The 54,154-nt window shown below is 52.5% G+C and overlaps 4 protein-coding genes across 6 annotated transcripts in view; 2 read left to right on the forward strand and 2 right to left on the reverse strand.

Moving 5' to 3' along the window:
• The window catches only part of PPP1R3B (protein phosphatase 1 regulatory subunit 3B), a 6,488-nt gene extending 3,486 nt beyond the window's left edge, over positions 1-3,002 (reverse strand). Inside the window, exon 1 of one of the 3 annotated variants that reach the window (XM_017805975.1) lies at positions 2,938-3,002. In XM_017805975.1, coding sequence (XP_017661464.1) covers positions 2,938-2,951 — 14 coding nt within the window. In that variant the 5' untranslated portion in view covers positions 2,952-3,002. Of the gene's footprint in view, positions 1-2,895 lie in introns of all 3 variants that reach the window. The other 2 variants (XM_017805976.1, XM_017805977.1) reach the window with 2 other exon arrangements.
• A 24,160-nt stretch (positions 3,003-27,162) lies between these two features.
• Positions 27,163-38,440, forward strand: LOC108492922 (low-density lipoprotein receptor-related protein 2-like). Its single transcript, XM_017805779.1, has 24 exons — positions 27,163-27,295; positions 28,120-28,569; positions 29,031-29,150; positions 29,540-29,659; positions 29,745-29,972; positions 30,201-30,314; positions 30,833-30,958; positions 31,059-31,265; positions 31,428-31,596; positions 31,732-31,900; positions 32,142-32,367; positions 32,718-32,843; positions 33,059-33,274; positions 33,494-33,802; positions 34,050-34,262; positions 34,438-35,010; positions 35,405-35,620; positions 35,831-36,069; positions 36,152-36,281; positions 36,621-36,799; positions 36,914-37,100; positions 37,455-37,673; positions 37,902-38,085; positions 38,206-38,440. The coding sequence occupies exons 1-24, from the start codon at positions 27,163-27,165 to the stop codon at positions 38,438-38,440; spliced, it is 5,088 nt and encodes a 1,695-aa protein (XP_017661268.1).
• A 584-nt stretch (positions 38,441-39,024) lies between these two features.
• LOC108492923 (low-density lipoprotein receptor-related protein 1B-like) lies at positions 39,025-41,891 on the forward strand. Its single transcript, XM_017805780.1, has 8 exons — positions 39,025-39,133; positions 39,226-39,769; positions 39,898-40,026; positions 40,213-40,320; positions 40,408-40,644; positions 40,772-41,195; positions 41,416-41,557; positions 41,818-41,891. The coding sequence occupies exons 2-8, from the start codon at positions 39,610-39,612 to the stop codon at positions 41,872-41,874; spliced, it is 1,257 nt and encodes a 418-aa protein (XP_017661269.1). The 5' UTR covers positions 39,025-39,133; positions 39,226-39,609; the 3' UTR covers positions 41,875-41,891.
• Positions 41,892-42,364: 473 nt separating this feature from the next.
• On the reverse strand, positions 42,365-43,718 carry CLDN23 (claudin 23). The gene has a single exon (XM_017805794.1). It carries the CDS (start codon positions 43,693-43,695, stop codon positions 42,994-42,996), a length of 702 nt encoding a protein of 233 aa, XP_017661283.1. The 5' UTR covers positions 43,696-43,718; the 3' UTR covers positions 42,365-42,993.
• Positions 43,719-54,154: the final 10,436 nt, after the last annotated feature.

A 54,154-nucleotide genomic window follows, 5' to 3' on the forward strand; every position in this document is an offset into this window, starting at 1 on the left:
AAGGGTCAGTTGGTATTAGAAAAGCACTTTAATATGAATTTTGGAGACAACTGATACACCACTTTCCCCCAGCCATCCCAAGTAAACTTGCTTCTATCAACCCCCCAAGTCTCTCAGGCTTAACTAAAAGCAGGTACTTGTATGGTGTGATTTACAGATACAGTGAGAAACACGCTATAGCAGAAGGACCAGAGCCTGTTTTATCCTTGAACGAGATCTCTTCCAACTGCTACAGGAACAGAGTCACCATTTGAAGACACACACACAGGCATTGCCCTACTAGGCTAGCAATAGCAGGCTCCAGAGAATTTCCAACCCAAAGCAAAGCCCATGGCTCAGTCCTGCCAGTGTTCACAAAACCCAGAGATTATCAAATTTCAATGCTACATAAAGCAGTATTCCTGCTGTGCTTTCCTCCCTCCAGAAGAGATTCTCCCCAGGGCTTCAGAAGCTTTTGTAGGAACAGGAATTCAGTTTGTCACAAGCTGCTTTACACAACTGACTTCACCTTTTATAAAGCCTCATATGGCCGGTATTTTTAGAGGCTAAAAAGCACTCGTTCAGTTCAAGTACATTCTTTGCTCATCAGAGTCTCTCAGACCAGCTCAGTCTAAAATGCCTGCAAGTAGCATTTTAAGGACAGCAACAGTCTGATACAGCAGCAGGGTAGAGACTTGGCCAGCACTGCTCTGCACCTTTCTTTCCTCTACTCTACTTAAAACAGATGACAGCTCAGAAGGCCCACCAGCCAGTTTTACCTCCAGCACAGAGTTTGCACCTCAAGCCTCCACAGCATTTGTGCTAATCCCCTGGGAAACACCTATAGAGCCACAAGGCTCTGCTAAACACAACTCATCTACTCGAGGTTGACCCTGGCTTTGGAAGCAAGTCCTTCTCCCAGAAGGCACAGGCCATGTGCCCCTCCACCATGGCCTTTCCTTCTCCAGCACCCAGCCTATTCCTCCAGGGGTACAGCACCATCTCTGTCTGTGCACCCATGCTAGGGCAGCTCCCACCTGGCACCTTGCCAGATGTAGCCTTGGAGTTGCCCCTGCAGCCAGGCCGTTCCCAGAACACTGAACATTGCACCTATCGCTCCTGCCCTTACACTGAAGTTCAGATGGATGCTTTTGGCGGACCCTCTTTGGCCTGGCTCTGGATAAGCCACTGAACAGATTTATCATGCACATCCTCCTTAAGACAACTGTATTGCAGTTGACCTTAAACACAGAGTATTCCCTTAATAAAAATCCCATCTGGCTGCAGGCCAGGCTCTAAAGCTGCTCCCACCACACAGAGCAGGATGACCCAGCAGCGTTAGCAGTGACCACCGGCCTTGTGATGCGGCAGAGCTCTGGCTGCCAAAGCCACTCACAGCCAGCTCTAGTGCTTGATTGCTGCTCCCATGCCAAGAAAAAGCAAGAGTAACACTCTCCAATTCAGTGCTTTAAGTCCCCACCCTGCAACACCAACACAGCGGCTCTGAGTAGGCTTTCACAGCATTCGTTCAGCACGAGCATCTGTTTATTCAGAGCCCAACACACCCACCAGCTAACTCCTTCTGCATTGCCTCCTTTCAGCTCAAGGGTAGCCGTACAGGACAGACAGCAGATCCACCTGTCTGCTAACACTTCTGCTCATCTCTAGCTGGTTTTGCCAAGTTTTTATTCATACACACTTTATATAGGTCGTTTCCTCCTTTAAATTAATGCAGCCTCCAATGCTTCTCTTACTTGGGTCAGTTTCATCTGCATTGCATCTTTTCCCAGGGAAATTTATTCAGCTGAATTCCTGTAACTCTGAGAAGTCAGGTTTCATAGTAAGCCTTGGTTATTCACAGCTTTAAAATGAAGAGGCATGAAATATCCAGCCCAATTGCATTACTTGGAGCTTTTTTCCAAGCTAAGAACTATAGTAAGAGCTTTTTATGCTGACTATGAAAATAAGCTTTGTGCTTTTACAGCTCATTTGATATCTCAGACAACTCTTTCTGCACTTGAGAGCCTGCTGATGGCCAACTCACAGCCAACAGAGTAAAGTTCCCTTTTGAGGCTGGTGATGGCTGTCTTGAACTTCAGATGCTTTGAAGGTGGGAGCAGAGATATAGTTTCGGGAGCTCACATAGGTAAGAAGGCTCTAGGAAGCAAGCAGTGCAAGGCAGGCAGCCCTAGGCAGGTACAGGGGCCGATTCCTTTACCCCTCCTCTCAAAAGGGGAACAAACTCGACTCTGCCTCTGGACTTCTTCCTGCAGTTTCACTCTCTCCAGAGGAGGATGTCGCCAGTCGCTACCCCCTCCTCTATTTCTAGGAAGGAGAAGCAAGTCAGAGCACAGGCATTACTTACACCTATATTTACTGAACCCCTTCGGTTGCCTCCGCGCTGCTCCCCACGCTACCTGGGGCCAGGTAACCCCCTGCCGAGGGCTGGGCGTGCAGCAGCGGCCGAGCCAAAAGCTTGCAGCCGTGACACGCTGCCGGGTGAAGCAGCGCTCGGGCGTTCTGTACCCCCTCCTCCTCATCGACTCAGGAAAGGCCGAGCCGTCCCGAGGGCACAGTCCAGTTCCCGCGGGCATTTGCCCGGGCGGTGTGTTAACTCGCTACAGCCCGGTCCTTCCGCAATCCACAGCCAAGCCAAGGCGCCCGGACCCAGGACAGGCAGAGCCCGGGAGAGGCAGCAGAGCACAGCCCGGAGGGGGAGCCCCGCCGCCCCCGGGATACCGCTCCCGGCTCACCCGGGGAGCTGCAGGAGCCAAGCCCGGAGGATCCCGTCCCCATTCCCGCCCTCTGCCCAGGAGCGGCACCGCGGCGGGGAGCGCCGGCACCGCTCCCGCACACCCGAGGGGGCTGCGACCCCGCGCGGAAGACAAAAAGCACTACCATTACCATCACCATTACCATCACCACCGTGCCCGGGCTGGCGGCGCGGCGGGCCCGTACCTGGTGCAGTGCATGGGGCCGACCCCGCAGCCACAACCCGCCGCCGCGCGGGTGGGGCCGGGCCCGGCCTCTTAAGGGCGCCCGGCCCCGCCCCCAACGAGCGGCAGCCAATGAGTGTGCTCCGAGCGGGAGCCCGGCACGCGAGGGGGCGGGGCCAGCCCTAGGGGGCGGGGCCGGGGATCTGGCGGGTCCCGGGAGCAGCGCAGGGACAAGGGACACGGCGGTGCCCTGCGGGGACACCACGCCAGCAGACCCGTCCCCCCTGCAGCAGGGCGAGCTTGTTCTGGCAGAAGGGACAAGCTCTGCCTCCGGTCCCTCACTGTCCCGCTGCTCCTGTGCCAGGGTGCCGTCCCTGTTTGACCGGAATCACAGAATCAACCAGGTTGGAAAAGACTTCTGAGGTAATCGAGTCCAACCTATGACCGAACACCACCGTGTAAAGTAGACTATGGCACTAAGTGCCACGTCCAGTCTTTCCTTAAACATTTCCAGGGACGATGACTCCACCACCTCCCCATTCCAATATCACTCTTTCTGTGAAGTAATTCCTCTTGATGTCCACCACAAACCTCCCCTGCCACAGCTTAAGACTATGTCCTCTTGTACTATAGCTAGTTGCTTGGGAGAAGAGACCGACCCTCACCTGGCTACAACCTCCTTTCAGGCAGTTGTAGAGAGCAACAAGGTCCTCCCTGAGACTCCTCCTCTCCAGGCTAAACAACCCCAGCTCCCTTAGCTGCTCCTCATAAGACTTGTGATCCAGACCCTTCACCAGCTTTGTTGCCCTTCTCTGGACACGCTCCAGCACCTCGATGTCCTTCCTGAACTGAGGAGCCAGAACTGAGAAGGCTTTGTGGGTGCCACAACTAAGCAGCTAAATCCACAGGAACATGCTCTTGAGACAGAAAAGACTTTTTGGGGCACCCATCTTCCTGGCGGAGCAGGCCCAGGGTGTTTGGGTTCTCAGGGCCAGATGGGGAGGAGGGTAACTCGCACACCCACATCTTGTGGCTGTGCTTGTGTCTGGGTAGAATCTCCAGCGAATACTCCAAAATCTGCTTTCCAGGCATATTTATGATATGCAGTGGAAAAAATTCTAGAGGTGGCTTTCCTCCATGAGAAAAGAACACCTGCAGGGCCCAGCTGGCACAGAGACCAGCCCCATGGGAATCCCTATCTGGCATATGTGCAGAGCTGGGAGGACATCCTGAAAATATCTGCCAGGCAACTTGATGCTCTGGCATAGACCTGCACTGCTTTGCAGGGCCAGCTGGGCCAAGGGATCTTCCCAGCTGCTCTCCTGCCACCAGTTTCCGTTTCTGCTCCTTTGGGCTGCTCCTGAGTCCATGTCAGCACAGAGCCTGATGTCCTCAATGGTGTGAAAAGTGTGCACAGACCTGGCCTCCCTGTCAGGGAAGCAGCTCTGGGGACAGAGGATGTAAAGCCTACTGAAAGGTGGAGATGGTGCATTTACGTTCTCCCCATGGGAATAATAGTATTTACCTCTTTTTGTGCCATATCTGGCCTCTAACTGCACAGCTGTGAGCAATGCTGCTGTCTCTCACCTTCCTTACAGAGCAGAAAAGCAGGATTGAAGTGTCAACATTTGTTTTCAATTAACTTGTAGAAACATAGAGAGCTATTGTTAAAGCTGGAGACTTCCTGCTGGAACCTACCATTTAATACACTTATTACTCTGCAAGGCAAAAGCATTTTTTTGAAGGAGAAAAAAAACAAACACATTTTTTGTTTTATAAACCCTTTTTAGATGAAGGCAGTGGTAAGATTTAAAGTTGGGGAGAGAGCTGAAAGATGTACCCATTGCAGGAGTCTTGCAGACTTACAGTAGTATTTCATGTGCCGAGGGTATGGTGGGATTTCAGCATGTGGTACAGCAGGGAGAAGGGGAGCCATGTTCAGGTTTGCCCAGGAGGAATAGACAGACATGGAATAAGGTGGTCACGGCTCATGGGGCCTCTCCAGTGCTGCCTCCCCTTCTCCAGGCGGGGCCACTGCAGCGCTGGTCCAGAGAGGTTCAGGTGGAAATGGTGGTTTTAATGGAATAAGCCCAAAAACTGGGAAGCCCTGACCTGACTTACACTTATCCCTCTGGTCTGCCACACATTTCTCCCATGTGTTGCTGGCAGCTCGGCACCACAGATGTGCCGAGGGAGATGTGGGTTTGTCTCTATCCTGTGCGGGCTTTGGCCAGCCAGCCCCCATCCCCGGGGTAGGAATGCACCCCACGTGGCTTTAGGGCACGTTTCTGCCCTGCAATACAAGCCCTGTTTGCTGTGAGAGGGGCAGGGTGTTTCACAACTGTGGCTTGGTGTTTGCCCCTGAAGCAAAGGTAGGTGGAAGTTGGGGCAGGACGTTGTGGCGGACTGTGGACACGGGCTGTTATCTTTGGGAAGCTGAGATAGTGGCTATATTTAGCTCTATGCTAGGCCCTTGCACAGTGGTCTTTGTGATTTCCCCACAGCTTTTCACCCCTCCTGCCTTGCTGAAGGATGGGAAGAACTTGATCACCGTCATGGGGAAGAGGCATCAGGCTCCTTCTCCCTGGGGGAGCAATCCAGAACCAGTCCCATCCATGGCACACAGCTCTGGAAGGAGGGTCCCACTCTCCCATCATGTCTACCCTGGCATTTGTTCCTGATTCAATGAGTATTTACTCCGGGGTGTCCTGGTACAGGACATGGTGGCTTCTGCACCCTCAAGTTCAGCCCCGCTGGTGTGCTGCAGAAAGGGAGGCAGAGCTTCTCCCTGCCTCCTGAAGAGCCCTCCTTCCCTTGCCACAGTCCCTCAAGAGCTGCCTCTAACAGCAGGCTTGAGTAGGTCCTTGGGGACTTTTCCTGGTCCTGCCACCTCCTCAGTGTCCTGTTGGAGACGGGTGGATGGAGCATCTTCTCCTCCCTGTTGGGAACCTACATGCTGCTGTGACAGCTTGGCTTCCCAGCAGCTGGCCAGTGGGCAGCCCCAGCAGGGAAGGGGAGAGGGGCCAAATGTGTTGTGCAATGTATCCACAGGCTGCAGGGCCAAGGCTCAAGGGCGAGTGCTGTAAACCAGCAGAGCGGCTGATGTAACAGTGCTGGGGCTGCTGCCATGGGACACCCCATCCCACACCTCGTGCCCCTTCTCAAATCAACAGCCCCCTCCTGCTATCTTCTTCTTCCTACACCCCAGCTGCCACCTCCCATCACTGCCAATGGCCACAGAGGCTCCAGCCCTCTGCATCTCCACACCCGACTGTGCCCCCAGCCTGGTCGGAAATGCTCGGTGGTGCAGTTGTGGTCAGGTCTCCACCTCTGGCTGTTGGAATCTTTAGGGTGGTGGTGAAGGTGCCACACTCCCTGTGCTTGCCACAGCAGTCCACTGAGGCAAACAGTGCCCGCTGTGGTGGTGTGGCTGATGCTGCCACAATGTTGGTGCTTGTCAGCAAATTCCAAATTGGTGGCGCTGAGAAACTGCTGCTGCTGCCTTTGAGCCAAACCGCAACACTTGAACGAGCAGAGAAGGATTTTTGTTAAAGTTTACCTGCCTATGACAAGGCTGTGACAGTAACTCTTAAGTAATCTTAATCAGATGTTGCCTCACATCAAAATGCTAAGGGAGAAACTAATTTTGGAGTAATTTTGGGCAGCACTGGTGCACTGCAGGAGAGTCAACCCAGCCAGTACAGAGCACCAGGAGTGGTAGCAGTCAGCAGCATGTCATGCCATCCACCAAAAAGGACACATCCATGGCTGAGCTGTGTGTCTGGCTGGCTGTGAGTTCCTCCCTTGTTCCTTTTAGACATACCAGTTGGTTTCAGCCACACTCCGTGGGGGAGTGCAAAGATCACAGATCCCTTTAAGGTTTCATGTGATTCAGTAGCTGGTGGAGAGAGACCCAGTGAGCATCCTTGCTGAGCAAAAGCAGAGAGACACTTGGATGCAGTGCCCTTCTGGCCAGTCAGTGTCTGTACCTGCTGGCCAGCCAGCACTGACAGCCCCTTGGTCAGCTATGGCCAACATGACAGAAATCTGTAGGAAACATGGTTTCTCTCACCATCAACTTGGTCATAGCTGCAACTGCATGCTGAGGCCTGCTGTGTTGCTTAGGAGCTCCTTGTAGTCCCAGGCCCCTGTCCAGCTCCTGCAGGGTCACAGCAAATGGCTCCACCAAAGAAAACTCTTGAGAAGTCCTGTCGGGTGATGGGATTCCCCTCTTTTATTTTCAGAGGTCTCAAACTCCTGTGGCTGTCCCAGGAAATAAAGCAAAGAGTATTCAAGGTTTCCCAGTTTAAAAGAAAATCCCACTCTCGGTTAAGGCTCTTGACTATGCTTTGGGGAGCTGTGCTCCAAGGCAGAGCTCTGCACTCCAAGGCCAGCACTGCTCCTCCTGGCTCTGTCCAGAAACGAGGAGTTGCTGCAATGTACTGGCTGAAGGCCCAAAGTAGGGTATTTACCTTGGCATGTCTCCCTTTGGATCTCGTGCGCATCCATGGTCAAACACTCCAAGGAACGTGTACTCTGCCCTGCTGAAGACCATGGCACGTTCCCTTCCAGCCCAACGTGCACAGAGCAGATGGTGTGAGGCCAGTTGCAAAGCCTGGCCCGGTACTGTGTGCTGTAGAGAAAGACTGGGTATTACAGAACTGTGGTTCTTAATATTAAAAATGCCTAGCAAAAGAGACATAGAAAACTCGTGCAAAAAAAGGAGATTATGGGGGAGGGAATGAATGCAAATAAGTTACTACAAAGGCCTTAAGGAAAGCTGCTACTCAGAGGGAGAAAGGGGAATGGGCCTTCAGCGAAGAAAGAGCTCAAAGGGCAAGGAAACAAATGAGTGGAGAAACTAAATGACAGGCAGACAGGAACAACAAAGAGGTAGCTCCTTGGCCAGGCACACAACATGCTTGTTGAAAATGTTGTATCAGTGCTAAGGCAAGGCTTGATATCAGGTTAAAAAAATTTCTTCCCCAGACACTGGGACCCAAGAGGGGACAAGTCCCTGCAAGAAGAGAATGGTACCTCCTGCTTTCTCAACATAGTGATGTTCTTTTCAGAAAGCTATTTGAAGACCTTACCTTCCTGCAGTCTACAGATTTCATTCCCATCAGCAAGGTTCAGGAAAAGCTATAGCAAAAGAAAGGAGGTTGGTTGTCTATCCCAAGATTGCACAAAGCAGTGCAACAACTGTGCACCCGTCCTTACAGTACAAGCCCTCCTACATGAAGGAAGATAGGAGCATAAAGACACAGCTTGGGCTAGAACCTCAAATCCTCCAAATTTCCCACGTGCTCTTGCAGGAGAGGGACAGCAAGGGCTGGGCTGGAGCGGCAAGAATTGAACAGGAATTGGGGCTATTTCAATGGATACACTGATGCAATTGCAGAGAAGAGGGACGCTCAGGTCCTCTAAGGCAGGCTGAATCAGTCCAGCTGCATTGACAGCTTGCCTTGTTTACACCGTGCAAGTATCCAACTGGCTGAACTTGAACCTAGATGCATAAGTCATAGTGAAGCAATGTGTGTTTTAACTTTGGTGCCCTACAAAGACTGCAAGCCTTATTTGGTGGGGCAAATGTCTTGGAAACTTGTGCGTATCCAGGCCTGGGGACTCAGAGGGCTTATCTTTTTGTGCTTTGCCTGAAAGCCACTTGTATGCTGACGAAGGCTGAGAGGAAAAAAGCCGGACTGAGGAGTGCATGTAGTTCTTAATGATAAATGTGATCCTAAGCTCCTTTCAGGGATTCATACCCTTCAGCTGAGCCTCTGTGAGCACCCAGGCTCTCTGCTGCAGCAGAGGTGGTCTGTTCCTCCAGGAAGCATTTTGTCTCATCCCAAGATTAGTGTCAATGAAAGATGAGATCTGTTGCTTTCTGGACTTGCCTAAATTTGTGCATTCACTAAAGAGGGAACCTGAAAATCAGCAGAAACAAGATGCCTGACTATTAAATAGTATCTCAAGCACACACCAAAGGAAATGTCAATGGTAAAGGCAAGAGCTCAGGGCGCTGGGGAAGGAGGTCAGCTGGAGCTACTCCAATCATCAGCCATTGCATTCTTCGAAGAAGTTTTTCAAGTGTAACCTGGCCTTTTTATTTGGAAGTTTTAATTTCATCCTAGGTGGGGAGGAAACTGATATTCAAGGATTTACCCAATTAACCAGAAGCTTGAAGTTTCCTTCTTGCAGAAACTGAATGCTAGCAAAAATTACCCCTCTCTGGGGATCCTGCACTTCTGAAGTGGCACATTAAATGCTGCTAAGTAGGTCACTTGAGATCCCAGGTTTGGTGCATACAAATACCTCCAGTGTCTGCAGGTATAGTGGCATTTCCTCGTCTCCTGAGTGCTTAGGATTCTGCAGAGACAGCTCTCTCCCTGCCTGATCTCACAAGATCCAGGTAATCTGATCTGCACCTCGCAGGAATTGGTTATGCTCAGCTTCTTGGCACCAGAGCAAGGACTTCTAATCTTGGATTGGATGAATCAGAATTTAGGAAATGTGCCTGCAGACAAGAGACACACCCAGGGCAGGAATAACTCTAACGGGACCTAGAAAGGAGGCTAGTTATTCATAGGAAGGCTGCCTCTGTCTCTGGTCAGGGAGGAGGAAGTCAGGCCATCAGATGGTATGGTAAGCAGCGTTCCAGTGCTGACAGCTGGGAATAGCTCATGTCCCAAGCCCATGGAGCCTGAAGCATTTTTGTCTGTCTCCTTCATCCCTCCTCTTCCTCTAGTCTTTGCTCATCTCCTGTTACTGATCTAGCCAGCTTCCCTCTGCTGCCACGAGGAAGAGGAGGGTGCTGCCAGCCTTCACCAGCAGCCACAGGTGAAGTGGCTGAAAACCAGCATAAAGAAAATGCAACCTCCTCCCAAGAGTAAAACAAACTGCTTGGTGTCCCTGAAGTTTCCCTGGATGCTACTGAATCCTGAGCAGAAGTTACAGTGCTGGAAGGCAAGTGAAGGTGGTGCAGACACAGCAGGTGGTGAAGGAGGTCTTTGTCTTTGTAAATGGGAGACCAGCTTATTGTGATCTGAACTGAGCAACAGCAGCAAAGCTGGAAAAAACCAGAAACAGCCAGGGGCTGCAGAAAAATCAGTAAGTTGAAATAAATATGATGGTTCTGAAAGTCACCACAAGAAGGTTGGGAATTTAATTTGCTGATTTATCTGCTCCTGAGAAAGGAGAGACAAATCTAGAGAGGTGCGATAGTGTGTAGCAGCTAAACATCTGCTGGTGACTGCTGCACTTTGGATGACTGTTTTTTGAGAAGGGAAGTGAATGCAATATTGCTTTTTCATGTCTTGCGCAAGAGGACAGCAACATGGGCATTGGGTGACTCACATATGTAGACACATATACATGTACTTGCATGCGTGCACTCTTGCACAAAGATGCTCATGGAAAGTTGCAAGTGTCCAGTGTTGTGCTCTATGCCCAAATAAGCTCCAAGAGCAGGATATCATCTACTGTTGAATTTTTCAGAGGATCCTGCAAAGAATGTGGTTGCACAGATTTTGAGCCATCTTAGGTTGTAATCTTTTTCACCTTCAGAACTGCAGTGTTAACTCAGGCATTTTTTCTGAAAGTCAAATGCCACAATAGGCCATGTTTCCTAATTTTTCAAAAACACTTTGACCCCCACCATATTAGTCCGATTTTGGACCACTCCATCAAAACTCATAGTGCAATGCTGAAAAATTTCAGGCAGTACCAAACACTCTACACTAATTATTTCCATTCATCTAAGGGTCACTTCAGAATGCAAACTCTCCTGTGACGTTCAGGCTCCCAGTGTGGCAACAACCTGGAAAACACCAAACACTGTATTTTCTGAGGCTGGCTGCTGTAGCCTTATCATTTTGAGACTCACAGAGCACTTCGGTCAGCACATCCCAGAGACAGAAAGGTGCTGTCACGTCCTGGAGAAGGGCTGTATAGCTAGGCTGCCTGTCACACAGAGGGATGACTCACTTCAAACCCTGCCAACTTTCTCAGTTCTCTTTGATTGCCTAGTCTTGAAATTACTCAAGTCCGGTCTTCTGACTTCACCTCCCTCAGGGTCTGGTTGGTTCCCTTCCCTCTGCTGGCTGGATCCTCTATGGGAGTCCTTACAATGCCTAATGCAGCTCAAGTCATTGCTGATGTGAGCTGGATTTGAGCTGTTTCACAGCTTTGGGACAACCTTCATAGCTCTTGGTCCCACACCCCCTAGAGTTGTGGTTATGGTGGAGTTTGCTCAAGTAAGGAATTTCCTTGGGTCACCCAAAAGGTAGCCAGAGTTAGCTTAATCAAATCAAATAACCAAGTATTATTTGACTAACAGCTTAAACCAAGCTGTTTGTGGCTTCCTCGGTAACCAGGGCCTGTCCAGCATGTGTAACTGCATGACACTCTTTTTTCAGGAGGCTTTACACCCTCCTTTTTCAGGGAACCACATGCAGGAGGGAGCTACCCTGGCACCCAAACAGCCTCCAACTGAGATTTTTAAAGCCTCTGCTTAAACATAAGCTAAGGCAGCTATAAATAGCAATTGATGGCCCGTAGTTAACCCACAGGCTTTGATGACAGAGCTGGCTCTGTGTGTGAGTGATTGGCTGCTCTCAGACTCTGCTCTCACACCATCTGGGGGCCAAGTTCATCAGTACTTCTGCTTTACTTTGCTTCTGCTGCCTTGTGTTCTGGCTAGTGGGGGAGTGGGCATATATTTCATTAGACACCTGCAAATATGAAAATTATTATGTGGCAATAAATGTGCTTGTACATAGCTACAACATACAATTCATACTAAAAAATATAAAGCCTAAATTTCAAATTAAGACATAAGTGCAAAACAATCTGTAGAGATTTCCCAAGTTAAATAATATATTTAAAATAAATCTCTTGATAAAAGGTTGGAGGCAACTGCCTCAAGGCAGGGAGGACACTTGACACCAACACTGCAAAGCGGGTAATGTCCCCATCTAGCACAGATACTGCAGTGCATGGTCTGTCATGGACCTGACCACTGTCTACCATAGTGCTGCTGGCCCCCAGCATTGCTTATCTGCCTGAGCACACATCCTATATATTCAGTAGTCTTCCTTTGTTTTGCAGCCTACTCTCCCTTATGGTGAGTTATCACCTTATGATTGGACATCATGGTTATAATATGCACTGCACTCCAGGTTTAATTGCTTTTTCCCTGTCAGTCTAAAGTTTGAGTCTCTTAAATAATTTTCAGTTCCCCACTGCAAGGCACTGCCAAGGTGGTATGTGGAGCACTGTGCCCAGTCTGGGTCCTCTCTCTGAGAGAAATGGTGCCAGGCTGCAGCCCAGTGGCAGCGACCAGACTGAGGAGAGTGTGGAGCATGTGGCGTGTAAGGAAAGGGAAATGGATTTCTTCAGCCCAAAGGAGAAGTGGCTGATGGGGCTGCAGATGCATCTTCCATTGCATGAGAGATAATGCATGCAGAGCCAAACCTTCTCAGAGGTGCCCAGTGAAAGGACAAGAGCCAACAGAGATCTCATCTCTGCAACAGAGATGAGATGAGATTTCATGATGAGATAGGTCAAAACCACTGCTCTGGAAGAATAGGACAGCAGCACATAACCCAGAGACATGGTGGCTCCTCCATCCTTGGGGCCCATCAAGCCTCACCTGAATGCAGCCCCAGACATCCTGACCTGACCGTGAAAGTGGTCCTCATGCAAGGAGGGAGGAGGGGACCAATGCCTCCAGAGCTCCCTTCCACATAAACCCACCCATGATTGTATGACTATATTTCCCTATTTGAAACTGTTCCCCCCTGAAGGGCTACTGATGGCTACTGATGCCCTTGATGTGGTCTGTGGGAGTTCACAGACCCATCTCAGGGGACCAAGGCTCTCACAGGAATAGGCAAAAAATCCCATAGTGCTTAAAATGAAGAGTATGTGCTACATTAAGCAAATACAGAATGATGAGAGGCAGACAAGATGTGGAAAACTCATATATTGGTATGCTATGTAATCCAACAAGATATCCTAGTCTAAGATAAACACACGCATCTCTTATTAATACAGAGGTATCTTATTCTGCATTAAATAACCAAGCCTATCTGTGGGCTGTGCACAAGTGAACTGGCTCACAGACCTTTGCCTGCTGTGCACCCTGTGACTCTTGCAGCTCTGCAGATTCCTGTCTGCCTTAGCTCCTGCTGCAGACAAGATGGGCTCCTGCTGGGTATCGCTGTTACCCACAACATGCTCAGCTGCCATCTGCACTGTTGTCTTAAGTAAGTTTGGCTGGTTTGTTTCACAACTCACTCTGGTCTAAGACTTTGCACATGAATGAAGATCATATCAGCGATCCTGTCAATCCATATCAGCACTCTTGTTTTTTCCACTTGTAAAGGAAGTGTAGGTAAAATGCGCCACTCCCTGTGACAGTACCTTGTGGATGCTAAACCAATGTGAGTTCAAAAAGGGACCAGACACATTAACAGAATCAAAAACACCACTGTTGCATGCAAAGACACTCCTGCATTTTCAGGAAATCCTTGATCTGCAAATTGACCTGGCTGGGAAAGTAATCAGGAGAGAAATCACTACAGGCTTGTTCAGCTCTTCTCTCCCTCAGACATCTGCCATAGCTCCCTACCAGACAGGGTGAGGGGAGACATGGGCCACATTTGAGTTTAAGGACTCACAAAAAAGCTTGCTCAATGTCACAGGTATATCAGAATTTCTCCCTAGAAATCTTCATGGAAGGCAAAATTCTATGGGTAGAGAGGGACAGCTGCTGAGCAAAGAGCAATGCTGCCCAACTCCTCCTCTCTACCCAAGGGCTCCTGTGTAGAATCATGGAATCATTAAAGTTGGAAAAGATCTTTCACATCAGGTCCAATCCTGAACCCATCACTGCCTAGTCCACCACTTAACCATGTCCCTAAGCATCACATCTACACGTCTTTTAATATCCTCTAGATGTTACACTCAGCAGGTTAAAGCCATTGTCTGTGTGATTTTGGGGGTCAGATGATCACAGTCAAGGCCATTGGGTGTTAAAAGCACCAAGGCTGCCAGGGAGCCAGTAAATTAACAGCACCATTCTATGGTAAGTTTGGTTGTAGGCTCAATGGACACTTTTTGACTGAAACCTTGGGGTTTTCAAATAGCCTGAAATCACCTGTGGAGACAGGTAGTGACAGCCATCCTGAGATGATGTGTCCCCCCCTACATGCTTCATCTGGAGAACCCAGGAAGCACTGGTAACTTCAATCACTCTGTACTGGGAGAGCTGGGAGTGGCAGTGAGGGCACTGGTGAGCATCACTGGTGTAAAACTCAAAGATGCCTGCCCTGTGGCAGGTGCAATGAGTCTCTGGTTGAAAACACACAGAGCCATGAGAAGTAACAGCCTGAGAGTCTGTGATTTCTGTGATCCTCTGAGCAAAAAAACCAATTTATCAGCCAGAAGCTGCCCGTTTGTCAAGACTGGCACCCTGAGTTCGGTGCAGCTGGCTCACTGCATGGACAGGGAGGGGCCCAGATGTGGGATAGTGGCATTTGAGCTCAAGGGCTCATGTGTCTAGAAAAAACCTGATAAGAGCCAGGAATGCAAGTGGTCCTGAAATAGTGATAAGGGCAGCTGGGGAATGCCTCATATGGATACATGGGCTGGGGCAGTGGGGCTTGGTATGCAAGGTGACACCTGCCCCCCACACTCAGTGTCACATTTCACTCCTGAGGACACTCACATGGGGTGAGTGACATGTGCTATGTCTCAAAGGCACTGTGGAGGCTGTCTCTGGCCTGCCCCACACAGAGCTGCAGAAGGAGAAGGGTCATTCATCCCAGCAGTTCCCAGAGTTTGAGCTGGCCTCCATTGAACTTTGAGAGTCAAAGAGTGCCCCGCCTGCCAAGCCATTCTCATCAGATTGCTTTGCCTGGTCCAGGTGCTTGCTTGCTGTGTTTCTTACAGCTTTCTAGAGTGCAAGGCAGCCCTTCCAATTGTGTGGCATGTGCTCCATGTGTCAAATGCAAAAGCATTGATGTCAATGTCATCTAAGAGGCTCCCTAGCTTGGCCACCAAGGTAGGACTCCAGAAAGTGCACAGCCCTCCCTAGCCTCCCTCTGGGATGTCCCAGGCCTGTGGTAGGGCACAGCTCTCCAAGTTTCCCAGCCTCTGACTTTGCCTCCCTGCATGAAGTTTAGGAGGCACAGGCAGTCATAGCGTTCTCATCACGGGCTGCTACTGTTGGCCTAGTTTAGGCAACATCACAAGAAGAGGGGAAAAGATGGTTTCCATAAGTTTCCATGTCTCACCGGACTCTGCGTGGTGCTTATATTGTCCTGTCCACAGGCAATCTCCTCGAGTCTGGGCTGAAGCGTCTGACCCAAAGCCAGTGGAGACATTGTCGTCAGACCAAGGTGTAAATTCAGGGGCAGATCAAAGTCAGATTTCAGCTCCAAAAAGTAGAGCAGTAGCTGGAGGATTCCTCATGGTTTGCCTCTCCTATGGGATGAGTTTTGTTCTTACTAGAGGTTATGACCCAGTTTCTGTTTCAGTGACCAGGTCTGACAGTGACCAGAGATCCTAACAAAAAGAAGCCCCTGAGCTTTCCTGAGCTCTTTTACTGGGTCATCTGAGATATCCTGATCTATAGGCTGCAGCATGAGGTAAAGCAGACTTCTTTCTGGGATAAACTGGAGATTGCAAGATACAGCCATGGGCTGGCATCCAGAAGGAGCATTCTAGATAAGTCTAGTGGCAAACAAAGTGGCAGCCAGATCCTGTGTGGCCATGTGACTATTGGAGACTATTTTGTATCCTGTAAGTAAACCTTGTTCTTCCTTTCATCTTGAAAAAGGATATTCAAGCTCTCTCCATTTTTTTTCAGTTGCTGACTACTTTTTAGTCTCAGCCTGGATTAGGCTTCGAGGAAAAAAGCAAGTGGGTGCTCACATTGAGCATTTGTAGCCAACAAAGATGTGTGCTCCATGGTATTGTTGCCAAGTCCCCTGTGCTGGTGGCAGGTGCTCTTTGCAGTGCACAGGACTAACGTCTGAACAGTTCAGTCTTAGCTCCCGGCTCCAAACAAATATGGTGAACAAATGTGTTCCAGAAGATGCCTCTGGCAAGCAGCACTGTGGCTTCCCTGTCATCCCTCTGGGGACTGCACGGTTTCCCTTTCCCTGGTTGTCTGGGCTTCCTGGGAGGTCGCTGCTGATCTACCTCAGGTACAAGAGCTGCATCTTAAGCAGGTGCCTGTGTGCAGCTCTTTCCTCAGGATCCCTGTCACCACAAAGTTTAGTCTAACCCAGACATTTCCTCTAGGCAGGCCTGGAGGTTGGCAGCGGAAACACGTATTTCCCTTCTTGCAAATGTAAGAGTAATGCGGGAGCTTCAGCTCTACAGAGGCTGTTGAAAGGCTGGCAGAGTCCATTAAGTAAAGTGCCTGTTTCATATCCAGTGAAGATGCAATGTAAACATGCCAAAAGTCCTCTGCCAGCAATCCTCTCCACAAACTCAAACAGAGTTGTTCGGAAACCAGCTGCAGACAGTTGCCCAGCCTTCACCTCCTTTCTGCTCCTGGTTTGCTTTGCTTCTATTCTCTCTCTCTTCCCTGTGTAGTGATGTTCAAGAGCAAAGCGAAACAAGGGCTGAATGAAGCAGTAGAAAGCTTTGCTATCTCCGCAGAAGTGCAGGAAACCGAGTATGTCCAAGGGAGTAGGCTCCAAAAGCCAGAAATGGAGCATCAAGGAATCTCAGACTAAATCACCTTAACTCTGCACAGTGCTGAACAGATAGGAATAGTCCCTCTGCTTTGCCCAGCAGCAGGACTGACACGGTGAAACAGGGGATCTGCAGAAGGGTGTTGAATCTCCCCTGTGGTAGGTGGTACAGGACCCAGTGGGGCCTTTCCCTGCCTAGTTTGGAGCATCTTCTTCCCTCATTGCATGGTGAGCAGGAAGTCTGTGCTGGCTGCCAATCACATGGAGATGGTGAACTGTGTGTATGTGTGTGCCTGTGCTCTTCAGCAGATCTGGTCCCATATGATGAATATTTCTTTCCAGAATCTACTCTTCTCTTGTATTCTATTATGTTCAACATTATTTTCACTTGATTTTAAAGTATTGGATTGTTAGGCAGTACATCACAGTTTCAATAAATACTACTAATTCCTACAGCCACAGAAATATAATTTACTCCAATTTTTTTAATCTAATCTGTATTGCACTGATGAGGAAAATTATTAGTTTTGAAATCAGACAGAGTGATAGGGAAGAGCCTTTATATCTTCCAAGTTTGTATCTAGGCCCCAGATGGAAACAAGTCCCAAATTTATGCTGAGCAGAGCTGCTGCACAGGGTGATGACTCTGTACCCAGTGCCTGTGCAGCTCTGGAGAAAAAAGTCAGCACAGACCCCTTCCAGGCCTTGAGCTGCAGCTGGAGAGAGGATCCGCCAGGCTCCCATGTCCCTCTCAGGTATCTGGGGGTCAGACTGCCCTCGGTGAAGAAGCCTTCCCCTGGCAACCTGCTGGGATGCAGCCAGGCTTGGCAGATGCTTGATCGCCTCTCAGAGACCCTCGGGATGAAGTGCTTGTGTCCTGCCAGGCTGGTATGGCTCTGCAGCAGCTACATAACACCAGCCACCCCTGAGGGGCTGAACCTCAGGTGTCCGCACTGGGACTGAACATCTTACTTCTCCCCTTCCTCCATAGGTAGGCAGGGCACTTGAGGAAACATCTGGTAGCTGGTTTCATGGTACCTCTGCAAGGCCAAATTCTCGCTCCTGCTGTTTTACATTTTGCTGCCAGGCTGGGGGTGTTTTAGTAAGCCACAGCTATTTACCATGCTCTCTGGAACTTCTGCTGTGCTGTGCTCTGTCCTGGAGACTGCCTGGGCTTGAGGCTCTCACCAAGGCTGGGAGGCACTGGCAGGCTCAGACAGACTGTGCTCCTGAGTGTGTAACCCCAGGGCTGTTTCTGAAAGACCAAACAGCCTAGCAGGTTGTATGCATATGGGGCTAATAGAGGAGAAGTTTTCACAGCCCTTGAGCTTGTCCCAGTTACTTTCTGCCTCTTTTATTTCCTTTATCATGTCCCCAGATGGCCTGGAATAGCCTTAATTGGAGATGGGAGCATTGATGCAAGGTTACATATGTGCTTTTTCTTCATGAATAAAGCAATCTATATCCTGGCATAAAATCATGGAATCGTAAAATATCATGAGTTGGAAGGCAACAACAAAGATTATCCAGTCCAGCTACTGCTCCTGCACAGGACAACCCCAACTTTTATGCCATGTGCCTGAGAGCATTGTCCAAATGCTTCTTGAACTCTGTCAGGCTTGGTGCTGTGACCACTTCCCTGGGGAGCCTCTTCCAGGTGCCAGCCCACACCCCTTGGGTGAAAAACCTTTTCCTGATACCTAGCCTAAACCTTCCCTGACACAGCTTCATGCTGTTTCCTTGGGATCTGTCACTGGTCACCAAAAGAAGAATCAGTGCCTGGCCCTCCACTTCCCCTCATGAAGAAGCTGTCGACCACAATGAGGCATTCATTAGATACATGGACAGCTCACAGATGCTGAAATTTTGGGCTGCCCTGGTATCTCCACAGCATACAGCTTGCTCAGGACAGTTTCTCACCCCAACAATGTGGGATACAATGACAATCACACCCAGCATCTCCTATATGACAACATCCCATGCACTGTCCCCATCTCCCTCCCAGCCAGCTCAGGTGGCACTGTTTGCTCACGGTGGTGTCATCTGCCTCTTGGTACTTCCCCAAAAGCACAAGGCCAAGGGGTACCTGTTTGTCTGGATCAGCACAGCTCCACTCATAAGAAGCAAGAGCCCAATAGTCATAGTCCCAAGGCTCACATGCCTTTTTTTCCCAGAAAAAAATGTAGCTGGGCCATGTATTTGTACTAGATGCTGCAATCTGCAACTGCCCAGAGCTCTAGTTTGCAGTAGATATGTTGCTACAATCAGCCCCAGGGCTTTCCAAAGGGACTAGCAGCATCTGCTCACTGCCGGGAAGAGGCACGCTGAAGGTTACAAGCCTATTGTTCCCTGCAAAGCTCTTCCTTTGCAGTGATAAGAACATATCCCAAGGGTGCTCAGGTCAAGAGAAAAGAAAGTGGTCTCATGGAAAGCAGAGCCAACAACCTACGTTGCCTGTTGCTCCATGTCTTTGGCTGATAACACTGCAGAGAGGAAGTGAGGTCCTGCCACGAGGTCTCCTACCTCTACTGGGCTTGATTTTCCTGGAACCAGGTACATTGGAGACCCTGTGCTGGAATCTAATGTTGACCTATGGCTTGCTGTTGACCTGTGGGCTTAAAAAGTTTTAAGAAAGGGACACACAGACTGACTGGCCAGCATCAAACAACCTCTGCTTGTAGGAAATGAGGTTAAACTAGAGTGAGCCGGGGAGAATGAAAGAGGGTGCTGCCCTGAAAGAAGAAAATGAGTGCAGTGCTTTATGTCCTGGGACTTAGTGGCACAGTCCCTCCAAGGGACAACAAAATGCTCAGTGCTGACACTTCCACATTGCTCTGAAGGAAAAATGCAAAGACCACCCGCTTCCAGAAAGGCAGCTGTGCTCTGAATGGTGGATGACAGCACTTCCTCATGCACTTGGGCACCTCCTGGGAGACTGCCAGTCTCTGAGAAAGGCCTTGCACATCCTAAAAATTAGGATCTCAGTAGCTCCTGGGCATCCTGCTTGATTATAGGAGATTTAAAAATCTTCCCTCAGGTTTTCCAGGGAGAGCTGGTGGGGCTGTCTTACCAATAGCCACCTGAGACAAGGTAAGTTACAGTGAGCAGTAGTGTAGGCAAAACCTTTTACATTTATTAATTTAAACTTGATTAAAATTCTGTCAGTAAAATGAAAGAAACACTGCATCTTGGAAATGAAAACCCTGCCCTGAGACAGGAGACTAACCTGCCCAGCAGTCTTGGCAAGCCCATTTGATTACTTCTTATATGAAAATTGAGGCAGTGTCAGAGCCATGGCTGCAGGGCTCTCTCCTCCACTTGTTTTCCAGTCTCATCTCAAAGAGTTTGACATGGCAGCGTTGTCCCAGATGTTGAACTCTGAAGATGCTGAGCTAACTGCAGGCCCCCCTGGAGGTTTAGGATTGTTCTAAATAGCGTGGGCTGCTTGAATAGCTGAACCAGTCCCTCTGACAACACACTTGCTATGTGCGGCAAACCTGCTCCATTTTTGGCTTCAAGCACATTTTCCATGTCATCAATGCAAAAATTAAGTGGGCACAGTATGTCATAAAGGTAAGAAGATAATCCAACCCCCTTGCCTCATCAAAACGCAAAAGAAATTCCTCATTTATTTAACATTACAGGGGGGAAAAAAGCATTTAATCTAGCAGTCACAAAGATAACACTAGTTTATCTTGGCTGCTGTGAGCACTAGAAACTTGATACAATGAGCTCCTCTGTGAGAAGGCAATTGTTTCTATTTTTGTGGGGACTGGTATTCGTGGGATTAAGCAAGATGCTCTGGATGCAGCCCCAGCTCCCCGGGTGCCTGCTTTTGGGCAGTACTGCAACAGCAGTGTTTTGCGTAGGGCTAAAAGCCCAGTCGCTGTAAAAGCAGTGTGTGGTGCAATTTGACCTGGCAGAGAGCAAAGCTGCTGTGAACCATGAAATAAAGCCAAAATGCCCATCCTGCATGACACTTTTGCAATCAGTAGGATTTAGGCAGTGTTTTTTCCAGAGAGGAATACCAACCCTGCCTATGTCTCTTGCTCCCACCATATCTTCAGGGAGCACTGTTCTCCCTTGCTTGAGCATTGGCATTTCTCTGCTGGTTCCAGAGTCGAGGCAAACATTCAACAGCAAAGACTAAATGTGGCACATACCAAAGTCCATCACAAAATGCTGACCCTACAATAACAAAGAGCTGTAGTTGCCTGAGCTGGTGCCCTTCTTGCTCCAACTGCCCACCTTCTGGACATCTGCGAGGTAAGAAGAACAGCTGATGATGATTGACTTTGGCAGTAGGGCTGCATGGTGATGCCAGACTGCAAGGTGCTGACCCCATCCTGCTGCTTTTCATCTCAATCTGAAGATCCAGAGACCTTGTAGGAGAGGGGAAGCTGACCCAAGTCCCCGCACAAAACATGTGCTTGGGAAGTGACCAGATTTGTACCAAATCAAGCCAGTATGATCACAACCGTTGGGTCTCCTAGGCTAATAATCCCAAAGTGATCCGTGGACAGGCTGATGTTAACATGTCATTCCTGGAACCCCACACCAAATGTTGTCTTTTTTGCTCTCGCAGTGTGAGAAGCAGAGAGCAAGGCACATTTCCCATGCAGCTAATATTGTTTCCAGCACTGTCCATCAAGAAGGAAGATATGAATGGGCTGTGGCAAACAAAAGCACATGCATATCTATTTGAAAGCAGTTTGGGGCTGCAGTACTTGCCATTCTCTTCCCTGAAGCACACTGTACCATCTGCTCCAGTAAGTGCAAGTGCTGATGTGGAAGAGCAGCATCCTGCAAGGCAGTGGTAGGGTCTTCATGTTCAACACTAACCTGCTCTTATCTCTGTCTGTGTCTACCAGGTTGAGGTAACTCGGTTGTTTAGCACAATGTGCTCTTGATTGCCCCTGAAGACCTTTTGGAGAAGAATTAGCCCAGAAATATGTGACAACTCACTGCACTGTAGAGGTAGAGATGCAAGGAGTACTCCTGTACATGAAATCCTACATCTGGGATTTGCACTGGGTTTCGGCTCAAACCCAAGCTGATGGTGTAAGGTGAAAAGCCTCACTTCTGCCTGAGAGTGAGGGTTGGCCACACCACATCCCAGCAGAGCACAATGTCAGCAGGAAGCTGTGCAAGTATGTGCCAGATGCAGTGGGGTTGCCCTGTTTTACAGGCACTTGTCTGCTAGCTGCAGCTCTCGAGATGTCAAGGAATAGATTAACCCCTATCATGTCTGAGACAGACCTTAGGAATGTCTAGGAAAGGGACAAAATGGAAATGCCACTTGCAGCAGTTTATCTGCAGCCAGGGTGCACCCATGTCTCAGATGCTCTGTACAACAGTGGTCTCACTAGTGCTAGAGAAGAGCACTGAGGATTTTTAAAGGTATGTGATAGTTTTTGCACCATGAACAGGGTCGGTATATTCAGCCCTGACAGGGCAAATGAGGTTACAGCTGTGAGCAGGTAAGGAGGAACTGTCTTTCACCAGGTTAAGCTCTTGAGTGTCTTGTTAGAAGGAAGCAAGTGGAGCTGGTTTCTTTCCACAATGCTGAGCTGAGAGGAGGAAGTCCCTGCTGTGGTATATTGAGATTTCTAAGAGTTCAAAAAGGGATACCTTGAAATAAAAGCCATCAAGGGCTATTAGATGGAGACACCATGTCTGGCTCAAGAAATGCTGATCACTGGAACCTGGGTGAGTTTTCAGGAAGAACTGCACGTTTTCCCAGTTCCTTCCTCCTTAAGCATAATTTCTTCTTCTTTGTGTTTTTTTTTTCCCCTTAATTTTGTTCAAAGCTCCTCGGGGAACAAGAAGGGGGGTAACGTGTGGAGCACAGGCTGTCCCAGGGTTATAATGCTTTTGTTGCTCCCTGGTAATAAGTAAGATCAGCTGTGATAGCTTGAGAGGAGGGTAGATTGGCCTGTTTTATAGCCTCCTTTGTCTCACTGTAGCTCTCAGTACTACTTGGAGTCATTAAAGAAGTGACCCTGAAAAGTGTTGGCAGAGGATAAGGTTTGCTGTTCCTTCCTGCACCATGTACTTCACATCACAGTGGGCTGCACTGTTGCCCCAAGTCTGGAGCAATCAAAGTAGGTGAGGTTTTAAGGCAAACACTGAGAGCAGGCTCAGTGACTCCAGGGCAATACCATGAGACAAGGAGGACATCCTGGGCCAGGACACCAGTTGTGCTTCCAGGAGCAAGGACCGAGTGGACCTAGAATCCAACCCGCACCGTGATGTTCATGGAGGGAACACACATGGGTGGGTTGGATGAGAAGTGATGATATATGTGACCTGGTACCTGCTCCAGCTGAGCCTCGCATCAGTGGCCAAGGGCAGATGCAGCCTCCAGAATATAGAGAATGAGGAAAATCCTGCAGATAGTTAGAAATTAGAAAGTGAAACTCCTCTCTAAAAAGAAAAGAAATTTGGTCAAAGCTGGGTGGGGAGGAAGTGTTCTGGGGGCATGTTAAAGCCAGGCTAGTTTTCCAAGCAAAGATAAATCAGATGTTTTCTTGTGAAGTTATGTTCATCTAGAGAAGAGATGATTAAAACAATTAATTTTCTTAGTATGCCTTATTAAGCAGCCAAAAACAGTGACGTGATGCTAACGGGTATCTTTGATGCTGGAGCAATGTTGGAATAGCTGCTTCCAAAAGAGGAGGACCTTTTCTCATTATTTGAGTTTTTACTCAGCTAGACGATGAGCTCAGCCAAGGAATACAGTGAGAAAGTGTCTGTACCAGGGGTGTTCACTCTTGTGTTGAAGAGATGCGCGCAGAACCACAGATGGGGTATGGGCAAGGAGGAGCTTGGAGCTATTAAATAGAGGATGGGAAAACAGAACAGAAAGGAAGACCACTGCCTCTTTATTTTTTTTTTCCCTAAAGCATTTCACTTTGTTTTGGAGAAGAGAAAGGTGTGGCCAGCTGTTTTCCTGGGGTAAGAAGCTTCCAGGTTTGCTGGTCCCAATCAAACCTGCCAGATTCTGGTCACAAAGGTTAGAAATGAGTTGGTGTATGAGGTGGCATTTGGCTGAGAGCAAGACAGGCTGGAGGGGTAAGTAAGAAGTGTGTGTGATGGTGTGGCTGCTGTGAAGAGTGGAGAAGAAAGCCACTCTGCCAGAAATCATGGTGGGGCATAGAAATGAGGCCAGAGGCATCAGTGAAGGGTCAGGCAGTGCCCATGATAGCTGACAAGACATCCATAATGATGAATTAAATCCAAGCCATTATAAGCAGCAGTGAATGCTGCCCCTTATCCAGCCACCTGTGTAGGGGACACTCAACTGTGCCTGGGTGAGTTGCTCACCTTCCCACTCTCTTGGCCATACCTTGCAGCAAGGGGGAACAGCAGCACTTCACATTGCTTTAAACATCTTATCCAAGATAAATTGACCTAATTGACCTGCCTGACAGGAGGCACCTCAGTGGGGCAGGGTATCAAAGGACTGGAAACAATCCTTCGACATCCATACAGGTGTATGTGAATCTATATGTGCACCTGCCTCTATATGTATGTCTATATACACACAGATGAACATCTCACCACGTGGCAGGTCCCTACTGTCCTCCTAGCACAGCTATCTCACAGAGACCTGTATACCTGCAACCCTAGGGAGATGTGCCTGCCCTGTTGGTGTGGGCTGGCAGTGATTTTTCCTTCCTGCTCCCAGTGTGGAAGGGTCAGAACCCCAGAGCTACCCAGCCTAGGAGACTTGGCCCCTATCATCCTGTTCTGGGCTTCCTCACAGTATCTGTATCACCTTGTCGCCCTCCTCAGCAAGGCTGCAGGGAAGTTTTGAGCAGAGTTTGGTGACAACCTGTGAGTCTGAAAGATGAGATGTGCGACAGGGGTGCTGTTAGGCTGAGCATGGGCTATGGCATCTGCAGGTGGAGGTCCTGATTTCCTTCTCTGTTCTCCCTAGGTCTCAGGGATAACTCGCAGAGCCTGGTAGTGGGAGAGCAGAACAAGGCAGGACCTCCCTGCAGCCTTCTGCTGCTCCCCAGTGGCGGCTTGGGGAGGCAAGGCAGGCAGATCCTGATGGGTGAAGAAGCCCTGACGGGAGATGTGAGGGGGCTGTGGCATCTCTAAGTGGAGGTTCTGATTTCTTTCTCCATCTTCTCCAGATCTCACAGGTAACTCTCAGCAGGCTGGGGAAGAGTAGGGTGACAAGGTGTGGGGGAGATGCAATCACAAGCCTAGAGGTTTTTGAGAAGAAGCAAATTTTTTTTGGAACCTTTCATGATAGTAAACAGTACTTTCTGGGTTTATTTCCCAAAATCAGTGAAAGAGCTCAAAACTGGCTCAATTTCCTTATCCTGGTAATTCACTTGCTTCTTAAAAAGATCGTTCTCTCCTGTTGTGTTCTGAAACAAAAAGTGTGAGGACAAAAGCATCAAGTTTCCAATCTCATCTAGGGTGTTGAGAACAGTGTAGCTCTTGTTGTTACTGTGGAGAACAAGAAATTGTTTCCTGAGTGCATTCATAAAATTAGTCCTCCAAATGACCTGCATGTTGTTCCTTTCAAACCTCTTTTAATTAATGGAAAGAATACTGTGGTAAAGGATGCTGTTACTTTAAGCTACATCACAGCAGATGCTAATATTTCCTAGTTCTCCACAATAGTGCCTTAGTTTTGTAAACTTGAATTTTTCAAGGCTGTTTGGCCTTTGGGAGGCGGGAGGATTTACCCACCCACAGGTCTCAGCGTTGGTGCCCTTCCTGCCTGTGCTGAGGCTCTTGGAGGCAGGAGGTGTGAGACCATTTTGCTCATTAAAATACCCACCAAGGCAGGTGCTGCCACCACCACTGTTTGCTTTGGGGTTGGTGCTGGCCACAGGGGTACAGGTTGGAAGGACATTTAAGCAATAGAAAGACAATGCTGCTAAGAGAGCAAGGTAGAAAAACAGGAAATGAAATACAATGTCTGCAGTCATTTCTTATCCTCTGGCAGAGCATCTGTCACCCACTTCACAAGGCTGTCCCAGGCTAGCGTTACTAGGATCGTGTGGTATGTCAGGGAGTCTGGGCACCAGACTAGGGCAGGACTTTGCAAGTGTCATGGAAGTGTTGCAGTCAGTGTGGCCAATGCTTTGGGTTGCTGTGGGCCAGACCCTGAAGCAGGAGTTGTAGTCCTTGGGAGTACATTATCTAGACTGTTTGTTCAGAATTGAAAGATTGATTTCTGCTACCTGGAAAAAGCTTCAGTTTTGGAAACCAAAATTAAAAATACCTTTATTAAAATAGTTTGGAATGCCCTTAATTTTTATTTTTAGTAACTTAAGCACTGAATAGGATTATTTCCTAGGAAGAAATAGGTGTTTCATGAAATCCAGTTTTTCTGCTGGCATAAATTTTAGTCAATAGATTTCAGACAGTTTAATTTTGAGCATGGCCAGGCCACACAGCATAGCTGAAAATAAAGCTGTACATACTTTATGGGAACAAGGTTGCAGAAGTTTGATAACTGATGTGAGGCAGGTTGTCCCTCTGATTTTTTTTTTTTTAACAGCATGATGTCCCTTATCTTTAGGAAAAGAGTGAATAAAAGTTACTGGAAAGGAACAGGAATAGTTTAACACTTCTTACACCAATAACAAGAAGAGAATCTGATCAATTGTATAGCAGAAAGGATACATGTAATTTTATATGAACAATATAAAATAAATCACACTATTTAATGTGAAACTGCCTTTGGATATTTGAAAAAAAATTTTTACTGTACTTGGAATAGTTAAAGGTACAAATGTTACTTTAGACTTATTAGGATACTCTGCTAGAACTTTTTTATAGTTTTTATATTTTGCATGCTGCTGTTCAAGTGAGCACAGATTTGCTGCTTCTCATTTTGATACCAGTCTTCTCCTTAACCCCACTTAGCTTTTGGAGGCAGAGAAGGGAGAATCTAAATGTCAGTGAGAAAAGGAGACTTCCCTACTGATGGAAATGTAAAGAAAAACCTGAAAATACAAAAAAAAAATCTCTTCAAAAGTCTAGGGGAAAAAACAAGCATTACTTCATAGAGAAGGAGTCACTGTATGTGCATATAACTATGTAGAGTGGACTACTGTCTATGCACACATGTACCTATATATTCTTCTATCTATACACATATATTTAAAATACTTTGACTTAAAATCATGCTTCTAAAAAATCTCCTGCATTTTAAGAGGCTGGCCACACCAAGTGTCCTCTCTGTCACTGCTGCTCCAGCTTCCCAAACTAATGCTCAGGTGCACTGGGCACTTCTACTGCACCCACTAGCTTCTTGACTCTTTTTCACAGTCTCTCTGCTGTCTCTTGCCCTTTCCAGCCACCTGCTGTGAGGACTTACTACTTTTGTTGTGTGGTTACACCATGGGGGGAGCCTGATATCAGGGGAAAGCAAAGGCCATGCTGGAACTAGATTGAACACAAGGACAGGTGGGCAAGGCAAGCCTACCAGTCTCACAGGAGCAATGCATGTTGCAACGTGCCCAGAGAAATATTAGGGACTTGCACATCCAGCTGGGCAGGCTGCCATGGCCCCTGCCCAGCCTGAGAAAAGGACATGGAAAACAGGAAAAGGACTGTACATGCTGGGCAACCCAGGGAGGCAGGAGGGTCCCTTCTGTGTCCTGCTCAAAGTGCTGTCCACTTCTTTTGATCACAGAGGTATTGTTCTTGCAGGGGGTGTCTCTTTGTCCCCTTCTTTGGTTGGTCCTCGAAGCGGTAGAGGCTCAGTGGGTGGAGGCAGTGCTGGACATCTCTCTGCAGGGTGGCAGAGCTGGGAATACAAGACAGATCCCCAGGGAGCTACCACAGATCTTGGCATTTGCCTGAAGGTGTGAGGAGGACATTGGGGCTTTCTGCATGGGCTTGGGAGTGCCTTGATACTGTTCTGTCTTTTTCACTCCCTCCCCTGACCACCAGACCACTTGTCTGATGTTCCTGCCCTGAGGATGCTCATCATCCTTGGGATTTGCAGATTTGTGTTTCCTGGGGAGTGCCTGGGGAAACCAATTGCCCAGGGTTACGGGGATGCTGCCCAGGGAGGGCAGACAGCTGGGTGAATCTGCACCCTGGGCTGCAGCACGGGTAGGGGTGTGAAATAGGGTTGTGCTGCAGTGGGGCGCTTTGATGGGAAAGCTGGAGAGGATGAGTGCACAGCACCCACAGGCCATGGATGTGCTTAGAACACAGACCAGCCTTGGGGATGGATAGACACTCATGCCACCACATGCTGATGGCTGGGAGACAAGCCAAAGATGATGGAGGGGCAGCACACCAGCGGTTTTCCCCGGGTACGTAGCAAGGGGTCTGCAAACCCCCGTGATCTGGGGTCATCTCCACGGCTTGGGCGATGCCCCCGCTTTGCCTAGTGGGAGGGGGCTCCTTTCCCAGGCAGTGGCAGGTGCCTTATCCTCTCGCCGGGCTGTTTTCCTCCCTCGGCCGCTGCTCTCCCTCCCCTTGTTGTGCTCCAGCGGCTCTTTTCGCAGCCCTCAAGGTCGAGGACCGTCGGCGGGCAGCCGGGGGGCTGCGCGCAGCCCCGTGTTTTCGGGGGGTGCCCCCGCGCTCAAGGCTGCCGCTGCCTTCCCACGCCCGGCGCAGGTGCCACGGGCCCGGTTCTCACGGCCGGCTCTCACAACAACCCCCGCCGGGCGGGAAGACACGGGGCAGCGGGGGGGAGAACCTGGAGAAGCCAGGGGCGGGCCTGGGTCTCCGCGGTGCCCAATGGCCGGCCGCGCCCGGCCATAAAGGCGGCGGCCGCGGCTCCGCGCTCCCTGTGCCGGCCGGACCCCCGGAGCCGCCCCTCTCTGTCGCCGCCGCCGCCGCTATGGGCTGGCCCCCGCCGCCGCTCCGCCTGCTCCTCGCCCTCCTCAGCATCCTCCTGCCGCCGCTGTTGCCGCTGGCCGGGAGCGCCGCCGGCGTCGGGACCCGCCGCGCCCGTGAGCAAAGACCGAGGGGGGGCGGGCCGGGGGCTGCTGGGGAGGTCCCTGTCTCATCCCGAGGGGCTGCGGTGGGTGCCCGTAGCATCAGGGATTGCTTGCTCATCCCCCAGCAATGGGCTATGGGGTGGGATGTCCCTGTTACCGAGAGTGCCACCGTTCTCCCCATTCCCCCGGTGATGTGTCCCTGCTCCGTGTGGCATCCTTCCCATCCTGACAGCATAGGGTCCCTGCGCCCCGAGGAGCCCTGTACCTCTGCCTTCCCTGAGCGGGGACGAGAGGCTGTAGTTCTCCCTCCAGCCTCGCAGGAGTTCCTGGGGTACCCCCGGCTGGGACCAATTCCTTCCCCCCCACGGGGCTGTGCTGGGACACACATGCGGGGAGCTGTAGGGCGGGTGTGCAGGGGGATGCCTGGTGCTGCTACCCGCGCTGATCCCGGGTTGGGCGCTCTCTTTCCGCAGCGGCCGCTGGCCCCACGTGCGCTGCCTCACGCCAGGCCACCTGCGCCGCCGGCTGCATCCCCGTTCCCTGGCTCTGCGATGGCGAGCAGCAGTGTCCTGACGGGACGGACGAACAGTGCGGTGAGCGAGGGAACACTGACACCTATCCGCTGTTGTGGGGCGGACCTGAGGGCTGCACTGAGTGGGCATCGAGGGGCAATGGTGCTCTGGGGAGTGGTGGGGCAGGGCAGGCCAGAGGCACTTTGCTCTTTGCTGGTTCTGCCTGTGTGGCATCCTGCGGGGACATGTGTGCTCCTTGTGAATGTCTGTGGCACGGGAACATGTCTTGGATGCTATGCTGAGCAAGGCAGACCCCACCTGCCAGAGAGCCCCACTGGGGGCTGCTGTGGGCCAGCCCCTTTGGCAGAGCTGCTCAGGCATTGCCAGCACCTATCCCGTGCCAGGATGGAGGGGACCCTTATGGTTCTGCCATAGCAATAGGTCCCAGTGACTGTGTGATGTTCCTGCAGAGGTTGCCTGTGGCGGGGACCCCCATGTTTGGCAGTGTGACGATGGCCGGTGTGTTTCTAGCAGCTGGCGTTGCGATGGTGTTGCTGACTGCCTGGATGGCTCTGATGAGCAGGACTGTGGTACGTAGTCTCTACTGGGGGCGCCGAGTGGGGGTGGTTAGGGGCACAGGGCAGGGTGGTGAGTGCTGCGCTGTTCCCTCCTTAGTGTGCGGGACAAAGAAGGTGCAGTGTCCTGGCACCCACCACTGTATCCCACACTGGGAGCTGTGCGATCAGCACCAGGACTGTGAGGATGGCTGGGATGAGGAGGGGTGTCCCCAGCAGCCCTGCCTGCCTGGGCAGTGGCAGTGCAGGAACAGGGTGTGCATCATGGCTGAGTGGAAGTGCAATGGGATTGATGACTGTGGCGATTCCTCGGATGAAGATGTCTGCGGTAAGCAAGCACAATAGATGCTCCTCAGTGGGGCAAGACCTGTCCAGGCCATGTGTGAAGTAGGGAGTACTTTGCTTTCCCGGGCCTCAGCTCACCTTGGGATGGTGGCAACCTTCCCAGGAACTGTTGATATTTTGAGGGACTTCCCCATGAGTCTGGGACCCAGGGTTTCCCCTTTGTCCACCTGGTATTGGTCTGCCCTGCTGACATGAGCTGTGTGTGCCATAGCCACCTGTCCACCTGGCATGGTGCGGTGTGATGAGGGGAAGTGTATCCTGGAGTCCCTGATGTGCAATGAAGAGGCTGACTGCCTGGATGGCACTGATGAGCCCAGCACGTGTGGTGAGTTGGGTATGGCTGCTGGCCGCTGCCCGTGAGGCTGGGGCTGAGGGGAGCCACAGAGCTGTCCTGCCTCATGTCACCCCTTGCTGTGTCCCCACAGATCAGAGCTGCTTTGTACGTAATGGGGGCTGTGCAGAGACATGTGCTGACACACACTGGGGAGTGCAGTGCTCCTGCGGGGCTGGCTGGGTGCTGCAGGCAGATGGGCAGAGCTGTGCTGGTAAGGAAAGATCAGGGTGCATGTGCTTCAGGCACATGTGGCCTCAGCCACAGAGAACAGGGTCTCCATGGAGCCAGTGCTTCTGTGGGAACACCTGCCTCTGCCCTGCTCCTGCCCATGTGTCATGTCTGGCCCACAAAGGCCATATCTAGAAAATGTCCCAGCAGCAGCTGGTGCATTTTGGGGTAAGGCCCATGTTCTGGTATCTAGGGAGCCTGCCTGTGGTCCCTGGGGAGCAGTGGCAATGCTGTCTGGGGCAGCTCCTGTGGTAGGCTCCTGACTGCACCTATCCCTGCAGATGTGGATGAATGCTCCCTGGAGTACAGCCCCTGCAGCCAGCTGTGCAGCAACACTCCAGGCACTTACAGCTGCGCCTGCCTCCGGGGCTATACCCTGCAGCACGGCACTGCCTGTGAAGTGACAGGTAGGGTGAGCTGGGGAGCCCGGGCTGGCTGAGGGGCTGGGCAGTGCACCCAGCTAGCCACGTCCCTGCTCACTGAGTGGCATTCCTCTCACCCCGGCAGACAATGCAACACAGATCCTGGTGGCCGTGGGGCAGGACCTGGCCCTTCTGGATGTACGGACCCAAGCCTACAGGCCTCGGCTCTCCACTAAGACTGAACCCCGCGCCCTGGTGTATGACCAGCTCCGAGAAACCTACTACTGGCTGACAGAGGATGGCGAGCTCCGTGTTCACTCTCTGGGGAAAGGCACGCAGCCCCTTTATGCAGGTGGGGAGGAGTGAGGCTGGGTGCTGTAGTGGGGCTGAGATGGGTGCCGAGAGCTGGCCTGCCATCTCAGTCCTGCCTTTCCTATACAGAGTAGGGGCAACTTGGGTTTGCCTTGCAGCCTGGAGCACGCTGGTATGCCTTAAAACTACTCTGTCTCTGCAGATGCCAGAGAGGTGAACAGCATCTCCCTGGACTGGTTCACAGGGCAGCTATACTGGGCCAGCAGCCATCCTCCAGCTATCTGTGCAGGGCTGGGCGATGGCCGGGGTTATGTGACAGTGCTGGGGAAAGACATTGCACCAGAGCAGCTGACAGTGCATCCGGCTGCAAGGTGAGGAGTGAATGAGCCAGGGTTGGCCCAGGCTCCTGGGATCGTGATGCTGGTGCTGACTGTGTCCTGCCTGTTTTGGGGCTGTGGCAGCACTGGTATTATGCTGTGAAGTGGTTCCTTGGTGCCTGCCCCTAGGTCACTGTACTGGGTCAACCGTGGGCAGCGAGGCCGGACAGTCATTGCTGCGGCTGGCATGGATGGCTCAAACCGGCGGGAGCTCACAGTGGTGCCCATGGAGGAGCCTGTGGGACTAAGCTTGGACCATGTGGTTGGGAGACTGTACTGGATCAGCGAGTACAAGGAGGTAGGGACAAGGGACAGCAGGGCTCTCCTCCCACAGGGAGATGATGAGATGGGAGTTGGGAGGGTGGCCCTGGTTCCCCTCTGTCTACGTCCAAGGCATGGGAGAGAGCAGGGAGCAGTGCCCAGGTCTGGCCTACATCCCTGGACTGGGAGGTGATGGCATCACCATGAGGCCTGTGGCTGTGGGACATTGCCAGGGCATGAGGATGCCACACGGTCATCATACCTTGCTTTGTCCCCAGTCCATTGAGACGCTACGGGTGGATGGCAGTGGGCGCCACTCCTTTCATGCTGTTCTGCGGAGCCACACGGAGCCTCTGGGCCTGGCTGTGTTTGAGAGCCGATTCTTCTGGACCGATGGCACAGAGCTGGTGTCAGCCACCTGGGCCTCTCCTCAGGAGCACGCAGTGTTGCTCCGCGCCCCTGTCTCAGCTTTCACTGTGGTGCACGCACTGCAGCAGCCTCCCCGTAAGTACCCTGTGGGTGCTGCACCACTGCAGGGCTGGCAGCCCCCCCACCGCATCCCTGGATGCTGGGGGAGGCTGTGCTAGGTCCTGGAGCTCACTGGGTCCTGCCCAATGGTTTACCTGGTCTTGTGATGAGGGGTTGTGTGGTTGAGACAGAGGGGACATATGAGTCCATAGGAAAGCTGCCAAGTCCCATGGCTTTGGGTAGAGCTGCGCCCTCCTAACTCATGTGACGTTGCTACCATATCTGCCAGCCCATATCCAGCCCCAGGACAGATTGTGATTTTGGGGATTGGGAGAGACATTAGAGGGTCACAGTTGTTTGAGCTTCTAATGTCCCCTTGCTCCCAGGGGACACTGCTGCATGTGCTCCAGGCCTGTGCAGTCATCTTTGCCTCCTGTCACCTGTGCACCCTCGGGGCTACAAGTGTGCCTGTCCAGAGGGCCTCTTCCTCTTGCCCTCGGGAAAGTGCACAGGTGAGCAGGGTCTATGAGGTGGGTTGTCTCTCTGGGGCAGTATATATCCCTGTGGGAGCTGGGGGAGGGCTGTGGCTTTGGTGGGGGAGGGCTGTGGCTTTGATGGGGTAGGCCCAGCATACACCATTGCTGTTACATTTCTGCCTTGGTTCATGCTGGTGGCCCTGTCCAGTACTGCTGGGGCTATGCTCACACATTGCCCTTGTACCCTGCAGAGCTGTCCATCATGTATGCATCAGGAAAGGCCATCTCCCTGGTGCATGTGGGTCCTGGAGCACAGAGCAAATGGGTACAGGAGTGGCAGGAGCCCTTCCACCTGCAAGATGTGGACTGGCAGAGGTCAGTGCTCTATGGAACAGATGACCGTGGGACGCTGCTGAGTGTTGTGGGGCACCCTGGCAGGAGAGAGGCCATTGCAACTGGGCGGCCAGGTGAGACCCTATGGGGTGATGGAGGGCATACTCCCCTTCCTGATGCTCCCTGAGGCCTGAGTATGTCCTGGGTGCAGAGCACAGTAGTCTGATGGTGCCCACAGTGGGTCTGTGCCAAGGCAGTAGGCTGTGCCCTGGGTTTAGGGGTTGGGGGTCCCAGGCAGAGAAGCAGGGTGATGGGACAGCCCTGTAACTGCTTGCCTGCCTGCTCTTGCCAAGTCTGCTCTGCCCGTGTGGACATCCGCTCGGGGGACCTGTACTGGCTCGCATGCAACCGGAGGGACATCGGGGTGATCCGGACATCTGACATGTTCCCGCGCATCCTGCACCGTGCTCGCAGCAGTATCCAGCACCTCTTCTTGGACTGGCAACGGGGTGCTCTGTACTGGCTAGCCCGTGGGCAGCCCCTGCAGCAGCTGAGCCTGGCTGGGGGTGCTCCGTGGGATGCCTGGAACGAGACATGGCCTGGAGACCTGCCTGCAGCCATGGATAGCAGAGCCTTCAGCGTGCTCTGGAGCTCCACCCTGGGTGAGCCCTGGTGGTGTCTGGAGCAGAGAGCAGAGGTGGTGGATGTAGGCAGGAGTGATCAGCCATGCCCTATGTGCAGCAGGTCCCTGCCTGGGCAGTAGTATGCTCATGGGGCAGACTCTTTCCCATGGCTGAGCCCCTGGCCTCAGCCATGAGGTCCCTGCGATAGCTGTGGGTTATGGGGGCACAGGGTGGGCCACGAGGGGTGCCTGTGGGCCCTGGGTCCTACCATCCCTCTGCCTCACAGGCCTGCAGGTGCTGAGTCTGACCAAGCGGCAAGCAGTCACTCTGGCACCCAGCTGGCCCCACGGCCTTGTGGCAGCCTTTGAGCCATACCTGGTGTCGGCAAATGGGACGGCTCTGCTACTGTGGGACCGGAGGACACTGACCCTTGTGCTGTCCATGCCGGCAGCAGGCGTGCAGGGTGTAGTGGCCTTCGTGGGCTCGGAGCTGCAGGCTGGTAAGGGCAGCCATGGCTCTGTGGCTGGCACAGGAGCTGTGTCTGGTGGGGCTGGGTGGCCCATGCTGCTCTGAAGTAGGGCAGGGTGCCTGGCTGCTGGTGCCCATGTGGGGTGCTCTGGAAAGTGCCCAGGGTGTGGGGATGGTACAGCCCCAAATCCCAAATCCTCTGCCAGTGCCATCAAGCAAGGGGTCTGCCCTGCCACTCCCTCCACCTGTGACAACCACTATGAGGACAACCACAAGCACCACTGCTGCTCGTCCCACCACGTCCACCACAAGATCTACACCAAGCAAGACCACCACTGTGCTCACCACTACTCCTGTGCCAACCAGCAAGGCCACCACCAGCAGCCAGTCCACACCAACCACCACCAGCCAGTCCACATCAACAAAAACCACCCCTCTGCCAACCACTGCCACACCAACCAAGACCACCACCGTGCAGCCAACAACCACCAGCACCACCACCACCACTCAAGCTTTGCCAACTAAGGTCATTGTCCTACGGCCAACTACTACCACCCAGCACCCAACCAGTCCTGCACGGGTAGTGCCACCTACCCCACCACTCCCATCCAGCCCTGCTCACCCCCTGACCCCCGTACTTCATCTGTCCTGTCCTCGCACACACGTGTCCTGCCGTGATGGCACTGAGTGTGTGGCTCAGGAGTACCTGTGTGATGGGGAGAAAGACTGCGCAGATGGCTCTGATGAGGATGGGTGTGCCCAGCTCTGCAACACCCCAGGTAGGAGCCATTCTTCAGTCGACTCTCTGTGCAGTTGGGTCACCCTGTGCCAGGGCTTCTGGCTGCTTCCTGATGGGGAATTGGGCCCTGGAAAAATCTGAGTGTGTCCTGGGCTCTGATGCTTGTCATGTGGCATACTGGTGCCTTCTGAGCTTGGCACTGGACTGGAGATGCTGTCAGAAGGCAACAGGGCTGGTCCCACTGCTCACAGTGACCTAGATGTGGCTGAGCTGAGACTGCCTCAGTCACCTTGCTCAGGACCTAGGCTGCTGGAGATGCACGGGCTAGGAGGGGCCACTGTAGTGTATGGCCTTTCTGGGTCACTGGGAGACTAACAGTGTCTGGGCACCCCAGCTGCCTTCTGCAGGCAGTGCAAAGCCCCTTGTCTCCCCAGGGGCCTTCCATTGCGCGAGCGGAGCCATGTGCGTCGGGGCGGGAGAGCGCTGCGATGGGGTGCCCCAGTGCCCCGATGCCTCGGATGAGACAGGCTGCTGGACCCCCACGCAGGAGTGTGCCCTGCGCTGTGACGCTGCCACCCGTTGCATCCCCCAGAGTTGGCTGTGTGATGGCCATGCTGACTGCCTGGACCACACTGACGAGCAGGGCTGTGGTGAGACTCTGGGGCTGGACAGGACAGGGGTTTCTGGGGTTACCTGCCCCACTGGTGCATGCACCGGTTTTCCTGTGGGTCCAGGAGCAGGCACTGCCTGGGGCAACCTGCTGAGCAGCTGCAGAGGCCATACCCTGCTCAGTGCCATGTCTCCATTGGTGGGATGGGAATGAGGACAGTGCACCTGCTCAGTCCTGGCCTTGCCCACAGTGCCGAAGGAGTGTGGCCCGTCTGAGTTCCCCTGCCAGAATGGGCAGTGCGTGGCCCTGGCCCTGCACTGCGATGGTGACCACGACTGCCAGGACCACTCAGACGAGGAGGGCTGTGCCGTGCCCCGGCCACTGCTCTGCCGTGCGGGTGAGGTAACGTGTTCCCACAGTGGGGAGTGTGTGCCGGAGGCCTGGCTCTGCGATGGCACTGCTGACTGTGGGGATGGCACAGACGAGCAGGTGAGTGGGGTAGCAGGGACAGCGCTTGTCCCTGCTCGTGCCCAGGAGAGCTGGTAACCCTCTTTACCCTCTGCCTTTGCAGGACTGTCCTTGGGAGGAAGCGCTGTGTGGGGACCAGCAGTGGGGCTGCTCCCATGGCCATGAGTGCATCCCTGATGTCTGGCGCTGCGATGGAGAGACTGACTGCACAGATGGCAGCGATGAAGCTGGCTGTGAGCTACACCCTGATTTTATCACCTCTGTGTATCACCCGGGGTAGCTGGTGGGTGCCCAGCACAGAGGAAGATGGCTATGTGTCTGTGCTGAGGTAAAAGGCCCTATGTGCTGATTGCCTATTCCCAGCATCTGTGGTGGCTCCAGGCCCCAGCTGTTCTCCATGTATGGCTGGTGGCCTTTGGATTAATATAGCCTGAAGCCAGGCTACTGGCACAGCTCTGGATGTAGCTGCAATGAGCTCTGGGCAGGCTCTAGGAGCCATTAAATCTGCCCCAGGTGAGCAAAAGGAGCTGGTGGATGAGGCTTAGGGCAGCCTTCCCCACATGTCTCTGCAGGCCAGCCTGCTCCCTGCCAGAGTCATGAGTATCCCTGTGGGCTGGGGACCTGCCTGAATGCATCCTTGGTGTGTGATGGCCGGCAGGACTGCGCGGATGGCTCAGACGAGGGGGGGAACTGCTCTGTGCCCTGCAAACAGTCCTGCGCTCATCTCTGCTACCCCTCGCCCCAGGGCCCTGTGAGTGCCACCAGCCCTGGGCCAGGGGCTTGCCATGCCATGATGCCCTGGTCCAGCTGCAGGAGGGAGCATCATGTCCCCAGGGTGGGAAGCTGATGGTCCTTTTCCCCACAGCGGTGCTGGTGTGGCCCAGGCTATCGGCTTGCCGAGGATAGTCTGTTCTGCATGGACATAGATGAGTGCACGGAGTGGGGTGAGGGAGCCTGCAGCCAAACATGCCTCAATGCCCCAGGGTCCTACAGCTGTGGCTGTCTCCCTGGCTACCTGCTGGAGCCTGATGGCCGTGTCTGCAAACTCACTGGTAAGTCATGGGATGGCCAAGCAGTGCTGAGGATCCCTGGCCCCCTAGGGTACACCAGGAGCTGGTGGGTACCTGTCCCCCTGTGCCTGCTGCCCCAGGGAGGCTTGTGGTCCCATGAATGGCCCTGTCTCCTCTGCCACATTGCCTGCCAGGCCCCACTCAGCTGTGAGCTGATGATTGCCAGCCTACAGCTGGTCAGAAAATCCATCTGCACTATCTGAGAACATCTTATCTGGTAGGGCTGAGTCCCAGCAGGCTCCAGTGCCTGCAAGTGCTTTATTCCCTGCCTGCATGTGTTGAGCCCATGGGGCCACCAGTGCTGAGCAGGGTCCGGGGCGCTCTGTGTTGCCCCAGGACCAGAGCCCATGTTGCTGGTGGCTGTGCAGTCAGAGGTGTTGTCCTATGGCCTGCGGAGTGGGCATAAGGAGGTGCTGCTGGCCACCGACAAGGATCGCGTCATCTTCTCACTCGACTATGACTTGGTGGAGAGGAAAGTCTTCTGGATGGACCTGGCCACAGAGAGCATCCGCTGGCAGGACCTCAACTCGGGCAAGAAAGGCACACTGGTGAAAGGTAGGCTGTGACAGCATGGGGGTAGCAGAGCTGGCCTCTTTGTCGCTGGGCAATCTCCAGGTTGCAGTGGCGTGCCAGGCTGTGTCACCTTGCGTGGAGAGGTGCTAGTTGGGAGCAAGGCTGGGAGGAGCCAGACAGCCTGGGATAGAGAGGATGTGGGCTGGGAGCATGTGCCAGAGGGCCATGCAGCTGTCACCCCACAGGTGCTGACTCTTGGATGTGTTGCAGGTGTGAGATCAGACTGTATAGCAGTGGACTGGCTTGGGAGGAACCTGTACTGGACAGATGGTGCAGCAGGACAGGTGCTGGCCACTCGCTTGGGCGCTGCCTGGCAAGGGATACCAGAGTACACTGTGGTGATGGATGGAGATCTGGACCAGCCCCATTCTCTGGTGCTCCAGCCTCTGGCAGGGTAAGTCTGCCACAAGGGGACATGGAGACCTCCTTACCATCCCTCCCCTGCCCCATTTTCCTCCATGTACTGGGACGATGCTGTGTGTGGTCCATGGGCCGGCACCTCTCTTCCCACTAGCCTGCTGTACTGGTCAGAGGTGGGGAGCCACCCACGGCTGATGGAGTCCACGATGGATGGGAGTCGGCGGCACGTGCTGCTAGCCCAGGGGCTGGGCTGGCCCACAGCATTAGCCCTCGACCTCCCCACCCAGAGGATCTTCTGGCTGGATGAGAAGCTGGGCAGTGTCAGTTCTGCACGTCTGGATGGCACCAGTGTGAAGGTTTGTGGTGGGGCATTGCTGACGGGGCCCTGATGGGGACTGGGGTGGGCACTTACAGCCTCTCTGACAGGTCCTGAAGCTGAGCTGGGTCCGGAGCCCCTTCGCGGCGGCCGTGTGTGAGGGCCAGATCTACTGGTCGGAGAGGAAGACATGGTCCGTGCAGCAGGTGGACAAGGCCAGTGGCAAGAACAGAACCACGCTGCTCAAGCAGCACGGGCAGCCCCATGGCCTCCAGGTACCCACTTGGGGAGCCCCAAACCCTGCTGTGCCAGCTCTGCTGGGTCTCTCAACCTGCATGATCCTGTCGTCCTCTAAGTGTGGAGGCACTGTACCCCCATCCCAGTGGTCCTTGGGCAGCAGCCCCTGTAGCCAAATGTCTCTGGTCCTCTTGGAACATCTCTGCCTCGCCATCCTGCCCAGAGCTGGGCCGTGTGTGGGCCTTGGGAGGAGGGCACGGTGTCAATCGTGCTCAGCTCTGCTGGTGGGTGCTGGCAGGGCTGTGAGATGAGCCTGCCCTTCTCACAGGTGATGCACCCAGCCCTGCGCCCCACAGCCCCTAACCCCTGTGAGACACGTGGCTGCTCCCACCTGTGCCTGCTGAGCGCCAGGCACACTGGGCAGTGCCGGTGCCCTCCCAGGCTGGTGCTGGCTGCCGATGAGACCACCTGCCTGCCCCTCCGTGATTCGGCCTTTGCTCTCCTGGTGTCACCAGCAGCTGTGGCACAGGTACCATCCTCCAGAGCCAGCCCTAGGGGCTGCTGTCCTAGCTGCTGTCAGGGCAGAAAGGTCCCCATCTTACTGCTGCCTCCTTCCTCCAGGTCTACCTGAAGGACCTGCCTGCAACATCTGGATCCCAAGAGCTTCCCCTGCACCGGGCCCTGCCCTTGGCCAAGGTGGGCCACCTGACAGCCATCGACTACGCAGTGAAAGACAAGAGTTTGTACTTTGCAGAGGTGGGAGGCAACTCCATCGGACTGCTGCGCCTGAAGGACTGGAGACGGCTGTCCTGGAAGAAGGCAGTAGCTGTGGAGGGCACGGTGACATCCCTGGCCTTGGACTGGCTGAGTGGGAACCTGTACTGGATCAGGGGGCAGCCGCCCAGCATCCATGTGGCAGCTCCTGGGGGGCGGTGGACCCTGGCACTACTCAGTGAGGGGCTGCAGGGCGCTGCCTGGCTGGCACTGTGCCCTCGTGCCTCCACCATGTGCTTTATCACAGCAGCTGGCAGCCATGGGCCCGGTGCCACAGTGGAGTGTGCAGCCATGGATGGCACTGGCCGCAGAGCGGTCTGGAGGAGAGCTCGGGCTCCCACTGGCCTCACCTTTGGGGCTGCTGGCACCAGGCTGTACTGGGCAGACCACGGTGAGTGTGGGGTGTGCCAGGGCTCTGCTGGGGGTAGCAGTGGTGCAGGCACTCAGTCCTCCCCAAGGCACAGCCCCACACAGCTCTCCGTGTCTCCACACTGATGTTGCTCCATCTGTGTCCTGCAGAGAGAGGTACCATCAGCAGTGTCGAGCTGGATGGATCCCACTTTCGGGTGGTGCGGGAAGGGCTGCATGGTCTCTCACTGTTTGCCATAGGAGAAGGCTTTCTGCTCTGGAGCACGACCTCAACCAATGGTGGGTCTGTTTGCTGTACTTTGTCCAGCTCCTCTTACGGCGCTGGGGCACAGGGGTTTCTGCCAGTCCCTGTGGGGTGCAGGCTGCCCCTCCGTGGGGTGAAGGACAGGTTAGGGGACCCCCACCTCCTATCCTGGGCACTCTTATGGGAGGAAGTGAAGCAGTGCTGACCCCATGTGTCTCCAGGATCCAGCAAGATCTGGCACAGCCGGCTGGAGCGGGCTGAGAGGTGGTGGTTCGCAATGGAGAAGGATTTGGTAGCCATGAGGATTTACAGCCAGTTCTCACAGGAAGGTGGGTCTGCAACTGTCCCAGCCCAGGGCATCTGTGGGGTTGAGCCGTGCTCAGTGGTGTCCATGCTAACTCGTGCTGTTTTGGCAGGCACCAATGCCTGTGCAAAGAGCAACGGGGGCTGTGCCCAGCTCTGCCTGCCCAACCCTGCAGGGCGGCAGTGCCGCTGCTCTCACGGTTACCACCTCGTGCGTGGAGCAGCATGTGCACCAGCATTGTCCTGCCCTGCCACGCTCCAGCCCTGCTCTGATCTCCAGAGCTGCATCTCTGGAGAACAGGTCTGTGACGGGCGCTCTGACTGCGCTGACGGCGCCGATGAGTCTGACTGTGAGTGCCTGCCCACAGCCAGGGCGTGCAGCAGTCCTGGCAGGGCACGGGGTAGCCCGGCTAGTCTCCCCAGTTGGGGAAGGAGGACTTGCCTGGGTCTCTTGCTGACCTATGCTCCTCCCGCCAGGCCCCTCCCAGCAGGTGGGGACGCAAGTCCCCGCAGTGTCACCATCAGGAATGTCCCACGTGGAAGAACAGAAACCAGCCTCACCCGCAACTGCACTGCAGCCTCGGCAGCCCAGCCCCAGCCCACCCGCAGCCCCTGGACCCCGTGAGCACGGAGAGCCCTTCCTGGTACCCCCCAGCACGGAGGAGGTGCTGAGGGCTGTGCCGTGCAGCAGCGAGACGTGCAACCTGCGCGGGGACTGCGCCATCGAGGCCGGGCGAGTGACGTGCCATTGCGCCCTGGGCTATCGTGGCGACTACTGCGAGGAAGCAGAGGTGCAGCCCCTCGCAGGACCCATCGTCCTGGGCGTGGCCGTTCTCCTCCTGCTCGCTGCTGCTGCTGTGGGGGCCCTGGCCTACATGCGGAGGCGGGACAGGCGGAGGAGGTGAACTCTGGGGTTGGGCTGGGCCAGGTATAACTGGGGATAGAGAGGTACTGGGTCTCCTTGCCCAGGGACAGTGTGGTGTCCTGATGCACCCCTGGGTTATACAGAAAGCTCGATCACCCCAGCAGGCTATTACTAGGGCTTGTGGCAGGACCTTAGGATCTGCCCCATCTCTAGGAGACGGCCATGCCATTCTTAGTATATGTTTTTTCCTCCCCAGGACCTCAAGCACTGCTTCTACCCGGGTGCTGACCTTGTACCACCGTGAAAGTGACCCCGAGGAAGAGGATGAGGAAGAGGAGGAAGAAGAGCTTCCCCCCAAGAGTGATACATTTGTGAATGAAGCTTACGATGGGAAAGAGGTGAGTAACAACAGGAGCAGGCCCTGGTAGGGTCACCCCTGCCACCCTGGGGTGCCCCAAGGCCCAGTGCTGGCATGGTGCCCACTCCTGAGGCAAGCTCTGCCCTCCTGCTGGAGGAGAGGGGCAACACCTGGGGTGCCTGGTGTCTGAAAGGGCTGTCCAGCTCCAGTGTGGCTGGAGCCCCTGTGATAAAGTGTGGGGTGGGCTCAGAGAAGCTGGCTCAGACTCACCCCTCACGCACCCATCTGTGATCTCTGCAGGAGCTGCCAGCCCTGCCAAGGAAGGGACCATCTCACCCCAACACTGTATTTTCATAAAGGAATGTTGTGCAGCATCTCTTGTGCCGCTGTCGTTTGTGTGTGGGCTGGGGAGGTTTGCTCTTTCACGATGTCTAAGCTCTACGGAACATAACAGTCCAGAGGAAAAAGGTTTGGGAGGTTTATCAGGAAGTCTCCAATCTCAACACACTCTGAGCCACCTGAATCTGATCCCCTGTTGCAGGATGCATCCTGTACTATCCTATAACCACACTAAGAGCATCATGAGCCACTGTCCCTCTGCAGCAAGGCTTAGCTTGCTGACCATGGTGCTTTGGGCTTGCCTGGGGTGGAAATCTGGCCAAATAGCTCTGCAAGGAAGCTGGCTTTGCTCTTATCATGTTATGCAAGATGTTGAGCAGGATTTTATAGTCCAGTTCTGACCTCCTGACTGTCCCTTACAAACCAGTGAGACCAGTTTTACCACATCATACCAGGCTAATGTTGAATATGCTATTTTGTACTCTGTGTTCCCTTGTTGGTTTTTTTTTCCCCCTGAAGTGGCTGTGCTCAAGGAAGGAGAAACCTCTACCAGAGCTGATTTTGTCCATGGGGGAAAAGTCCTTTAAGAAGGTGCCATAAAACTTTTACAGACTTTTCCTCCCTGCTTCAGGCAAAGCACAGGGAGGCTGGGTTAGCCATGCCCACTGGCTCTCAGCCAAGCCTGCCTGGCAGAAAGCCCGTAACCATCCCACAGTACAGACCCATTGCTTTGCATTTATTTTGCTGTTTGCACAGTCCTGAGTTGGGCAGAGACGTGGGAGGTGCACCCCTCCCCTATTCTCAGTCCTGAAGGTTGCATGGTGCTAACCTATACCTTCCTTACATGGGAACAGTGAAGCTGCCTCTGATCAAGCTCCTGTGCAGGTGCAGGAGGATGAGTTAAAAGCTGCATGGAGGGACCAGAGCTATGTATAGCCCTCAACCCAGTGTAGATTTGGCACAGTTGTAGGACCTAGAGCACAGCAGGCTTTTGAGGAAGTTGCAGAGATTCAAGCCAGGTCCCTGGTCTTGTTTTCAGGCTGCTTTGAGGTGCCCCAGGAGAAGGGCATGGCTTGTAGGTCAGGAGCCAGCACTGCTCTCGGTGCCAGGCAGGGGACTGCTGTCCTGGTGCTGGGGCTACAAGTCTGAGTCACAAGGTGGATTGTTCCTCCAGTACTGTCCATCTCGCTCATCCTTCAGCACGTCCCAGGGATTGCTGTAAGCCCCAATGGTGGAGCACAGCCCAGGCTCCAGCACAGGGCTGGGGGACAGTTTGGGGGCCCTGTGCTCCTTGCAGCACTGGTGAAAGCTGAGGGCAAGGGCCAGCCCCCCCAAGATCTCCAGACAGCTTCCCAAGTAGCTCAGCACCAAGCTGTAGCCTACAGCCAGTGTGCTGCCAGGCAGTGCGGGCAGTGCCCACAGCTCATGGGTGTACCAGGAGGTGGGCACGAGGCTCATCAGCCCCGAGAGAAGCAGCACCAGCCCTGCCACTCCAGCCAGCAGGTGCCGTGGCTCCTCTTGCCAGCAGCGAACCCCCAGGGCAGCCACCACCAAGCCCAGGAGCGTGATCACCAGCGAGGAGGGCATCAGCCCTTGGGCCACCCGCACGGGTACCTCCTCAAAGTAGCCCAGCTCGTCGGCCTGCCCGCAGAGGCGGTCATGGGTGCTCTGCCGCTCCCTGCATATGTCCCAGATGCCCTGCTCCCAGACGAGGTCCATGGGCTGGTTAGGTACGAGGCTCACCTTCCTCCAGCTGGGTGCCAGGGTGCCCGTGAGCGTCAGCAGGAGCCCGCAGGGGCACAGCACCAGTCCCACGATCATCGCCGTCGGCGTCCTCATGCTGAGGAGGCGGGCTCGGCGGGCTCCTGCTTGCCCGAGGTCCGCGGGAGCTCCGGGGCTCACTGTGTAGGAGCTGTGCCACCGGTGCCGCAGGGCCGCTCGGGGCAGGTAAGAGGGGAATCCCGCGGCGGGAAGTGTTCCCGCACCTCCGCACGGCGGGCACGGCCCGCAGAGCCGCCCCAGCCCTGCCCGGGCCGTGGGGAAGTGCCGGCAGGAGGCGGGGCCAGCAGGCGGGGCCCGGCCCGGGCAGGGCTGGTCGGCACCTGCCGGGGGGGCAGCGCCTTCCAGGGACACGGGAGTCCGCAGGGACCACCCCTCCGGCCCCTGTGTCCCCCCGCAGGTGGCGGGGCGGGGACGCGGCGGGCGGTCGGCCGTCCCCGGGCTGATGGGGCGACACAGGACCCTATTACAAGTTCATTAATTGAATATGAGCTTATTTTGCTATCAAATTAATTAATTAATTTATGAAAATAATAATTACGATTAAATGCTAGCAGATCTCACAGTTGGCAGCTGGCCCAGGAGAAGTACCCATCTCCCTGTCTTTCAGGGACGGCTCCTGAGCTTGGCCCTGCTTCTCCCTTTCCAGGCTGCGCTCAGAGGTCACCCGCAGACCCAGCAGCCTGAGTCTCGGCGGGAAAAGTCCCTGGGATGTTCACTGAGACAGGTATGGAAAGTCACCACATTTGAGAAACTCTATATGGGGATTTGAGCCCCAAAAAGCACTCGAGCCTTTCCAAATTTCCCTGAATCTCTGCCAGTCACGCTAGGCCCAGAAGAGGGCAGCATCCTCTGTGGATCAATTTGGGATGAGCTGGAGGGCTGGCTGCGTCTATGCTCCACGGCATCTTTGCACTGCTGGTTCCGTGGCCTTGGCCGTCTGCAGGGCTGGGTGGGTCTCTGCTAGACCAGCTGCTCCTGGATCCCTTCCCTACTCCCCCGTCCAACAGCTATTTCCCGAGTGCCCTGAAGCCCTTCAGCTCTATGGGTGACAGATTTGGGGGATGTATTGTGGAGCTGCTTATCACTGGATCTCAGTCCAGCTGGAAGGCAGGGGTGGGTTGGACTCAGCCAGATGCTCATGTCCCCAGCCGTGTCTGCAGGACAGCAATGCTGACAGCCAGCTGTGCATAGCTCCAGAACAGGGACATCTAGTTTTGTTGTATGCAGCTAGCAGTTTGCTAAAATCTGGCACTCCTCATCTGAGAAACTAAGCTAGGGGTTGCTGATTCCTTTCCTGTTCCTTTAACTTTTTTAACTTTTACCCCACTCCAGCCACTGACTCTGTGCCAAGACACTCGTTATTACCCTTGGAGCTGTGGGTCCAACCAACAAACCAAATGCTGTCTGCCTGATGTGTTGCCCAAAGCTGCCTTCTGCTGTGGGACCCAGGAACAAGCGCTAAAAGCCTGAAACCTTCTAGTCCTGACTCTTTCAGGAGGCTGCATTTGGACACCTTTCCAGCTGGACACAAAGTGGAGGTTCTCTGTGAGAAGATGTAGTGCTCCCGTGGGAGAGGAAGGCAGAGGGAAAGGGCTGGCAGGGAACTGGGTGGCATGGTGAGCCTGGGTGCCATGGATGAGGACCTGTCAGTGCTCTTTGGCTCCTCCTGAGCTCAGGAGGCCACTCCTTGGATCTGCAGCAGCAAGTAGAAGCTGGGTGCCAGGAGTGTCGCAATTATGCACCGGGGCAGGTTTAACAACCTGGACCTTTCCAATTTATTAATAATGCCCAGGAGGATGCATCTGCCCTTTGAGCTGGTGCCCACGCTCCTGACTGTGGGGCAATGATAAGCAAATTAGGTGATGTGGCCCTGATGTTGGATGACCTGCCCTGAGTAAGCTTGGGGAAGGAAATGGGATTAACAGAGCTGTTTCCCGTTGCCACAAAGTTATAGATTGTTCATTTCTTTCATTTTACTTACTAATGAGGTGGTATGAAAAGCAATTCAAAGCAGTGCCTGGCCCTTTCCAAGCTCTGGGGAAGCATTTAAAGCCATCTGGTCTCAGAGATAAAATGGTCTGGCTGAAACTGCCTTCCTTCCCACATTGCCCTAGCTGCTGAGTGGGAAAAAGCCACCTTACTTGGTGTTTCCTACTTCTCCAAGGCTATGACTTAGTTTTTCCTACATTGTCATAGATAACTCTTTAAGAACGTGATGGAAACTTTATCCAGGCCTGGTCAAGTTGGCTTGCATTTTAATATTATTATTTTTCAACACTCCTTTGCAAATTGGAGGAGCAGCAGAAGGCCTTGAGTTAATTGGAACTGGAAAAGATCCAGGGCAGGATTGTCAGGACTTGAGACTGATTACAAAGGGAAAAAAAAATTTTTTAAATCCATGATGGGCTATTTAGTGTAGCCTCAGATACCCTGCATCATTAAAGGCTGGAAATGCATTCAGGGCAGTATTGCTATGTTCAGCCTGTTCTCTGCCTCCCTAGCTGTCTGCTTCCAGCTATTGGTTGTGACACCACCCCAGACTGGACACGTACTACTGTCTCTCAGGTGACAGTGGCTCAGTGTAGGATCAGTGTGGATAGGACTAGTGGCTTTTGGGGTACACCATTATCAGACCAACTGAGCAGTTTGCCTGATACCAGAAATGGCCAAGCTGCAGAACACATTCACACAACTCTCCAAAGCTTCCTAGTTGATCCGTAATCTGATTAGACTTCCACATCCAGCTGAGCTTTCAAAATGTGACTCTAAAGAGAAGAGCTTCCCAGCACAAAGATAGCTCTGCCCCTACACTGCCAGCTGAGATCACGGTACTGAGACTTGCAGGGGGCGGGGATGCATCTTTTCAAGGAGGTTACTGTGACTCTCTTCCCTTCACAGCTGCAGGAGCAGGATCCTCAGCAGAAGCAGGATCTCTCAGCATCCTGTTTGCTGTGTGGGGAAAAGCTGGGGCCAGGGCTGTTGAAGCCTGCAGCTGGTAATTCCTGTTTACATCCCACTGACCCTGGGGCTTTGCCTGTATTGCATATGGCAAGATCCCCCCCATTCCATAACACTGCCTGCATATCACAGAAGTTATATTGTACCTGACCACTTCTTGGGTTCAAAGTGAGCTCAGCCCATGCTGGACACCAAGCCACAAGGCCATCAGGTCTGCAGGTATGGCAAATGGGAGCGCATGGGCTGTGCCTCCCCGGGATGCCCTATGACCGGCAGGTACCCAGCAGGCACAACACTTGGCCTTGGCTGTATATCTTTCATCCTCGCTCTCACCTTAGGAGAATTTTCTTTGCAGAGCTTGGCAGTCCCCTACGTCCTGCCTGATGTACGAGATGGGAACTGGCTAGGAACACCACCTGGGAGCACTTAGGGGGTTGCAACTTCCTCTGGTCTAGACAGTTATTTAGCTCCACTATCCATCTGTGTTTGCCTTTCAGTTGAAACCCTAAGTCCCTGCAGGCTGGGAGCAAAGTAGGATGGCTCAAACAGCCCGTACTGGGTTTTTTTGCATTAGACCTGTTTGTCTAAGCCTGTCCTCAGTCTCCATCCTACAGGAAAGTCTCATTAGACAGGTGTCCGAGTTGAAGGATTTTGTTCTGACCATTCCCTTTTGCTGCTTTTTCTTCTAGTATTTGGTGTGGAGCAGTCTCTAAGAGTGCAAAATGAGGGTTCCCCATTGATGACTCCTTGCTCTGAAGCCATATCCCAGGCAGCATGTGAGTGCAAATGGAACACACTCTGCATTGTGCAAACAGCTGCAGTTGCAAAGGGCTTCTCTCAGCCTGGCTCCCGGATTCCTCCCTGGACACCCACACTGCTGTCTTTGTGCCCACCAGGAGGCCAAGGATGAGCCCCCAGGCAAGACAGGGTCTGTGATCCCCCTTGCTGGCTGAATGTGGAAGAGAGATCTGCACATCCTCCCCAGTGCACAGACAGCAGTGGTCAGCACCTAGAAGCAGCTCCATGCCCCAGCAATCCAACTTTCCTGGTGTGACTTCCACAAGCAGATTTATTAGCCTTCCACTTGCCCACTGACCTGCCACTCTCCAGACTGGCCATAGTGGTGAGAGCAACTCCGAGGATGCACTCTCGAGGGGTTATCAGAGAGCAGGGGATGTGTTGGGCATTCAAGGGCTTGCAAGCCCCCATGCTGGCAGGTCTCACTCTGGGGCTTTGACCCAGCAGTGGCTTATCATACTCAGGCCTGTGGCCACAGGAGTTTTGGCTGTTCCCTCTGCTCAAAACTCAGCAAGAAGGAGCTGCAATTTGGGGTCAGCCTCCTGTAATGCCTGCAGGGAGCAGTAAATCCATCAGTGAGTGCTGAAGCTATTCCTGTTCTCTTTCTGCAGCCCAGCTGTGACTGAACACTATTCAGGCTGGATCCTGGGAATGAGTTGTTGAAAGCCTTATTAGGTGCCCCCCAGGTATTCACTCATGCGTTAAACTCCCTCACTTTCCAAACTGCTGCACTTGGACTTGCCAGATTGCCCAGTGCTGCTTTCTGTTCAGAGAATAATACAAAAAGCATTTTTGCAACTATGTCTATTTTTGGCTGACTCAATCCTGGAATGGTTGAGGGCAGTTTGGACATGAATCCCTTAGGCTGAGTTTTGGAGGTGCAGCCCTTTTCAGACAGGGAGAAGAGAGCAGTTAAAGCTGTGTCTGGCTGTGGAAACTGCATGTCTGTCCAGTTCCTGGGCCACAGATCTTGCAAGCTAAAGGGCAATGCTAGCGCCCGTGGGCGCAGAGCATGTTGCAACTGGCAAGGTGAAAGAAGTGCTTCATGATGGGGTTCATCTAGTTATTGTAAATGTGACTCATCTGCACATACTTTGATCTCCCATTGGGCTGAAAGGCCTGAAACCGAAGTGCAGATGGCTTGTGAATGTGCCTTTATGTATTTACTAGAAGTCTGGTCAGCTTTGTGGGCCAAACCACTGGGTGTATGGCCAAGGCAATAGGAGAAAAGACCTGCTTAAACCTTTCCTCTTGAGAAAGCCCTGTGTGGGAGACAGCTGTGTGCCATGCCTGTTCTGGGGACTAAGAAATCATGAGACTTCTAGTCTATGGGAATTTATTCTAATAGTTTTGGATGGAAGGATAGTTGCATCTTACTTCTGTGTTATTTCATAGATTGATAGAATGCTTTGGGTTGGAAGAAACCTTAAAGGTTATCTAGTTTCAATTCCCCTCCCTTCTGCCATGGGCAGGGACATCTTACACCAGACCAGGTTGCTCAAAGCCCCATCCAACCCACCCTTCGACGCTTTCAGGGATGAGGCATCCACAAGTTCTCTGAGCAACCTGTTCCAGTGACTCACCACCCTCACAGTATAGAATCACAGAATATCCTGAGTTGGAAGGAACCCACAAGGATCATTGAAGTCCAACTCCCGGCCCTGCACAGGACCTCCCCAAGAATCACATCATGTGCCTGAGAGCATTGTCCAAATGCTCCTTAAACTCTGACAGGCTTGGTGCTGTGACTACTTCCTTGCAAATATCTAAACTAAACCTGCTTTCTTTCAGTTGAAAGTCATTACTTCTTGTTCTACCACTCCTTGGACTTGTCAGAAGTCCCTCTCCAGCTTCCTTGTAGGCCCCCTTTAGGTACTGGAAGGCTACTGGGGTCTTCTCTCTCCTCCAGACTAAACAACCCCAAGTCTCTCAGACTATCTTCTTAGGAGAGCTACTCCAGTCCTCTGATCACCTTCATGGCCCTTCTCTGGACTCACTCCAACAGGCCCACATTCCTCTTTTATTTGGGGTCCCAAAGCTGGATGCGGTATTTCAGGTGGGGGTCTCATGAGAGTGGAGGAAATGGGCAGAAGCACCTCCCTCGACCTGATGGCCACACTGCTTTTGATGCAGCCCAGGATATGGTTGGCTTTCTGTGCTGCCAGTGCACATTGACTGGTTATGTCAAGCTTCTTGTCCATCAACACCCCCAAGTCCTTCTCTTCAGGGCTGCTCTCAATCTATTCTCTGCCCAGCCTGTATTGGTGCTTGGGATTGCCCTGACCCAAGTGCAGGACCTTGCACTTGGCCTTACTGAACTTCATGAGGTTTGCACAGCCCCACCTCTCAAGCCTCTGAATGGCATCCCTTCTCTCTAGCCTGTTGACCACACTACACAGCTTGATGTTGTCAGTGAACTTGCTGAGGGAGCACTCGATCCCACTGTCCATGTTTCCAACAACAATGTTAAACAGCACCAGTCCCAATACTAACCCCAGAAAAACACCACTCATCACTGATCTCCACTTGGACATTGAACTGTTGCCTGTAACTCTTTGAGTGTGACCATCCAGCCAACTCCTTATCCACCAAGTGGTCCCTCTCTCAAATCCATGTCTCTTCAGTGTAGAGACAAGGATGTCATGCAGGACAGTGTCAAATGCTTTGCACAAATCCAGGTGGATGATGTTAGTTGCTCTTCCCTTGTACACCAGTGCTCATAGAAGGCTACCAAATTTGTCAGGCATGGTTTGCACTTAGTGAAGCCATATTGACTATCAGTAATCATCTCTATATTTTCCATGTGTCTTACCATAGTTCCCAGGAGAATCTGCTTCATGATCTTACCAACCACCAAGGTGACACTGACAGGCTTGTAGTTATCTGGGTCTTCATATTTCCCTTTTTAAAAAATGCTTCCCCATTTCCAGTCAGTGGGAACTTCAGCAGACTGCCATGACTTCTCAGATAAAGGCTTAACCACTTCCTCTGCCAGTTCCCTCAGGACCCACAGATGTATCTTATCAGGTCCCATGGACTTGTGCAGCTTCAGGTTTCTTAGGTGGTCTCAAACCATTTCTTATCCTACAGCAAGTGGTTCTTCATTCTCCCAGTCCCTGCCTTTGCCTTCTGTGACTTGGGTGGTGTGGCTGGAGCACTTGCCAGTGAAGACTGAGGCAAAAAAGTCATTGAGTGCCTCAGCCTTCTCTGTCCTGTGTATTCGTCTCCCATTTTCCCTTTTATCACTGATGTAAATGTACAAGCTTTTCTTGCTGCCCTTTACATCCTGGCCAGGTTTAATTCTGTCAGGGCTTTAGCTTTCCTAACCTGATCCCTGGCTGCAGTTTCTCAGTATTCCTTCCAGGCTACCTGTCCTTGCTGCCAAATTTGTATCCTCTCTTTTTGTGTTTGAGTTTGTCCAGGAGCTTCTGGCATTTTTCCCAGCCTTGGACTTCATTGGAATGTATCACTCTTGAGCTTGTAGGGGGTGAGGATATTAAAAGCTTTCTTGGACCCCTCTTCCCTCCAGGGCTCTACAAAGCAGGTACCTGAAGAGGCCAAAGTCAGCTCTCCTGAAATCCAGGGTAGTTAGCTTGCTGTGAACAAACTGCCCAGTTTTGCTCCACAGGAGGATCCTGCCTGCTTTGGGGGAAAGCACAGGAATATTTCAGGTTAGTTAGAGAAACCTTGCAAATGAAAGGAAAATGCTTTTCTTCTTGGCAAGGTGTCAGATCCATGCAGTACAGCCCGCCTTCAGTGTGCTTGATACCTTCAGCACATATTTTTGAGGCAGTCAGTACATCAGTGGAGACAAAAATAATTTGATCACTAGTAGTGTTCCCCAGAGCTCAGTATTGGGCCCAGTCCTGTTCAATATCTTTATTGATGATCTGGAGGAGAGGATCAAGTGTACCCTCAGTAAGTTCACAGAAGACACCAAGTTGGTTTGACACCTCTGCTGGAGAGTAGGAAGGATCTGCAGAGGGATCTGGACAGGCTGAATCCGTGGGCTGAGGCCAATGGTATGAGGTTCAACAAGGCCAAGTGCCAGGCCCTACACTTTGACCACAACAACCCCATGCAGCACTACATGGGAAGAGTGCTTGGAAAGTGGCCCAGCAGAAAAGAACCTGGGGGTGCTGGTCAACAGCGGCTGAACATGAGCCAGCAGTATGCCCAGGTGGCCAAGAAGGCCAATGGCATTCTGGCTTGTATTAGAAAAAGTGTGGCCAGCAGGACCAGGGCAGTGATTGTCCCCCTGTACTCAGCACTGCTGAGGCCACACCTCCAATGCTGTGTCCAGTTTTGGGCCCCCTCACTGCAAGAAAGACACCGAGGCGCTGGAGCGTGCCCAGAGAAGGACAAGTAAGGTGGTGAAAGGTCTAGAGACTAAGTCCTATGAGGATCAGCTGAGGGAGCTGGGGGTGTTTAGTCTGGAGAAAAGGAAGCTCAGGGAGATCTCATCACACTCTACAACTGCCCGAAAAGAAGCCATAGCCAGGTGGGTGTCGGTCTCTTCTCCCAGGCAACCAGAGACAGGACAAGAGGAAATGGCCTCAAGCTGATTCAGGGGAGGTTTAGGTTGGACATTAGGAAGAATTTCTTCACAGAAAGGGTTGTTAAACATTGGAATGGACTGCCCAGGGAGGTCATGGAGCCACCATCCCTGGAGGTGTTCAAGAAATAAGTGGATGTGGCACTTAGTGCCATGGTCTATTTAACAAAATAGTGATCAGTTAAAGGTTAAATTGATGATCTCAGAAGTCTTTTCCAACGTAAATGATTCTGTGATTTTGGTGTGGAAAGGCCAGTGAAATCACCAGCTGCAGAGAATGGGAAGCATAGGTATAAGCAGAGCAGGATTAGTCTTGTGTACCTTGTGCCTTCCCTTTTATACCAAGGTAAAAAAACCCATCTCTCTAGACTTGTGTCCTGCAGTTCTGCCAGCATCTGCTTCTTTCTAGCCTTGTGTCCCCTTGGGGAAGACAACAGGTAACCCTTGCAGTCCCAAAGTGGCGTGTGCTGCCTGGATCTGCCATTGGAATGTTCAAACACGTATTCTTGGCCTAAAAGCCACTGACCTATGGGCTGGAGCAAGGGGTGAATCTGTGAAGGGGAATATCATTGTTTGCCATGGTTCCTATCCTCTCATAATAAAAATTCACTGGGAAAACTGTATCACTGTTAGCCCTTTCTGGAGTACTTTTGCTGCTGAATTTCAAAGGTTGCTACTAAATCATCAGGGTGAGAAAGTTCTTTATGAAATGTCACAGAAGTCCTGTCCTCCCTTTTCCTAAAATGACAGGCTGCTTCAAAGCTCTGAGAGACTGTTTGACTTCCAGAAGGATGCCCCGTGTGCCACATCCTGTATGAACTGCCTGGCAGGATTTGCTGCTTGCATGAGGTACAGGATTTCCTGCTGCTTGGTCCTTGGAATGTATGCAGAGGGCCCTCACCCAGAGTCTGGAGGGCTTAATACTGGTGACGGTGGGAATCTGTCATATGGGTGGGTGGGATTTTGGGCACCTGAGAAAGTATGGAGGGCTGCAGGATGGTGGTCATGCCTCCAGGATGGCATGGCCTGATCATTCTTGCCCTGGGAAATAGGAGAGGTTTCTACTGGTGGTTATAGCCTCCCTCCCAGGGCAGGCATAAGCTGTGGGCCACAGGAAAATTTGGTACCCAACACTATTCCCAGCCTGGCGCAGTCTCATTAAGGCTAAGCAATAAAGAGAGCAGATGGCCCTGGCTAGCTGCCTGTCCCCTTCACCTTTGCCTCCCCAGCCACTTGTGCAGGAAGGAGAGGGCAGGCAGACACAGCAGTCATGGGCAGGGTAAAGCTAGGATGAACTGTCTCCATTTCCTAAGTATGAATCCCTCTGTAGCACTGATTTGGTCCCTGACACTTATTCAGTGGTGAGAACAGAGTTGCAAACATCTCTGTGGCATATCCTACTCTCCACCAAGGGAGGAAGGCTTGCTTCCAGCATGTTCCCCAGCCTGGTTTGTAGCTTATGCCATCCCATGTCCCATTCTTTCCTCGGGGTTGATTGATCCAATTGCAAAGCATTTTACACCTGACTTGAATTGAATTTCCTCTGACATGTCAAATCCTGTCTTTGCCAGGTCTTTAAGGTCATCTGATGAATCTACTTTTTGGCATTCCTCTGGGCTCATTTTCTTTAACATAAGGCACAATATTTCTAAGAGAGTGTACAGTGACTTCTAACCCACAGTATGGAAGCTGGGACCATTTTCCTGCTGTTCCTTTCTATGTATGTCTTTTCTAGTCTGACCGTAAGCCATGAATAGCTCTTGTCATCAGATCAAGGTGCTTTATTTTCTCTAATTTTACATCTATCTTTCATCTAGATGATATTTCTCTTCCTGACAAGAAATCTTAATGGGATAACACAAAGTCCTTTATGGAGGTCAAAATTATCACATCTGCTTCTTCCCCTTTATCTGCCAGATCTTTGAGAGAGAAAATATAAATGGTTTGATATAAAACTGTTCTTAAAAAATCACAGTCGTTCACTTCTCAGTCCCTGTATTAGCCCCTTGGAGGCTCTGAATTAATCCTTTGTGCAGGTCGATTTTCCAAACACTGAAGTATGGATCTATAACTTGACTTCAAGCCTATTAAACAGGATGGTGTGCTCATTCTGTGCCATTTCCTTGGTTCCGTTCCAGCAGTTCTTGGAGAGCGTGTCTTGGGAACTGGAGTCAGCTCCTCCTCTGATAATGAGTGTTGCTGTAG

This window comes from Lepidothrix coronata, unplaced genomic scaffold, assembly GCF_001604755.1.
Source record: "Lepidothrix coronata isolate B3197 unplaced genomic scaffold, Lepidothrix_coronata-1.0 Scaffold13, whole genome shotgun sequence".
Classification (NCBI taxonomy): domain Eukaryota; kingdom Metazoa; phylum Chordata; class Aves; order Passeriformes; family Pipridae; genus Lepidothrix; species Lepidothrix coronata.

What these genes read in the sequence shown, in the direction of transcription:
- LOC108492923 (XM_017805780.1), top strand. Translation starts at nt 39,610, where the DNA reads ATGTGCTTTATCACAGCAGCTGGCAGCCATGGGCCCGGTGCCACAGTG. An exon ending in GCTGTACTGGGCAGACCACG is followed by an intron (nt 39,770 to 39,897) that starts GTGAGTGTGGGG and finishes TGTGTCCTGCAG; the next exon opens with AGAGAGGTACCATCAGCAGT. An exon ending in GAGCACGACCTCAACCAATG is followed by an intron (nt 40,027 to 40,212) that starts GTGGGTCTGTTT and finishes ATGTGTCTCCAG; the next exon opens with GATCCAGCAAGATCTGGCAC.
- CLDN23 (XM_017805794.1), bottom strand. Translation starts at nt 43,695, where the DNA reads ATGAGGACGCCGACGGCGATGATCGTGGGACTGGTGCTGTGCCCCTGC.
- LOC108492922 (XM_017805779.1), top strand. Translation starts at nt 27,163, where the DNA reads ATGGCCCCTGCCCAGCCTGAGAAAAGGACATGGAAAACAGGAAAAGGA. An exon ending in GGGCTCGGAGCTGCAGGCTG is followed by an intron (nt 34,263 to 34,437) that starts GTAAGGGCAGCC and finishes ATCCTCTGCCAG; the next exon opens with TGCCATCAAGCAAGGGGTCT. An exon ending in CACTGACGAGCAGGGCTGTG is followed by an intron (nt 35,621 to 35,830) that starts GTGAGACTCTGG and finishes CCTTGCCCACAG; the next exon opens with TGCCGAAGGAGTGTGGCCCG.